Source organism: Magallana gigas, chromosome 1 (genome assembly GCF_963853765.1).
Source record: "Magallana gigas chromosome 1, xbMagGiga1.1, whole genome shotgun sequence".
NCBI lineage: Eukaryota > Metazoa > Mollusca > Bivalvia > Ostreida > Ostreidae > Magallana > Magallana gigas.
The window spans coordinates 36,925,959-36,979,213 of NC_088853.1; the positions used below are offsets into that span (position 1 = coordinate 36,925,959).

The 53,255-nt window shown below is 34.1% G+C and overlaps 1 protein-coding gene across 1 annotated transcript; it reads right to left on the minus strand.

The window, feature by feature from the left end:
• Positions 1–15,772: 15,772 nt before the first annotated feature.
• On the minus strand, positions 15,773–52,351 carry LOC136270110 (uncharacterized protein in xynA 3'region-like). Its single transcript, XM_066066624.1, has 10 exons — positions 52,262–52,351; positions 51,828–51,962; positions 31,949–32,063; positions 28,392–28,582; positions 27,157–27,431; positions 25,396–25,542; positions 24,141–24,347; positions 22,366–22,463; positions 20,880–21,021; positions 15,773–20,183 (listed from the first exon to the last, which is right to left on the minus strand). Exons 3-10 carry the CDS (start codon positions 32,038–32,040, stop codon positions 19,446–19,448), a joined length of 1,890 nt encoding a protein of 629 aa, XP_065922696.1. The 5' UTR covers positions 32,041–32,063; positions 51,828–51,962; positions 52,262–52,351; the 3' UTR covers positions 15,773–19,445.
• Positions 52,352–53,255: the final 904 nt, after the last annotated feature.

Sequence of the window (53,255 nt, forward strand, 5' to 3'; positions counted from 1 at the left end):
CATCGCTAATATTTTTACTTTCACCTAGAGCCAGGTGATAGTAACTGAAATCGTTTTATTAAATTGTCCCGCCATCGGCTTACATATACCAATTTGTAAAATCTTATAAGGTATATGTTTGACAAATACATGTACAAGTTCGGTTATTTTTTAAATGAATAACTGTATTATCAAATTCAGGGGAAATATCATCAGTTGAATCTGTAAATGAAGATTGTCTATTAGCACTATTTTTTTTTTATCATCCGTGTATTGATTTTCAACTTTTTACATTGACCTAAAGAATTTTATTCTTTGTTATTTGTAAGTGCTTAATAAATATATATTTGAGGCGTTCGCCCCTCTCCAACTCTTCCTAGGTGTGCAAATAAGGAAATTACTTTCAAGAAAAACATGGCGTACTTTAAGTGGATAACATTACCAAGATCTGATATTTTTCTTCTTTACTCTATTTATAGATATATAGGAATTCCACATAAATGAAGATATCTTAGTCAATTGCATAACAAAAATACAAGAGAAACAATACCCAGATCTTTTTAACTTGCTGTAACAAAATTTAAACGATTTAAATAACCTCACCTTAAATAAACTATGAGACATGTCTATCGACAACAATGGCAACGCCAAGAGAGACAGGGGCATATCCTTAAGTTTGACAGCTTTATCAAAGAAAAAGAGAAAGAATCAAGCTGACATGGATAGAAACAAAAGGAGGATTTCCATCGGAGACCATGTAGAAAGATGTATTAGGGCTAAAACTGAGCTGAACTTAAGTTTCCATAAAAAAATCGCGAGGTTGCAGGGATTTTGCTAAATATATTCATGGTCTATTTGTCCCATGTCTTTACTTTACAAGTTATAAACGCAGATGGAAATCAGATTTACAAGAACCTTTGTGAATAAGCCGAGGCATGTGCTCACAAGTGGCCACACCCATATTAGTAGTATGTTTCAAATGACAATCACACATTTGGTATAATATGTGTACTAACTTCAATCATTTTTATTTCTGTCCGTACATATCTCCAGAGAATTTATTATGTGTGTGTCAATAGAATTAAGAATTCCAATAGTTTGTCTTAAAGTCATTATTGTACCCCTCAACTAAGTAACATATCTAGTTAGAAAAACATAATACTTATTTAGCAGTTAACTAAAGAAAACTATAAAATCATTAGGTGCGTGTGTTCAATTCATAATAATGCAATTTTATATTTCGGATTTTGAAGATAGGGCGGAGTCAGAACAGTAATGTAGTGAATAGTGTACAGGTTCTTACTGCAGGGTGCGACCATAAAGATCATACAGCGTTTAAATGGTGTATAAAATGGTAAAAGAAATCTACTGACACAGTTGAGAAACTGACTGTATATTTAAGAAAAACATTCAACTTCATCTTTAATCATATAACATGTCACTTTCAGGTTAGGAAGAGTTCTTATGGCAGGGGGTATATACATGTATGTGTCTCTTTTTATTTTATTCTGCTCTGGAAATTTAATGACAAAATTGAGAAAATCCACATATTAAGAAAAGAGAAAGAATGAAAAGGTATATTTACGTTAAGAGATTGTTGTTGTCGTCGTTGTTGTTGTACATGTAACAGTCACTGCAATTACCCCCCCCCCACCCCCCTTGCCTGTTCATATTGGATCTATCTGTTCTTCTTTGTTAATATTTAGAAATTAAACATTAAAAATAATTTAATAAAACGATTATATGATTGAAAAGTTATCCATGTTTTATTGTTGAGAACAAAATAACTGAAACAAGTTTTTTTTAAAAAGCAGGAACGTGTGTTAGCTGGAACACGAGCAGTGAGTGAAATTGTTGTGTTTTTTTTTCTTCATTTTAATGCCCCAAATTGAAAGTGCCTGTAGACCATGGTAGATGCGAATTTTTTTTTCTATTTTATTTTAATTAAACATTTATAATAACCACCTTGTTTTAGTTTATCTATAAACACATATTTATTAACCTATCTTGCAATTGAACAAATATGGGACAGTTATTACGTATCATCGTTTTGCACCTTTTCAAGAACAGCCTTATACTCTATAATATGATTGTAATATTTTTCGCAAAAATTAAAGGTTGATAGATTTCGGGCAAACAGGTGAAAGAAGACTTAGAAGTCGGTATCGTTCATTATCTTTCCTTTTTAAGGTAATCTTAAAATTGTTCCTATCTCGAAACACTCGTATCACAGTTTTGTTTCACTCTATTTTTGAATACATTAAAAATAAAAGAAGACCCTATGTTTTAATTTATAATCAATTGTACCAACGAGACATTGAATGATTAGGACAAAACTTAGGACTTATGGTAACTTCCGGTTGGTCGTAGTTTTAAGGAAGAATAATGTATCTATTGTTAAGATTATCTAAGAATTTTTTTTATCACAAAAAACTCGTTTCGCTTTTTCTTTCTCTCTATCATTTAATACATTAAAAAGGCCCCATGTTAAATAATGTTCTAATCCAGAGTAACAACGATTTTTTGAATGATTAAAACAAAACATGGGGCTCATGGTAGCTGCTGTGTGGCTGTAGACTTACAACCGATTTTCGTCGTAATCTGCAAGTCTCAAATTTTTGTAAAACGCCCTTAACTGCAGGTTTGTCTTACGACCAAATCCGTAAATGAGTTACGACCTTTTGTAAAACGGGCCCCTAGCATCCAAGAAGAATTAGAAAAGAAAAAAATAGGATATTTAGCCTTTCTTACAGTAAGATATTTGTTCCATACGTAGACACGACGGGGTCATCCAGAATGAAAATATTGCATTTATTTCTAACATATTTGTTTATTGCATCTAGTACATTAGTATTTGGATTCATCTCAGGCAATAAGTGTTGTAAGACTTGAGATCCAATAATAAATCCAGATACGTTTTAAAATATGTATTAAATGAAAAGAATGATGAAAACACAGTATGACAAAGATGATATATCCGACAGACGGACACACTTGGCTCCAACGACTAACGTTTATCACACGCGGACTCACACGCGGCTTTCCTCAGCAGTTCCAAGAACCAGTCAAAAACTCACACGTGACCTCTGGTCACACTAAAAACCCGATAACACAAATACACACTTACACTTCCTCCCCCCTTAAGAAGCGTTTACAATAAATCAATTAAAAAGTTAATAAAATGCAAATTGTAAGTTAACAGTTAATTCAAACGGAATCATCAGGAACAATTAAGTCCTTGCTAACGATAATTGTCTGTCTATTGACACGGTCATTTGAATGGATGCGCAGGAAATCACCATACACTTTGGTCACGCGAAAACCAGTCTGGAAATGGGTTTTCCGGAATTTCGGGCCACTTAAAGTCTTGAGTGCTACTCGGTCACCAACACTAAACTCTCGAGAAGGTCGAGTCGCTGTATCTTGTTGACGCGATTCTTTTGCCTTCATATGGTTGTCATGACAAAAGTCCCATATTTCGCGCATACTTTCTTCCTCCTCACGCTGAATCACATTCTCCTCTGGATCCAGAAAAAGCTGTGACACAGAACTCTGACGACCATATAGTGCATAAAATGGTGGAATCCTTGTTGTTCTGTTTGGTACGGAATTATGAGCGAGAACAATTTCCGGAAGTACGGAATCCCAATCGTCTTCTGAGGTAGCTGCTTTCTGTAGCGAACTTTTCAGGGTTCTATGTGAGCGCTCCACAGGGTTAGCTTGTGGACGGACAATAGGTGTAAAACTTTGCTTCACACTCCATCGTTCACAAAACGATGCAAAGTCTTTTGCTGTAAAGACGGATCCGTTGTCTGAATGTAACACACGAGGTGGTCCTAGAATGGAGAACAATCTGTCTAAAATGGTGATAGTGGTATACACAGTCGCAGCACGCAACGGCCACGCAATAACGAAACGGGTAAGGTCATCCATCAATGTGAAAATGTATTCAAATGCAGACTTTGATCTAGGGAGCGGACCAACAAAATCACAATGAAGAATTTCCCATGGGGTGGATGCTGTGACAGTCACACCTAAGGGACTCTTTGGAACACAATGGGGTCCTTCTACACAGGTTTTGCACTGTGCAATGTAGTCTTGAACTTCTGATAGGGTAATCTTATCGTTGACGAGTTTGGTTAGTTCCCAAGTTCTCTGAGCACCAAAATGTCCTACGGAATGACATTTCTCGATAATGTCCACTTTAGCTCGCATCTGACGGGTCACTGCCATAACAGGTAACTCAATCTCATCGTCTTCTATAGGGGCACGACTTAACGCGTCACTAACCGCATTGTCACATCCTTTCACATGTTCTATATCAAACTGATATTCGCTCAATTCGAGTGCCCAACGCGAACATTTTGGTTTTGATGAAGTCATAATAAAAGTCAAAGGTTTGTGATCCGTTCTGAGAAGAAACTTCCGGCCATACACATAATCTCGAAACTTTCGAATTGCCCATATGATAGCTAAAGCTTCACGATGAATGGTAGAGTAGTTGCGTTCTGTCTTGGTAAGTTTTTTCGAGGCATATGTGATTGCATGTTCGAGTCCATGATCATCAGCTTGCAATAATACACCAGCCAGTCCAGTATCACTAGCATCAGTCTGCACAATGAGTATGTTAGCTGTGTCGCTAAAATCAGGGTGTTTCAGAACAGGTGATGACATCAAACACTGACGTAATACTTGAAAAGCAGATTCGGTAGACGAATTCCAAATGTATCGCTTCGATTCAACGAGTTTGCTCAATGGTAAGGCAATATCTGAGTAGTTTGGTATGAAACACATAAAATATGTACAAAGTCCTAGAAAGGATCGGACCTCTTCCCATGTCCTTGGTATGGGGTAATCTCTGATTGCTGTCAGGCCTTTATCTCCGGGCTGAATACCCTTTTCAGATAACTTGAATCCCAAATAATTGACACTTTCCATAAAGAAATGACACTTCTCCGTTCGTAGTGTAAGTCCTGCACTTTTGAAACAGTCAAACACCTTTTTCTAGGGTCTGTAAATGTTCCTCTAATGTGGAGGTGTGAATGAGACAATCATCAAGATAGATAAGTACATGCTCAAATCCTAAGCTGCCTATAACATGGTGCATTACTCTCTGAAATGCAAGCGGTGCAACTTTCAAACCAAAACACAGTCTCTGAAACTGATACACACCAGAAGATGTCTGAAATCCAGTAAGACGACGACTGTCCTCCGTCAAAGGAATCTGGTTGAAAGCGGAACACATGTCAATTACACTGAAGAACTTGGAGTTTTTCAGGTGCATCATAGCCTCCTGTGGGGTCATCAAAGGGAATGTTTCATCTTGAAGTTCAGTGTTAAGAGAACGAAAATCGAGGCAAAATCGTTGAGTTCCATCGCGTTTCCGTGCAAGAACAATAGGCGACAAAATGTCAGTTTTGCTGTGTTCAATCACTCCCGACTGTAACATTGACTGTACTTGACTTTCAATTTCAGCAGACATTTTAGGGTTGAACCTGTATCTACGAGATCTCACTTTAGACAGATCAGCATCTTTTTTCAGTTTCAGTTCATAGGGATATTGACGAGCACATCCTAGTCCAGTAAACACATCCTCTTTGTATCTTGACAACAAATTCAATAACTTGGACTTGGGCTCTTCATCTAACTGACCAATGTTCCATGAAGGTTTGACAGAATTTTCACACGACACATGATTAACATTTATACACTCTGTCTGATCAATGTTACTATCATCTAAGGTACTCATGTGATCTTTCACTTCTGTAGCCAATCCAACTGTCTGGGCTTTGTAAACAGACTTACTGTAGGTATCTGGGTTCATCACAATAATCCTTGGGTTTTCTGTGGACGACACTGTGCGACCAAGCAGTAATCCAGATTTCTCTTCAAACTCACTCAAACGTTCAATGAGGACAGACGAACTAGACGAACAATCGACTGCCACACGCAACACACGCTGTGATAATGGTGGAATGACTGAGTTTTCCATCAGACGGACATTCATAACTGACTCTGAGTTCTGTTCAATCACTGATCCGAACTCCACTGAATTCTCTTGAGGCTTAAGTGTGACTTGGTCAAAATTACACATAACGTCCCAACCGATAAGAAATGTATCATTGTCCACATCAAGCACATGTAAGGAACAAGGTACTACGTTGTCATCAAAACAAATGTAGGTTTTCACAACACCACTAGTCTTTAACGGTAATGATGACGGACCAGTTAAAACTGCAGTAGTATCGGTCAAGTCAAAGCCATGCGGAAATGCCTCACAAAGCATCGTGTATGAAATACACGAGACGGATGCTCCTGAATCAATGACTGCATTAGTGACGAGTTGTCCAATCTTCACGGACTTTGTCGGATACGCATCATTCGAAGACGAATCATGAACTTCATTGACTTTTCCATTTCTCTGTGGACCACGGTAATCTTTGTTTGGACAGTTCTTGGCCAAATGTCCTCGACGTGAACAAGAATAACACTTAGCACTTTTCACCCAGTCGTCTGGTTTTCTCTTGTCTTGCTTGTCCTGTTGATCCCTCTGTCGTTTGTGACACTTCTTAGCAAAATGTCCAACTCTGTGACAATAATTACATCTCAGATGAAACACATTCGAAGAGGGTTTAGAACTCTGAGTGTCCGTATCTGCTAGCCGTCTAGCTACATCAATCAGATTGTCAAACTTGGGCATCTTAGGCTCCTGACAAATCACAAGCTGTAGCTGGTCCTTCAGCTTTGGGTTGTAAATACCTTCAACAAATCGATGTGCACAAAGTTCGGACCGGTTTCCCTTAGCGAAATTCGGGTAGGCCTCTTCACATTTACGGTATATTCTATGTCCATAATCATCAATAGACTCACCGGGTTTCTGTGTAATCTTGTGGAAATCCGATGCAGCTGTCTGCCGTTTCTCGTCCGTGCGATCTATTTCCTTGATCAGCGCTGCCTTCAACAAGTCGTATGACTTCTTATTGTCATTATGAATATCACGGAATACTTTCGTGCACCATCCGGTTGGTAAAATAAGCGCCAACTGCTTCAGTTTCTTGTTAGCGTCCCAATCAAATCCCCAAGACTTGATTTCGAAAACATCGTCAATGTACTGGGCGAAAGTCATAGACTTCGGGTCGAACATCGGCATCTTCTGATCACTGGACGCCGCCATCGCTGTCGTACTCCAAACGTTTCACGCACGTAAGTTCCAAGCTCCACGCTGCCACCAAATGTAAGACTTGAGATCCAATAATAAATCCAGATACGTTTTAAAATATGTATTAAATGAAAAGAATGATGAAAACACAGTATGACAAAGATGATATATCCGACAGACGGACACACTTGGCTCCAACGACTAACGTTTATCACACGCGGACTCACACGCGGCTTTCCTCAGCAGTTCCAAGAACCAGTCAAAAACTCACACGTGACCTCTGGTCACACTAAAAACCCGATAACACAAATACACACTTACAGTGTTTTACAGAAGGGTCGCTGATCCAGGGATTAAAGAAAACATCAAAGGAGTCAAATTCAATAAAGCAGTGATTAAATTGAGATACACATTTTCTTGTGAATTCTTTCAATTAGAATGCTATGTTTGAGTTCGGCATTTAAAATCAGTCTCCTTTTTTATATATAAATAATTGTTGGATAAATAAGTTTGTTATTGATGAGGAATGCACTGTTTATTCTTTTACAAAGGTATGTTGACGCATTTCGCAGCAATTATGCAAATTGTAATGAAACATGCAAATTTTTTTCGTTTTTGCAATATTTTTTGCGGTACTTTACTGATTTTATATTTTTGTTCGCTATACTTTGATGTAAAACTTTGTTTATCTCGTTGATTAGGGATTAGCTGCAGGTCACAAGTACACATTGCTATTTTCTGTTAAATATCGAGTGACAGAAATATCTTTACATGTAACTGAATCAGCGAAAAAATTAACATGTCAAATTCGCAAGAAATTGACACTCAAGGCATAGGTAAGGAAATACATGATTGTTATTTGAATACTAAATTGTAATTTCTGAGCATCTAGTTATACGTTTATTAATAACAAATAATGTTTATCTCATGTCAAACAACTGTTTGTAGGAAACGCATAATGTTTTATTATAAGCAAAGAAACTCTTAATGAAAAATCTTATGGAAAATCTAAACAATCTGTAGCCCTTTTCACAAAAAAACTTACGATTAATTTTTATCGTAAATGAAAACTTAACTTTTTATTTATTTTCACAAAACATCTTATGAGATTCTTACGTGGAAAATTTATCGTAACTTTACGATAGCACATACCCTCTCGTAAGTATTTCAAAACTATAAATAATAATCGTATTATCTATGATATACAAGAAAAACAGCTAAATTTAATGTTTTAAGCCGCATTATACCATTATTTCGCATTATATACCAGTAATTGTTGAAAAAATACACAAATAAATTCTCCAAAAGTTTTTACGGCAATTTTTTCTCGTAAGATTTTCCTACGTCACGCTAAACACACATTGTGATTGTGACGTCATATTTTGATTTCTAATACACCACACTGATTTCTCTCGATGTAAGTGGTATATAACTTCAGTGTTGCATCTTTTTTATGAGAATGTTGGTTAATTTATATGTTTCTCCTGTTTTACAAGAATTATTAAGTGATTTCAAATCGTTGCTAGGGAAAGGATAACTCGTAAGTAAATTCTTAAGTGAAACCTGTTACGAATGCGTTCGTGAAAAGCACTTAATATTTCTCGTAAGATATTCTTAAGTTTAAATCTTACGCAAAACCTTAATATTTTTTGTGAAAAGGGCTACTGGTCTTTTTTTAATTTCTTTTAATCGAGTGTACCATTAAATTATAGCTCAACTTTATTCCACCATTTACAGTCCCTCAGGTGAAGTTGTAAAATATTAATTAACAGCTACAGTAAATTTAATTTAAGATTCGACACGGCTAATTAATTTCTTGGTCTTACCGATACCTTTCATTCGGTATACAGAAAAAAGGGCTGGCCCCTATAATTAGGGAGTAAGAGGCGTCAAAAGTTTGTTGTCAATAACTTGTAAAGGAATAAAAATGTCTAATGTATTGTTGAAGCAAAGTTGTAAAGAAATTAATTTTGAATCCGTCTGTAGTATTCAATTTAATCTTTTCGTAATTTATAGTCAGTATTTGCAGAAACAATTGCTGACAGTTCGGTCCATTTTTTGGGGGTGCGCACGTTTAAGAGGTTATAAAAAAGCTTCTTGTAATGCACTAACTGATACATGCAGCGCGCAAAGATAATTCCACATAAAATTCCCAAATGTTTTTATTTATACGTACGTTTTCATTTCATAAAGATGAACCTCTTTGACCTTATGTTTGTTGTTTGCTTCATAACTGTGCCCCTTTCTATACTTAGATGCATTACGAGATTCAGGTAACCGATCGATAGCAGAGTCGCTAGCTGTATTCAGGCCGTCGCCTAGACGACAGTGCACGGCTTGTAGAGCTGGACGTACACATGTTTAACGCCCCACTGTTTTACTGTAACGGAGACAAGTATTGGGAGATGTGTTAATAAAATGGTTCCAATGCATGGTAATTAAACTCAACTTTTCTACAATACGCATGTACACGGCCGTCATATAAAGTACAATGTGTATTACTGCCATGACAAATGTACGCTTGTAATTTAAACAAACATGGGATTGCTCCCGATTAAGCAAAACAAAATACTGATTTACGATGGAGATAATATTATCATCGTGAAGATGATTTTAGAAAGTGAACTTATTATTTGTATCCGATAATATTTGAATCCGAAGCCGCTAGTTTTAAGTTACGGTTATTAGGGATATTAATTATGACTTGCCCCGCGTTTGACGTTTTTTATTTGCAAAACATCTACAAACGAAAATCAGCAGCAATTTATAAATTATTTATTCTATACACAATTCTAAAGAGGTAATAAACTAAATTTTATAAATGCTTTATAATTGTACTCGCTATCTTGAGAAAGTGGCATGGAAAAAATGTTGTTCAATGTTCATCAGATACGCTGTAACCTTAGCAATCGGAAATAATTAACAAACTGTATATTGATAGATTGTCATATTAACAAACATTAAGACCCGCAATGTTTTTTGTTGGTTTTTTTTACAATTTCTTTAAAATGTAGACGAAATAACTGATTTCTTTACCGTTTTCTGTCTGGGTTATTTTGAATCACGTGTGTACGTTATGTGTACAAATAGATTAATAGCCATATAGATAAACACTTTAAGTGTTTAATTTTTAAAAGAAATTGTGTACATGCAAAACAATGCAATGCTAGGGCAATTAAATTTAAACAATGTATATGGTGAGGGTCAGACTGATACTGGTTCAATAGCGAATGTAAGAAGAACTATTGGGTGTTATTTTTTAAACAAAGATAAGTATTGCTTCCTTAAAAGCTTTCATTACTAAACAAAGTATTTCATTGGAAGCATTATTAGTTACCTTAGCTGCATTTATGTAGCTCTCGGTCTGGATCCCGGAAAAAATTGACTACCATCCGAAATTTTTCATACAAGGGCTACAGATTTACATTACCTTTAAAAATACATTTTAGAATTTGCCGCTGTTCATCAATTCATTAATATGTCGTTTTACATGGGAATTATGACTACTCTTTATATATGGTTTTAAATAAAATTATTTCATTATTTCAAGCTTGTGGGTGGAATGGAAACAGCTTCACATGTTATTTACATAAAGATTAACAATATTCAAGGTTTTATCTCATTTTCAAGCAATGATCCGAAGGACGCTCAAAAAAAGAAAATAGACGCAAAGTAAACTGCATCCACGGTTTATGCTCACATTGTATGATTTGTCTCAAAAGTTCCTTTTTTGGACTCGTCTACTATAACTGCGAAAAATTAATGAGACATTCTGGCGTGGAGACAGTATAAAAACCAATTTAATCGTTTAACGTTTTAAATTGTTAACAATGATATATCAGATTCAATCTTTTAAAACCATTTATAAATCCATAATACAGCCATTTGTAATCGGTTGACGTGTGGGCATGATTGTGTATTTAGTAGGCGGGCATTCTTACACCCTATCAATTTAAGACAAATGAAATCGTCCAGCAGATAGAGAAAACAAAACCCCCTGGCATTTTAGTTCTTCCAGTTAACTTTCCAGACTGCATGTTATAATGAATAAATGATTGCGATGACCCCCCCCCCCCCACCCACCCACCCCCACACACAACGGTCATGATACCTATTTCTAAATCAGGATTACACACGTGCTTGCATGTGGCAGAAGACAAGCTGGAACTTTTAAAACCGTTAAAGCTGCTTGGTCCGATTTTTTTGTAATTACATTATCAAATTTTTTTCCATACAAATCATTTATCTTAGAAAGTTATGGGCTTTCTCCTATTTACACCAGCAGAATCCGTCTCCTTTCAAAGTTAGAAATATTCAAAGTAAATAAAAATAATTTCTCTTTGGGCAAACGAAAAAACAAACCAAAATGCATCACGGGAATGTTTACAAAAGGAAACCGCTTGGTTTCGTCCCCCGAATGATTGGGGTTATTTAACCCGCATGCTATGCATCGATGGTAAAGATAGCAGACTTTCGAAATATTAACGAACAAAACGTACACATGTTTATTTGTAATTTGTCTGATCATTTCGACCTTTATTTAAAGCGATGTCAAAGTCGTAATACAACCATATCCGTCTCGTCGTCAGGGGTGAAATTTAACATGAGGCGAAATAACGCGGTACCTTTTAATGTCGTTTGTTTTGTTAGCAAATTTTGTACGTATTTTCACACTTTTATCCCATATGTATTGGACGGGTAAAACTACTGCAATGTCTAATATTATACATATACTAAGCATAGCCATCGTTTAAAAGCGTGCATAAAATTTTATATAAAATCGGACCAAGCAGCTTTAAATGAACTATAAGTTACCGATATCTATTTGGAAATGTATTTCTCCTTAGTAAGTACGTGTAGAAACTGATGCATGTAATTGTGAAAACCATAGAGGAATGCATGCATGATCTGCGCATAATAACTGCTTGATACAATATTTCTTTTTTCCAACATGCTTTAAGTCTATGATAATAAGAAAATATATGATTCAGGCACGTTGAATCGGGAGGAGGGGGAGCAGGGGGGCATGCAAAACTGATCGAGATTTAGTCTAAAAAAGAATCGGATGGACGACCTAGGACCCAGATCGTCTAACCGAATTTCTTGAATATTGCCATTTCTTTCGTACGCGGACGCAATATTCACCGAGACTAAACATTTCGTATCTTAAGTTTTAACTGCTTTGAAAGGTAATATTGGCATTCCGATAATTTTGAAAATGAATAATTAAATTAAAAAAGGTTTAAATTACAGTAAAACTACCGGCATCGGTCTTCTCCATGCGCAGATCTAGAAAGGAAGGGTTCCAGACACACCCCCCCCCCCCCCCACAGAATTTCTTTCAATTACGTGTACATTATAAACTTACCAAATATGCATCGGACATCCCTTGGCAAACTCAAATAACCGTCAAACCATCAACCCCCACCCCGGAAAAAAATTCTAATCCGCGCATGCTCCCCCTCCTCGAAAAAGAAAATTATTCTTCAACCCCCCCCCCTGTAAAATTTCCAGGATCTCCGCATATATACTAAAAGATTCATTGGCGCTTGCGTTCGATAAAAATGCGTGTAAAATGTTTGCTAATGTCTTTTTACCATACCAGGCATAACCACAGTCCCACTCTGTGAATAAAATGCGGCGAATCAAACTATAGACAACGTATTCTTTTAATCAGTTCTTATACAGTGTCTAATATTGTACCATGGTCAGCTATCAATTTTTTGTATTACGTCACAAGTATGAAGCAGCTATGACGGAAGACCTTATCGTTTGTTGCAACGAGCTCGTCTCTAGTTTTTAGTTCTATACTCCAAAAAAAAAAAAAAAGAAAAAAAAAACCACGAGGCCCAGGGGCCACATCGCTCACCTGAGCAACAATTGCCTTAATTCTGATCAAATTAGCATTACAGTATCAACATATCTTGACAACTTAGTACAGTAGATCTTGCTAAAAAAATGAAAATCTGCCAATTTTTATCCACCTCTTATTTTTTGGTAAATACCAAGCCCCTTTTGTTGTTGTACCTGTAAGAAGATTTTTCTCTATTCCTATACCCCCCCCCCCCCCCCCCCCTCATTTCATGGCCCCACTTTTCTCTAGGGAATCATGGTTTCATCAAACTTAAATCTGCATAACCTGTGCTTTCACACTAAGTACTGAGTTTTGAACCGAAAACTTTCCCAGAAAACTTTTAAAGTTGTTCTCTGTATATTCCTATGTAAAAATTTAAACCGCCATCACGGTCCCGCTCTACCACTAGGGACTGTGATTTTGCAAACTTGAATTAACACTACCGGATGATGCCTCTACACAAGTTTAAACCTTTTCTGGCCAAATAGTCTTTAAAAAGAAGATTATTAAAGATTTTCTCTATATATTCCTAAGTAAAAATTCACCCCCATTGTGGCCTTACCATACCACTGGACTATTTTTTAAACAAACTTGAATATATATGATCTGGGGATGCTTCCACTAAAATTGGGCTTTCCTAGCCTAATAGTTTTGATAAGAAGACTTTTAAAGATTTTCTCTATCTATAAAAATTCATCCCCCATTGTGACCCCGCCCTACCCCCAGGGACAATGATTTGAACAAACTTGAATCTACACTTCCTAAGGATGGTTACATGCCAATTTGAGCTTTCTTGGCCAAATAGATTTGAGAAGAAGATTTTTAAAAGATTTCCTCTATATATTCCTATTTGAAACTTGATCCCCAAAATTGTGGCCCCACCCTACCCCCGGGGACCATCAATTGAACAAACTTGAATCTACACTATCTGAGAATGCTTCCACTCAAATTTGAGCTTTCCTGGCCTAATAATTTTTGGGAAGAAGATTTTTAAAGATTTTCTCTAGATATTACTATTGAAACATGACCCCCCTATTGTGGCCCCACCCTACCCCCGGGGACCATGATTTGATCAAACTTGAATTTACACTACCTAATGATGCCTCCACATAAGTTTAAGCTTTTCAGGCCGAATAATTTTTGAGAAGAAGATTTTTAAAAAATACCAACAAATTTACAATTATTCTCAATTATCTTCCCTTTAAAGAAAGCGTGGCACTTCATTTGAACAAACTTGAATCCCCTTCACCTAGTGGTGTTTTGTGCCAAATTTGGTTGAAATCTGCTCAGTGGTTCTTGAGAAGAAGATGAAAATGTGAAAAGTTTACAACAACGACAACAACGACGACGACAGACAACGGACAAATTGTGATCAGAAAAGCTCACTTGAGCCTTTGGCTCAGGTGAGCTAAAAAAGGTTAAGTTTACAATACAATAAGTTGTTAAAGTTTGTTTCTGGAAGAACAGACTTTGAAAATTTTCCTAATAAATATTGACATTTTTTTTTACTTTTTTAATCTTTAGTTTTTAAGATCTGTGTACAAACATAGAATTGTGAGCAAATCTCTGTATCTTGCTTATAATTCGAAGCTTAACACTCAAATATGGTTAGTAAATAGAAATTGTAAACAATTAAAATCAAGAAACATGCACTATAACAAAAAAAGAACACAATTTATTTTTTCGAAATGAATCATATATGTACATGTACATGTACATATACCTACATATTTCCGACAGCGATATCAAACTCTATTTAAACTGAATAAACTCGACAAAATGCCGAGCATCTCAACAAAACCTATTGCATTAATCTACCATTACGCAAAAGATAATACCGAATTACCGATAGAATGAATTGTATTTCAGTACTTTTTTGAAACATCAGATTTTGCTTAATTTGCGCAGGTAAACAGTTAACTGTTTGATTTACCGAAGTCTCTGTTTGATTTGATACGTAAAAATCACGAAATACAGACGATAGTTCCCAGGTTACAAAACATAAATAATGAAAACGAAACGAAAATCAGAACAAGCTAACACCAACGTCATGTGTGAAAACTGTCAACGCATTGAAATATTTAACCTCAATTTACTTCACAAAATCGGCACCAATATAGTTTGCATGTTTCAAAAATTTCCCTTCATTCGCGAACTGTTGCACAGCAAGCAAATTCATCATAGTCAGATCGACCCTTTTTCGTATAATGTCATGGCTGCTTTAAACAAAGAACCTCGTTTTAGAAGTATGGAATACGAGTCTTGGTAAAATGGGTACGCAAACCCGGGCCGTGGCAAAATAAAAGCCGGGGCAGATCGGCAATCGTCAATCCAATACGCATTATTTTGCAGCAATATTTACAGCAGATACAAATATACTTGTCCATCAAATATCCTGAAATTTTAATGAGATTGGCAGATTAATAACTGCCAATCTTTTGTTTTCCCCAGGCCAAGTCTTGTCTACCCATTTTACCGGATGCCGAATCCAAAGCTATTAAACTGATTGAAACACGCCTTTCCTTTGTTATTATTTTCGTAATAACTCAGATTTGAAACAGAATTACTCCTTAATTTTTGCAATTTACATTTTCCTTCCCATAAGGATAATTTATGCTAAACTACGTTGAATTGGAATCAGTAGTTCTTGAGAAGAAGGTTTTTAAAAATGCATCCCCCCTTTTTCTACAGTTTCAATGTTTTTTCCGCTTTGAATACAGATCGGACTTTTATTTCTGCAATTTATATTCGCCCTCCAATAAGGATGCTTTATGCCAAATTTGGTTGAAATTGGATAAGCGGTTTTAGAGAAGAAGTTCAAATTGTAAAAAAGTTTACAGACGGACAGACAGACGGACGGACAGACGGACGACGGACAAAAAGTGATCAGAATAGCTCACTTGAGCTTTCAGCTCAGGTGAGCTAAAAAGAAAAGAAAATATGAGAAGATATTATTTATTGTAGTCGGTAAATATTATATTAACCACAATGTTCAACGCAATATAAATATATATAACTCAATATGTATTACAAAATTTAAAGTTAAATGTACACACATTATTGTCGACTCACATATGATTTGTTATCATATACCTATGCACATGTACCTGCTATGGAGACATTATCGAGTTGCTATTTGTCCCATGAAACAGTAACTATTTTACGAGGCGAAGACGAGGACAATTTAAAATAGTTGATGTCGAGGGGACAATAAACTTGTTATCATCCGAAAGTAAGTAAATAAGTATTTCATTATAGCTAAGACACCTGAGGTTTTCCAAGTTTAAGTACGAGTCATAAAAGTGGATCGCAAACGGGGTTTGTTTAACATATTTATATTCAAATAAATAAAATAAAATTGCTGAAAACTATATAAATATAAGTAATCATTCTTTGAATTTATGAGTTGATAATTTTGCTTTCATTTTAAGGGCGAGCCCCTTTTTCTTGACAGCAAATGAAAGAAATTGTCTGTAAACACATTTTTTTGTTCTACATGTCTTAAAAAAATAATTCAGAGTAAAAAGATAATGAAAAAAAACTACAACAAAATCACGTCGCACTTTACATCTCACTTTTTGATCACTGCCGAGCTTCGGCACTTCATGCCACATACAGAATCAGATGCGGAATGGCACATCTGCAACATTATGACAATCATCTCTGAAAATTTCAACTCAATACCTTCAATGGTTTAGGAGGAGATCCGTGGTCAAACCGACCCTCTAAAAATCGCTAAAACGTCAAAATCTCAAAACCAAGAGTGACGTCATCAATTAAAAAAAAACGGTTTAAGGTTTAAATGGGTAACTATTAGATCTGAATGTTTCATAAAAATCGGCAGAGCCGTTTTCGAAAAATCCTGTGCACAAAATTTGTGAGAAAAAAAATAATTGTGCGAAAATGCTCACGAAGAATGGAAAACGGACGACCCTAAAAAAGAAAAAGAAACCGTAGAATACCAAGATGGTCTTCCTTTAGAAACGGAATGCCTTAATAATAAGAAAAGTGAAATAGAAAGAATAAAATAACAGAAGGGTCTTCCGCTGAAGACGGAATACCCTAAACAATTGAAAAAGAAACAACAGAATAAGAAAAAGGGTCTTCCGCTTAAGACGTAATACCCTAAAAAGTGAAAAAGAAACAATAGCATAAGAGAAGGGTCTTCTGTTGAAGACGGAAGACCCTGATAATAATAAGAAAAGTTAAAAAGAAACAATAGAATAATAGAGGAGTCTTCTGCTGAAGACGGACGACCCCAGAAAACAACGTTCGATACAGCCACAGTTTGTTCCAATCTTCAATAGAAGACCACAAGATATATAGTTATCAAATAATATCAAATCGCCGTATACAAGATCGATCGCGCTAAGGATCTTACTATCGTCAGTCCGACGAGCTACTGAATATACTTTTACATTACATAGTGTATTCTTATGCATGTTAATGTTAGGATATAACCAACATATTGCTAAGATTCTTAGATATCCAGAAATATTTTGATTACCGGTACATAGTTTAATGAAATTAATTCTATCAATATAATATTTCAGAACATAATTCCAAAATTAAGTTAAAAAAAACGAAATATAATGCTTAAAATCAACTTCTTCAGCACCTCCGTACTTGTCTTTCTTGAACGATTTGAACGTGCATTCCTATGTGCAGACATTATGCAATATTTTCCCGCGTCGGACATGATACGATCTTTCCAAATTTATGACGGACATACGTTTCAACGTTTTGAGATAGTGTGTACATTTATGTATATTTTTTAAAACGATAAGTGTAAATTGCAAAAAAAAAGTGTATATATGCATATAATTCTCATTCTAAAAATAATTTCAGATCAATACATGCCAAACATAATATTAAACAATGGGATAGCAAATATGATATTTAGAAATAATAGAGAGAGTAGTGTGTTCAAAACTGGTGGCGGACATTAGACCATACATTTTCCAAAAAACAATGCTGACATTATTAGCGACGTGCATTCATTAAATACTATTTCTCCGAAATTTGAAGGCGGTGGACATTTAAGAAATGAACTCAATATCTACCCAAGTTATACTCGTATAACCTGGGTTGGAGCAATTTACCCTTTTTTATAATCCGCGAATGTCTACCCAAGTTATACTCGTATAACCTGGGTTGGAGCAATTTACGCTTTATAATCCGCGAAGCGGATTATAAAAAAAGCGTAAATTGCTCCAACCCAGGTTATACGAGTATAACTTGGGTAGATATTGAGTTCATTCCTTATAATTTAATTTTCTGGAATTTGCTGTACAAATTGAGTCCGTTTTACTTTTTAAAATGATATAAATCTGTTCAAAATTCAAACGTAACGTCAAGTGAACTAATACGTTGGTGCATTGTGACGTGTCTTGTGATGTGCAAGCCAGGTTATACAAATTTAACTAAATTTTTATATCCAATCCAATGCCGCGTTACAACCATAATTAAATTATATGGTAATGACTTTTGTAAAGGTGGACACAACGTGACGATTTTTTCGAAAAAGTGGCGGACATTTCGTGATGGCGGACATAACGTGACGATTTTTTCGAAAAAAGTGGCGGACATTTGGTGATGGCGGACATAACGTGACTCAACAACGTGTACATGTACTTGCACCAATACTCTTCCTTGTCTATATGACAACTTATCAATACATTATAACAATTACACGGTGAAATCCTTGTCATTCCACTGAACAGGTTAATAATTAAAACAGTAATTGAAAATTTATGCAATAAAATAAAATCGCCAGATTAATGGATGGTTATAGTTCATTTGTTTGGTTCGCCAATATAGTATTATTTAGCATAATATAACATCATGGACATGTTCTTACACATATAAAACAATCTTAATGCCACAAGACATGTCCGACTTTACGATAATTATATTTCCGTTGAAGTTATACTTAGATTCCTTTGTAATATGGCGATAAATCCCGCATCGTTTGTTCGTACACTTAGTAACTGGGCGTTAATTTTCAAAATAGGAAGTGCACAAAATTCTTTATAATTTTTTAGGATGAAGTCTGCTGTTAACAAAGTTCACATCTTTGTAGATCTCTTTAGTGAGTTGGTCGTTGACGAGAATGTTATTTATTTTGATGAATTTTTGGAGATATGATCTGATTTCGTTGATTATAGGTATGCACAAATGGAAAAATATCATTACTTTTTTTCTGATGTTTTCTGGCTAAAAATTCTGATCCATCACATTCCTGGGCTTGACAAATTCCTTCGTCTATGAAACCTTCGGGATAACATTGGTTAGTAAGATGCAAATTGTGAACATAAACTTTCATAAATCAAAGTGTTAAAAAAACATACATTTGCTTTAACAAATAATTCACTTACAATGTTTTTGTCCGTTATCATCGAAACGATACACAAATTAGTACGTCAAGAAGTCGAATCACTTAATTTCAATTCATCAATCGAGACGGTTGAGCATTTTCTGTTCGATATTATGTATATCTTTTTGGCATTCGAATAACTTATCATTTAATTCCATATAACTAAGCATATTAGAATAATCATTCAAAGCTTCTTTCCTGAGTTCATCTATTTCAGTTTTCATTTCTTCCAAGGCATTTTGTATGTTGCTTTTGATTGCTTTGGCATATCTTTCATTGAGTGATTTTTTTATTTTTGTTTTTGAAAGATTTTTTAGTCTCACATCAATCGCTTTTTTGCAAACAGTTTCAAAGTTATCGATGTACCCAAATGCTGCTAAACCAGACAAGACTGCCCCTGTAGTAGCAACACCCAAAGCCACATTAGGTTGAAGTAAGAATACCGTTATAACAACGCCACCAGCAATGGAAATTGCACTTGGAATAATAACTTTGATAATTTTGTTATCAATATAAAAAGGAACTTTAAATCCTTTTATTAAACTGTCTGCTAATGGCCCGCATATTCTTCTCAACTCCTTGTCAATGTTTTTAACAAAAGTTTCCTCATATATTTGATTGATGTGTGTATCCTCCCAAAGTTTGGTTTTTCTCTTAATTTGAGCATTTAAATCAGATCCCATTTTAAGTCTCCATGATGTTTTCAAATCCTTTAAAAGTAAGCTTTTGAAATGGGGATGATGAATGTATCCGTGGAATTGGTTTGTAACTTCATCAAGGAAACGGTTAACACTTGCATCAATATTAAGGCTTTCCTATTAAAAAAATAATGACAATTCTAACTAAATTTTGTGTTATGTTGTCTTGCATAGTTTTTGTTAAAAAAAACATTCCAATTTGACAACATGAGGACAATAATAACAAGAAATTTTAAATATATTTGGATTGTGATATATGTTCGCATTTCATGTCTTTAGCGATTTACACAATTTGCATAGTTTCATCCTGCAGTTCTTACATCTTAAACTATGCAGTTCTCTAATTTAATTATCAAGAACCCATGTCCAACTTTTTTGTGATGATGTGCGTATGCCAACACATTGAACACAACATGATCTTTAAACATACATGTAATTAGTTTGTGATCTTTAATATACTATTTAACGTAAATGTTCAGACAGTAAATACCACACATTCATGTTAATTTGTGTAAAAGGAAAAAGTTGCCAAAAAAGTAGTTATATAACTTTTTGGTTTTTTGAGTCGGTCACGTTTTGCTATGAAAAAGTGATGATGTCAAAATAAAAAGAAATAGATGAATCACGTTGATAACCTGACATATACTATTGTTTTAGTTATAATACCTGTAAAGAAGGGGTGTCGAGTAATAGAAATTAACCTTTTTGGTGTTTCGTTTTGAAAGTAGTATCATTGTATAGACCAGGTGAAATACATTAACTGTTTTTCACAATAATAAAACTACTTTCCAAGAGTATTTTATTTTTCTTTACCTTTTGCCATATTTTCTCGAGCTTGGAAATATTTGATTGTGCTTCTTTCAAGGCTGTTTCGCTCGTCCCTGCAGTTTTTTTCGCATACTCAAGTTTTGGCGAAACTATTTCTTCACACTCAGTAACAAAGCTTTTTATTAACCTGTCAAACACATGGTTGTTATAAATATTATTTTTTGATAGAAAAGAATATATATATATATATATATATATTTATATATATATATATATATATATATATATATATATATATATATATATATATCTTTCTCTCCTCTCTCTCTCTCTCTCTCTCTCTCTCTCTCTCTCTCTCTCTATATATATATATATATCTAATGTTTTATTTTTTCCCAATGAATAATACAAAAAAGTTTCAAAATATTTAACGAGTCTGGGTCTAGTTTGTTCTGCGCTAGATTTTTCAAAAACCATTTTTACATGAATTTCTACTTATATGATTATCATTTAAGATAAAACCAAAAAAAAAACAAACAGTTGGGATTTTGCTTGAAATGTATCAATTTTGCCCCTTTTTTTTTTTACATTTTTTTAAACTTGTCTTAGGGATTTCTTTGTCTCTTCTACATATTAAAGTTATTGCTAAAAGGCATCAAATGATCAACTAAAAAAAACTTTCACCTCATGGTTTGTTCCAGGGGTCTTATTAGAGTTGTTTTTTTAAGCCCAATTTTTCAGTTAGTCAGATAATGGCTATTTTTTATTTGACATTTGACGGAAATAGTGATCTTTATAGTATTATTAAAACATTCAGAAATATTTAAGTAATAAATTAATGTATAACATCACATATTACGGGACATTAATATAAAATTCATGGTTACTGTCTTGAAATATATGGATTAAACTATATTTAGGCGGGATAAGAAAACGTGACAGAGGGCTAGGCTTGCTGAACCCTCTTCACGTTTTCGACCCGAGCCCAAATATCGCTTTTACTTCGAGACAGTTATGTTTATTCCACAATAAAATATAAATTTTCCGCATCAAACGAGCTATTTTCAACAAATTTTGCTGTATATCTGCAAACAATTTTGACTTTTAAAATCATTAATAATATAATGTAAATATATGTACTGATTGAACTATTTTTGACTACGTCGTATCAATAACTTTCGTCAGACAGATTATCATAATGCGTTAACGCGCATGTTTTTTTAAATTGTTTGCTTACAGTGCGGTAGTTATTGACAGGACAACGTCAACTATAAACAGTCAATGCCATAGTTATTGTCATAATTGTAAACAAAATAGGCATCTGTAACACACACACACACACACACACACACACACACACACACACACACACACACACACACACACACAATTTTGAATTAATAAAACATTCCTAAACTAACCGATAAATGACAAATATAATTTGAAAAAAAAAATAAAAAAATAAAAAAAAATGTCTATTTGTAAATTTCAAATTAAGAAATGCCCACAAAAATTAGAGGATTAACTTTACCTTACATGTACTTTCAATCTTCTTTCCTTATTCTTTTCGAGTAGGACTATTAGTTCATTTTTAAAGCAGTTAAACATTTCATCATGTTCCTCAAAAGCCTAAATTTAAATGTAAATCATTTTAGACTATGTTTAATTTATATAAGTAGATACACTTTTCTTCAAAACATGACTTCAAATTGTATGCTGATAGACATGATGCTTTTATACTGCTTTGAATATTTTTCATTTAAAATTACAACGATTAAAATGCTGTTTCATCTAACCGTGAAATAGTATCTTCGATAGCTAAGGGTTTTCGGACAACTCTCCTCACCATTATCCCTTGACATATCTCATTAGGAAAACTCGCGATGGAGCCATCTGGCAAGCTACTTGAGTTGCGCTCCTTGTATATTTACAATGAAACAACGGGTTATATACACCCTACGCCATAAATTCAACTTAAAAACATGTGCGAAAATCAGAATATATATATATATATATATATATATATATATATATATATATATATATATATATATATATATATATATATATATATATATATATATATTTGTTTTCCCTTGGACTGAAATGTCACATTTTCATTGGTTTAAACATAGCACGTGATTGCCTCATATATCTCTATATAAGCCGAGCCGTCTATGAGATTGATCAACCCAATATATTTCCGTAGTGAGTCAGTAACTAACCTAATAAGTAATAATAATAATAATAATATATATATATATATATATATATATATATATATATATATATATATATATATATATATATATATATATATATATATATATATTCACATCGACTTCGAGTATGATTCCCTCTATTTCTTAAAGAATTTTAAAGTTAATTCGTAGCTCTGTAGAAACAACCAGACTGAAAGCTATACGCCCCGTTTATTGATTGTTCGAAACCTACAGCGGCCTAAGAAAAAATCATAGACTGCACCAAATAATTATGATGATGTCAGACTTTTATTCCCATAGGAAACAATTTGGCCGTTTCATTTAGCAAAAGTGCTGGTGTACATTAACCGTAATTTAGTGAAATTTACTTTTGCTTGACTACTTACTAATTTTCATTTTTTATCATTCAATTTAATATTCTGTGGAAAGAAATATGTAAATATAAACAATAAAAACTTTTTTTTATGATTAATGCAGGTAATGAAGGTAACAATCCTTGCAGAAAAAAATTACGTAATCCGCTTACTTATGCACTGAGTTTTTGCAGTGAGATCTGCCAATTGTTTTGTTTGGTAGCGAATGGACCGAAAACCCTTGGCTAGCAAATATGTGAAATGGTTTCTACATCATTTGCTAATGGTAAATAGTCTTTGAAACTATAGGCGTGCATTAAATTTTGCCCACTCTTAATTCGGAATATTTCCCGTGTTATCCGATTCCCTACGTTAAATGGAGAGTCCGATCACTCTTGTGTACAATAAAGGAAAGCTGCATGGCCGACAGATGCGTTTTTACTCAATATTATAGAATATTGCACACTTATTGTGACTTGCTATCATCCTCAAAGTCAGTGCATTGTAAATAGGTATATGGTAGTTAACGACGAATTCACAACATTAAACGCATTTGTTTTGCGCAACGAAATTTAACTGCTCATCAATAAAGCATAAAAAATGTCAAATAATCTGCAAGTTTGCATTGCACGAGTTTTTTTTAATAGTTTAAATGACAGTTATACACATGAGGCTGAAATTGATAACGATATATTTTTGGAGTTAAAAAGTACATGTATATGTACATATACCTTTTTCATAGAAAGCTTCAAAATGCGAGTAGGTTTTGTTTCCTTCCAAATACTTCTAATACGCTTTTTTGTGTCCTCAAAATATATCTTCTGTTCGTCGTCCTCTAACAGTGTGTCCCATTTATTTAGCAGGAAAATCACATCCTCGTGATCGAAGCTAACCATTTCATCCAGTGACTCTTTCACTTTTTCAAGAATAGGAATGAACTGAAATATATTTTTATTGTTAAGTCTAGGTGCTGCAAAAAATTATAAAACACGCTCAATTACTACGAACATACCATATTTGAAAATAAAAGTAAAGTAAATGTAAAGTACATTATTGAAGTAAACAAAGTGCTTGGACTACAATATGTTTAGACAAATATTCCATTTACCAACGATTACTGACGCATAAGGCATACGAGAAGTATTGTACGTGTATACACAGTGGTATTAATAAAGCATATTAAATATAATTGCATGTTATTCTTCGAAATAACACACCATAGTTATCAAGCGCATCTGTTAAACACTTTAAAATATATTTAAAAATGATTTTTTTTAAAGATAAACTAGGTTGTAATACGTGGCGTTATGCGTAGCTTCATACATTGACGATAAAGGAAATTTTAAAAATCTTATAAAATAAGCCAATAATTTAACAGAGAGAATTGCAACAGATATAACCATATTATATATTTACTAAACGGTATGCTTCATGTACAGTGTTTTTATTACAAGGTGAGACTTCCCTTCGTCGTTAACAATAAAAACTTAGACTAGGAGAATGCTATCCGCATATTCTGAATTCTATACTAAATACGTATCAATATTTGAACATTGCTTAAGTTGAAAAGGCTGCTAGAATCATATGTTTTGTATTCTGTTAAATATCATATCTTTTTTGTAAGATATGCAACAAAAAGGTTGAGACCTGGTTTTCTTAATAGTCGAATTACGGAATTCTATCGAGATCATAGCAGCAGTTTTAATGAATATCGGATTTTCTTTTTGATTGATATGTTTAATATTCCGTGAAAACCGTGTAAAAGTACTCTTTTTTTCTATATATTAAAGCATTGGTCGTTATCAAGTAAAAATTACACCAACGTGGATAGCCAATCTTTAAATCGATAAATCCGTAGGTTTCCAAAGCTTGATACACTTTGGTTCAACTTCAAAATACACACATTCATACTCATCTTAATAGACTGTTCATGTTTTTATAATAGTTCACGTTAATTACAGTAAAAAAAAATATAACACTGGATACCCTGTCTTTTTGAAATCCACCAGCTGAAGGAACATTTATCACAAAGACAAAAGCAAGAGCATTTGGGAGATAGTCCATCATCAGTTTCGCCATATTTGTCTGATCGATGTCGCCAACTCCTGGTGTATCCACTATTGTTAGGTTTCCCTAAAAATATAATGTAAAAATGAATGAACATCTTGGTTACTGAACAATGCCTGTACGCATTTAAGAGTATCGAAATAGACAAATCACATGGAAACTCAGGTATTTTTTTTTCATAGCGACTAAATTTCATGAATTGCGGTCGGCGTCTGTAAGAAGTGTCTGCAACGTGCAGCCAGTGGAAATGTTCTTGGCAATTGATTGATTACTTGTTTTGCAGAGTGGCTATGATGAGTCCAGCATATCTGTGCCGCAGTAACACCTGAAAGGTCTCAAAGCTGTGTCCGTGCAAGAGCATAAACATATTTTTGCGTCATGCTGTGCTTATTTATATTACTCTATCGCGCTTACTGATTTTATTGGAAGCCTTTACTTGCTGTCCCACTTAGTTTCCTTTGCCTGTCTACAAAACGCAAAACCATGACGTGTGCTTTTAAACAAAGTAAGTTCGATCCTGTCACGACAAATAAAGATTAACTGTGTTGTTCCTCCACTATAGGACACTCCTCTGCGTTCACTTCGGCGGATTGCATTTCAGAGACAACACAGTATTGTCGTTAGGATACCGCGCCGATGTGACATGGTTTTATAGTCTGTCCCAAGATATTTATGCAGCACATTTGGACAATTTTTAATAAAAATACAACTACCTGTGAAAGAAGTGCAATTGAAATAGTTGAAAGGGATATTTTCCAAGATAATTTCATTGACACATTACTATCTTTCACTCGGAAAAATTCACAGGATCGAAAACAGATTCCTTACGGAGATTTATAATGGGGAATGTTTACATCTTTTCTCCATTCGGAATACACTCGGAATACATCGCGTAATTTTTCAACGTTATCATCCGGGCCTGATGCAATACAAAATATCCGTAGACATAACATTTTTTAACATTTTATTGAAACCTGATAAGCTAACAGGGGCGTTTCGACTGAGAAATCTTGGAAATTTTTCATACTTTTCAATGAACATCGTTTGAACCCTGAGGTTTATATAAATATCAAGCAATTAAGCCAAATGTGAATCCAGGATATCTTGGGACAGAGTATAACAATCTCCCAATTTTATAAGTAAGACACTCATTTGTACAAAATCCGCAATGCTGTTTTTTTTACAAGATAAACGGTAGGAAAAAAGACTTACATACGGAAGAATATGATTAACGCAATAAAGGGGGATGCACAAACGATATGACAAAGTTGATACACGATTAACAAAAGATAAAAAATATGTAAGGCTTTTCAGAATAATTGTACATATATGTTTAGATTAAAAAAAATGACCATTGAACTGATAAAGCATAAACAAATTGTACGAAATAAAGCAAGCACATTTATAAATTTATAGCTATAAACAAATGTCGATGAGTCAAACTGAGCAACGGCAGTAGTAAATATGAAATAAATACATTTAATCAGTTCAAATTATTTCGCCTGAAATTTTAGTTTAAACAACAGGTATTATATATACTAGATTTTGTTAATTTACCAAAGAGCAGAGCCAATCACCGAAAAGCCCAGCCAAACATACAACCACACGTTTGGATTGTCAAAATAGCGTTGCCGGTAGATAATAAATGTGTGATAATTAATTTCTTTATTTTAATCGTACCTGTTGAAAGGGAACTTGCAGAGATATATCAACGTAATTTATTCTTGTGTCTAACGTTTTAGCGAGTGTTTTCAATTGTTCCGCCATGCTTTCAGTTGTGCTAACTGGTATGGGGTCTCTAACTTCCTCGTCATTTTTGTCTCGTACGGATATCATCAGCTTTTCAGAGTTTCTGATCCTGCACACTCTTGTTGTTGTTGGCAAGATACCAGTAGGTAGTATCTTTCTCCCAAGAATCGCATTGATAATGCTCGATTTTCCACTGCTCGTTTCTCCTATGTAAAAAAAACCATTTGCCATTTAAAAACTAATTTGTCATTTCATTTTTTTTTATGTTCTCTTTTTGATTTTTTAATGAAAAAGAAAATAACAACATTCAAACAACATTTTAAAATCAATATGTTAAATAAGCACTTAGCAGAACTACTTTTAAAATATATCTTGACAATCAAGAAAACGTTTTGTTAAAGTGTTGCAAAAGCAAATAACGTTTATTTGCGGTTAATTGAGTATATTGCATCGGTGGTCGACAAATAAATGATCAGAACTATCAAATATAAAAAAAAGTGAAAGATTACTTTTTTTGTTGCCTAAAGATTTTCATTAAAGCTGCATGGTCTATTTCTTGGCTATTGCAATATCAAATAAGTGTCCATGCAAACCGATTGTCTTAAAGACATTTATATGACTTATGAAATAAAAGTTGAAAAAAAAAATTACATGAGAATGCTGATAAAAGGGAAATGTTTTGTTTATTCAGTACCCATGTTATGCATCAATTGTAAACAAAATTGTCAAACTTCAGAAATATCTGTGAACAACATGTACAAAGGTTTATATTTGTTCTGCCTAAATATCATGACCTTTTTTAAACGATTTCAAAGTAGAAGTACAGTCCTCCCCGCCTAAGCGTCAGAGGTAAATTCTACTTTAAGGCAAATTAATGCAACATCCTTTGTCTGTCGTTTGTTTTGTGAACAAAGTTTGTACATTTTGTAATTGAAATGTAGCCTAATTAAACCAGAAAACAACTGCATTTCTACAATTATACATATACTTAACATAATCATCGTTTAAAAGCGTACACAAAATTTGACATCAAATCAGACCAAGCAGCTTTAACAGAAGAAAACAATACATAACTTTCACTTTTAGATTCAAGTTGTTTCCTTCATTTCTACATAATAAGATTAAAAACCATTTTTTATTATTTTTCCAAAAAGTAGCAACATTGCCTGCAAATACAATTGAACCATCTCTCCTCTTCAAATCACGTATATTCCGATCCAGCTCTTCCTGTATACGTTTCCTTTCTTTTTTACAGGGTTTGACATGCTTGATGAAATGTTTATCAGTGAGAAGTGTCTTTATGTTCTCGAAACAATCAATGGTTTCTTTTTGAAGAGAAATGTAACTGGAAACATCACTGTAAAAATGGAATAAAAATATAGTTATGTACCTTTCTTCCTCTGCAGTATTAAACTTATATTTGTATGCATCTTATGTCGTATAAAAAAGTGTTTTACATGTATCAAACACAAATAGTCGTTGACTGCAACGCAATGCGGCCACATTCTAAGTTTGAGATTATTTAATGGTAACGATTCAGATAGTGATCATGAAAACAAACGTTCCACTTATTAGTTTGTATACTTTTTTTAGAAAGGATTTAACTACAGTTGATATAACCAAGCTCTTCCCTTTCCCACTCCACCAGTAACCAATTTAAGACCCATTTCATGACCATACGGTTACTGGAAAAGTAGACGGAGCCTAATTAAAGCAGGTGTTATATACCTGGAGTGACCAGAGTCCGTCGAGATGCAACTTGCTATACACAATGCCATACACAGATCGAAAAAATAGTATATTTTATAGAAGATATATTAGTTGTGTATAAATCCATCGTTTAAAAAATCGATTACAAATACATTTTATCTGAATATTTTTCTTGATTTGACCTAAAATTAATTTAAGGAAAAAATACGATTACAATGGACTGTCATTACTATGTTTAACTCTTAAAAAATCATTTTTCTTATATTTATATTATGTCTGACGTTTTATAACTAGCTTATATCATATATAATTGATGTAATGATATTCTGTCGTTGTATGTACATGCACCTATCATCTTTCATTATCTTCGCGGACTTTAAACTGACTAGATTCCCTAACCTTTTTAAACTTTAACATTCTGAACAATTCGATATTTCTTACAGTGATTGCTAGTACGGTATATATAACATGGTATGATGATGTCAAGTGCTTGAACATTTTGTTAAGGTATGGTCTTCAAGGAAATTCTGGCCGTTTTTTTTTAAATAAAGAAAAGCGTGTATTGCTTTTACAGAAACGTTTCCTTTTTTTATTTATCCATTCTATCTCATCTTAAGCATTAAATTTACTATGAATGCTTTTCTGTATGTAACTTTGAACATATTTCTCTTCGACTTCGTGATGCAATTATGCAGAACAGTATTAAACAGTTAAAGAACCATTTTATTTCCAATGTTCATAAATTCAATTCAAGGAAATTAATAACAAGTTCAAAATATTTGCAGTAGAAAAAAAGGGGATAATGCTAATAAGTTAACTGAAATGGTCATTGCTACCAACATACCCGGTCTCAGTGTCCAGCCGACACGCTTAGCCAAACCTAATGATATTGTTTATGTTTGATTGACAAGAGGTATGTTATTGATCTCATTTTAGGTAAATTTATGGGGAAGTTGCTTAAATTAGGTCTTTAACCAATTCCTAAATAGCATTAATAGCATACTATCGAGAAGATATTTTTTTCATAATCATTATACCGATAAATGTCTATCACTTTTGTATTTCTTTTAGTCTTCATTATCTACTAACTACCGTTAATCTGGAAATTTTTACGTCGATTTATTTTGGCGAATTCGAGTGACTAAGCTATAGATAAATTTTTACGTTTTAAATTTTTGCAAATTGTCATCGGCGCTAAAAATAAAAAGCACTCAAATATTAAATGTCAACATACTGACATGTACAATGTTAGCTAACCTTCGGACATCGTATATTACCGCCACCTCTAATTTTCTCACGAATCGTATAGGTTTACCAACTTCATATAGTATCATGTGAGAGTTGATGTCTGCAATTTATATCTTGTTCAAATTACCGATATATATAATAACACAATAACAGCAGCATATGCAACAAAACTACCTAAAGGGGTATCTTATTACGGATTTATAGCGACATAATTATCCCAATTAGCAGTTCACACCTTCACATGCGACGGTTTGTGTACACCACACAAGTATCGGAGGGTCACGTGTCACACACAGGTGATGTTTTCCTGTGTCAAGCGAGCGGGAATGAGAAAAAATGGCAGCATTCAGCGAGAAATTCAAAATACTGTACAAATTTTCGTATTCCGTGAATTTTGGTGTCCCGCCGGTACACTGTGAATGGGGTAAAAAAATAACGCTACATTCTGCGTAACGCCGGTACATATCATATCTATGAATAAATCACGCATGCATGCAGTGTTATTAGTATACATGTACACTTAAGATAGACATGAGGCTACCAGTCAACCGAAGATACCGATTTTGAGTGAAGTCCTTCTCCACACGCTGGTTTTAGCTTGGGGTAATTACCTGGTTATATAAACAGGGTTTTTAAATGACCACCACTAACGGACACCTGTTCATATAGTAAGGAGAAGAGACCAGCCTTCGGCAAAAATTTTATTACTTTTTTTGTTGTTTATTAATTTTTAGGAAAACAATTTTTGCGAATGCAGAGCACGCGCAAATTAGCTAAATTTATCTACGGTAAAAATTTCCAGATTTACGGTATTCCTTTATGTTGACACTAAAATGAGGCTATTCTCGTAAATTTGCAAACAAATTGAAAGATTTATGTGTTTGCCTTTAACATTACAAAGTGAATGTCTGCTTAGATAACGATTTTACATGCATTTTTATTGATAAAATTATACACATAGATGGAATTTAAAAATAAAACATGACCTACATTGATTATGCGCTTGCATGTTTCTAGTCATAAAAAAACCTTTCTGAATACATATTTTTGCTACAAAACAACAATCTATAAAAATAAGACATTGCTCATGATATCATTCCTTTATTACAACACTACCGAGAAATTATCTTTTTGAAGTACTTATTTCCAATATGATTCCAGCTATCTTCAACGTTATTTTTCGAGCGTATCACTTTAACGGTCATGGTTACAGTTTTGGTCTAATCTAATTTTGTGTTTTTATTATTTTCAATGCTTTAAGGGTGCATCTTTAATGACCAAATGAAGTTTAAGAGTTACTCATAGATTTATAGGCAAGATGAAGGGCTCACAATTCTTCGTTATGTAAACAAGGCTCGTGTGTTGTTTTTGTTTACATAGGTTTAATATATTAGAAAAAAAAGTTTCAAGCTGGTTTGTCTACTTTCGTATTCATGTTGAGCTTAAATAAAAAAAGTTCCTAACGTTTAACACTTTTATTTAACTTTTATTTAACGTCTAAAACTGAAATTTTAAATTCCAAACTATGCAAGCGCAATTGAAGTTATACTGTTACTTAAATAGTCAGCCAGTGGACTATCTAATAACTCAACGAAAGTCACTCACATTTTGGTTGACTATCAAAAATGCCTTACTGAAGCATTGTAAACATTTAAATCGGAAAAATAATATTTGACCAAAGTTGTGACCATGCCCCATAAATGTTGGACCAAGATATGATTAACATCGCATAAAATCCTTAGTTTTGAATGAAATATATACTTACTGAGAAGTTCTACTGTAAAGCAATACATCACTAGATTTGTAAACATCGTCATCGTCATGAAAATACCTTGGACCTGCACTTCGAGGATCCATAATCGTGTATCCTTAAGTATATCCTTAATGACAAAAAAACATATGGTTTCTTAAAAACAAAATGTAAAATATATTCTTATATTAGGCATGTGAACTGACGAGTCAAATGATTCTGATCGCATGCTGTTTGTCATCTGTTCCTTCGTCCGTCTTTATGTCAGCTGTGAACAGTTATTTTTTTCTTCTTCTCAAGAGCCCCTTTGCAAGTTTTAACAATACTTGATGCAATTAATAAGTACATTTATAGGAAGGGAATTATATTTTAAAAGATAAAATGTTTTATCTTTCTTATAAGGAATATCAGTAACATAAATTCAAGAATCATCAAAACTAAAAAAAAAAAAAACTCGCTCTCAGAAGTTATTCGCCCTAGATAATATAAAAAATAACTATTTGGTCAGAATGTATCGTTTAGAAAACGGTTTATAACTGAAACGAATAGGTTTTATATTATGAATCATTGGTATTATTTATAATATAAAATTCCTACTAAACATGTTGATTTTGATTTAAGACTACATGTATTACTTTCACTGATTACTGCTGTCAAATTATAGTAATGATCGATATCATTAAAATGCATATACACATTGAAAAGCGTGTTACTATATTCAATCAAAGTACTGAAGTACTGATGGGAGTTGATTTTATCGATTAATATTTATTTTAATTAAAATCAACTTATCTTGCATGGCAGGTAGTTTCTAGTCTGTATTTGAATTACGCACTTTTTTATAATATGGATTTTTAGACTTTTCTGACAAGAATTTCGAGAAACTCCACATGAATCATGTTGTGTAATATTTGAAAATGGATTTTTAACTATGTATTAGTAATGGATACAATTCTAAAAAGTGTATGGATCCAAGCACTATTGATATCGAACTTTCGTCTCGTTCAACCAGACGTTCGGCTGTCTCCGTTAATCTCCGCTTGTCGGAGATCTACGGAGACAGCCAAGCGTTTGGTTGAACGAGACTATATTAAACTCTGGCGTTGGAATACATGAGAGCACAAAATATCTAACTTAGTTGAACGAGACAATATTAAACTCTGGCGTACGAATTCATGAGAGTACAAAAATATCTAACTTGTTCGTAATATATATATATATATATATATATATATATATATATATATATATATATATATATATATATATATATATATATATATATATATATATATAATCTGAATACTTTCAAAGTGTTAATAGATAAGTTTCCTTGAAAAACAACGATTCAGCATATATTACATCGAATTGTTCTATTATTTTCAAGAACTAAGTCTTGTCAGCGGTGGTGATTTGTGCATAGGTCCAAACACTGTTTCACTTTCGGTTTGCCAGAGTAACTGAATAGGAGAGTTGATTAAAATCAACTCCCCCCCCCCCCCCCCAAAAAAAAATGCAGCTTTTTGTTTCTCATTAAATTTTTGAAATGTTTTAATTAGCGTAAAAATCGTTAAAATTCTGGCAAAGATTGTTACACGTTTTGTGTAACACGTGTAAATTCCGTATAAAACGTTTTTAGACAGTATGAAACGTTTCGACAAATTTTAATTTTTTTTTCTTCAAAATCCATAAAATATATCAACGCCATAGGTTTTTTTTACACCCCTTTCAAAGAATGTAGGGAAATCCTATCAATTATTCAATCACTATTTCTTTAAAAAAAACCTTTAAATCATCTTCACTCCCGATAGTTTACTCCTTTGAATAAAATGAAGCACTTGGCACGCGATTGCTGAACTTTCTCGGGTAGGAAACTAAAAATGCGATTTTGAGGGAAAAAAACAGCAAACGTCTGATATCTAGAAATACAATATTAATGTATTCCTACCATTTGTGTATGTGGAGCTTACGTATCTTATAATGATTAGTTATGCCCACAGCTAGAACTTACATTGTGTATTGGAATCACCTTAATTTGAACAATGGCTACCAAAAAGTGCATTGATTGAAACCTTTTTTTATTTCACAACCTTTTTTTTTTTTTTACTGATAACCAAACCGTCATGATAAGGGTTATTTTATATTACGGCGATTTCACAAATGCGTTAGGTTTTGAACAATCGTATAATTTCAATTTTACAATGTTATTTTATAGAAATTTTCATTTAAATCAAAATGTGCAAATAACGATGCCTCATCTTGAATTATGCAGAACTCATAAAATCGCGATGCGTTATCTAACAATATTTAAGGATCACTATATGAGTTGATGATTTCGACAATCAGTATATAAACTACATTTTGTATATGCATAACATCTATATATTAGTACAATGATATCAAATTGTAGATTATTAAATATTATTACAAAGATTATTTTGGGAAGCCGATGCAAATATTTATATTTCATTATTGTGGAAATAAATGATAAAAGATGTTCATTAGTTTAACTATATTTTCTTTATTATATACAGATTAAGGAAATACAAAGTTATAAATATTAAACCAGCGACCGTATATTTTGTTTTTATCCATAGCCAATTAAAAAAAATAATACAATATTGAATTGATACTGATTGGATAAACACTTACTGTGTCCCATACCGTTAACAAAGTGCAAAAGTTTTGCAATTTAGCGCAACAGTTACGATTTAATTACGAACGTTAACATTTATTCACAAAAGATTAGCATTCCTAGGCAAAGGGTTCTCGTGTTTTCGCAAAAACAAAATCCATTTCCTTGTACCTACTCAAAAAAGCTCAACGGGCTTTCGTGCACATTGAAATCTAGATTTGCTAGTTTTTAAAAAAGAAGACATATAGATAAGATGTACATAGATTATAATTGATACAATGTTGCATGTTGCTGCGTCTTGAAGTAGTATAGGTACTGCGAACAAATGTTACTCTAGCCTAAATGCATGAAATATAGCAACAGAGAAAGACAAATATCATGTCTTGTGATATACGCAACGTAACATGTCTTGTTAGGTCTTTCCACCTTTCAGGTGAAAGACCTCTTGGTTTCTTTATGTTTTTAGGTCTTTCCACCTTTCAGGTGAAAGACCTTTTGTACTTCTTATGTTTTTAGGTCTTTCCACCTTTCAGGTGAAAGACCTATTGTATTTCTTATGTTTTTTATTATTAGGTCTTTCCACCTTTCAGGTGAAAGACCTTTTGTTTTTCTTCTGTTTTTTATTTTTTTTCTTCTCTTTTTTTCCAGGGACAGCTTTTTTATTTCTAGAGATATTGAAGCAATGTTTTCTTTATGTGATTGACCATTAAAAGTTATGGTACCAAATGACCCTTTGGTTGATCACTCCCAGAACTTACAAAGTGATTGCCCTTTGTGTACGAAGTGATTGTTATCGCTACTCCTCTGAAACCATAAGAGATAGAGACTTGAAACTTTTACTAACGTCTGTAGTACACTTAGACGCTCTTTCAATCTATTCATACCGAAAGGTTCCGAGACCCCCTTCTAGTAGTTATTGCCCCTGAAAGTATTTCAATTTCCATAAAATCACTTCCAACTTTTTTACTATTTGTCATAGAGACTTCGGACCACTTGGGATGGATGCGTCGTCCTTGGCCGATAAAAATGACGTAAAGGTCAAAGGTCAAGGTCATTTGAAAATCTGTGTATTCATGAGTTTTCGTATCTCTGTTGTTTAGGGTGATATAGAGAAATTGGATCAAGGATGTAGTAGGACGTCTTAAGACATTTCAAAATGTAGCCCTTCAGCTCCCATCTTGTAATAGTTAGTGAGTAATTGCCCCTTTTGTACGAAATGCTTGTTATCGCTACTCCTCTGAAACCAAAAGAGGTAGAGACTTGAAACGTTTACCAATGTCTTCATTACACTTAGAAGTTTCTTCAATCTATTGATCCCAAAAGGGTCCGACGTCCCTTTCTGGCAGTAATTCCCCTTTCAATTTCATTGATTTCACAAACACATACGAAATAAACACCACCCCCCCCCCCTTATTTTTAGGTTTGACCTTGACCTTGACCCTTGACCTTTGACCTTGACCTTTAAGGACCTGATGCGTTACAAGTTTATTTAACATATACATTTCAGATTCATTTATATGTGGAATTAGCTCTTTAAAACCACCCCCCCCCCTTATTTTTAGGTTTGACCTTGACCCTTGACCTTGACCTTTGACCTGACCTTGACCTTTGACCTCTTAGAACTAATGAGTAATAAGTGTATGCAACATATATATCAGGTTCAGTTATATGAACAATTTGCCCCCCCCCCCTCCCCTCCCCTTTCTTTTATACAAGGATTGATTTCTTATATGAACATGACCCTCGATATTTGAACTTGAAATTTGATATTCCTTTTTAAAATAAAACCTTAAAAAAGTGTTACAACTGTTTGTCAGAATTTTTTAAAAAGGTGAAACACTGCCTGCCATTTGACTCCAGACCGCGTTTTAGACTACGCCTCCAAATAAAAATTCCAGCTCCAGTAAAACTCTGTAGAACTTGGCGAAAATTCATGGGAATGTTCCTCACACCTGAATCTAATTGCCTGCCAAATTTCAAACGAAATGAACCCTATTGAAGAGAGTTATCCACCTCAGCGGCATCGAACCATCGTCCCGAGAAACGAAATTTCAACGCTTCGATATTTGTATCTAATAAATTCATGCTCAAATTTCACTGAAAATCTTTGTTTACATTTCTATCGGCAACCTGTGACGACTTGTGTTGAAGTGCAACGAAAGATAACTCTTCCTTCCCAGACCCCGATTTTAGATGAATTAAATTTACATTTTCTTTCAGTTTGCATTTTTGTTTATTTCCCGACTTGGCTGAAATACATGACTGGCCTTAATTCAGTTCCGATTTTCCGTACTTGTAATCCACGAATGCATGACAGTTAGTAGATTTATAAGCACGTGCATTTCAAATCACAGGGAGAATTCGCATCAGCTGAGCAAAAGTGACGTTCCCACACCTTCAAATACCCGCCGGCGACCAGAGTTTGACCTGGCCTGTTGATTTCTTAGTCAACGCTATCCGGCCACATTGTTTACAAGCAGCACTGATTTTTATGAATAAACTGGTGAACAAATACTGCCCTTCCAACCAATCGCTAAGCCCCTATCTATTCTAAAGGTTCCTCAGCGTTGGGTATCAATTTTAGATGGACAGAAGAACGCTTCGTCTCTTCTTTCTATCATCATCCAAATCCACTACACAACTCAACAAGTTTTACCTTCCATCAGATAACAAGCGAAATAGCGTAGTGGCAACACTCTCGCCTAGGAATCTAAGGGTTCTCGGATCGATACCACTGTGCGGAACCCATTTTTTTTTTTTACTTTTTTTTTCTTCGTAAATTGATTTTTCTCTAATTACTCAATAATTATCAACATTTTCGGGAATTTTTTTGAATCATTATGGAAGGTGGAAAGGCCTCTAATTGTTCCGTGAACAATTAGTGTACTAGTTCTTATTTTTTTTCTTCTCTTTTTTTCCAGGGACAGCTTTTTTATTTCAAGAGATATTGAAACAATTTTTCCTTTATGTTATTGGCCATTAAAAGTTATAGTACCAAATGACCCTTTGCTTGATAGCTCCCAGAACTTACAAAGTTATTGCCCTTGTGTACGAAAAGCTTGTTATCACTACTCCTCTGAAACCATAAGAGATAGAAACTTGGAACTTTTACCAATGTCTTTAGTACACTTAGAGGGTTCTTCAATCTACAAATACCGAAAGGATCCGAGACCACCTTCTATCAGTTATTGCCCCTGAAAGTATTTGAATTTCCACATAATCACTTCCAACTTTTTTATTATTTATCATAGAGACTTCGGACCATTTGGGATGGAAGCGTCTACCTTGGCCAAACAAAATGACATAAAGGTCAAAGGTCAAGGTCATCTCAAAATCTCTTAATTAATGAGTTTTTAGATCTCTTTTGTTTAGTGTAGTAAAGAAAAACTTTTTCAAAGATGTAGTAGGTCATCTTAAGACATTTTAAAATATATCCCCTTGGCTCCTTCTTTTAAATAGTTATAGAGTTATTGCCCCTTTTGTACGAAAAGCTTGTTATCGCTACTCCTCTGAAACCATAAGAGATAGAAACTTGGAACTTTTACCAATATCTTCAGTACACTTAGAGGGTTCTTCAATATATTCATACCGAAAGGATCTGAGCCCCCCTTCTAGTAGTTATTGCCCCTGAAAGTATTTACATTTCTAAAAAACCACTTCCAACTTTTTTATTACTTATCATAGAGACTTCGGACCACTTGGGATGGAAGCGTCTACCTTGGCCGAACAAAATGACATAAAGGTCAAAGGTCAAGGTCATCTGGAAATCTCTTAATTAATGGGTTTTTGTATCTCTTTTGTTTAGTATGGTAGAGAAAAACTATTTCATCATAGATACATCGAACCACTTTGTATTGAAGCGTCTACCTTGTCAGATGAAAATGACATAAAGGTCAAAGGTCAAGCAATAAAAAATTGCAAACTTAATCGTTTGACACTTTTTTATGAAGTAACGCAGAAAAAATATTTTATTCTATTGAAGAAATCTTATTTCAAACATAAAAAACAATGAGGTGGAAAGACCTCTAATTGTTCGAGAACAATTAGTCTACTAGTTAGGTCTTTCCACCTTTCAGGTGAAAGACCTTTTGTTTTTCTTATGTTTTTTATTATTATTTTTCTCCTCTATTTTCCACGGGAAAACTTTTTTATTTCAAGAGATATTGAAACAAATTTTTCTTTATGTGATTGAACATTAAAAGTTATGGTACCAAATGACCCTGTGTCTAATGACCCCAAGAACTTAAAAAGTTATTGCCCTTGTATACGAAAAGCTTGTTATCGCTACTCCTCTGAAACCATAAGAGATAGAGACTTGAAACTTTTACTAACGTCTGTAGTTCACTTAGACGCTCTTTCAATCTATTCATACCGAAAGGTTCCGAGACCCCCTTCTATCAGTTATTGCCCCTGAAAGTATTTCAATTTCCATAAAATCACTTCTAACTTTTTTACTATTTGTCATAGAGACTTTGGACCACTTGCGATGGAAGCGTCTTCCTTGGCCGATCAAAATGACGTAAAGGTCAAAGGTCAAGGTCATCTGTAAATCTGTGTATTCATGAGTTTTCGCATCTCTTTTGTTTAGGGTGATATAGAGAAATTTTATCAAGGATGTAGAAGGACGTCTTAAGACATTTCAAAATGTAGCCCTTCAGCTCCCACCTTGTAATAGTTAGCGAGTTATTGCCCCTTTTGTACGAAACGCTTGTTATCGCTACTCCTCTGAAACCATAACAGGTAGAGACTTGTAACTTTTACCAATGTCTTCAGCATACTTAGAAGTTTCTTCAATCTATTGATCCCAAAAGGGTCCAACGTGCCCTTCTGGCAGTAATTCCCCTTTGAATTTCTTTGATTTCACAAACACATTAGAAATAAACCACCCCCCCCTTTTTTTTTAATGTGTGACCTTGACCTTTAACCTTGACCTTTGACCTCTTAGGACTGGTGTGTAATAAGTATCTGCAACATCTATAATATCATATTCATTTATATGTACGAATAGCTCTTTCAAACACAAATTCACCCCCCCCCTTTTTATTTTTAGGTTTGACCTTCGACCTTGACCTTTGACCTGACCTTGACCTTTGACCTTGACCTTAAAGGACTGATGCGTTACAAGTATATTTAACATATACAATTCAGATCCATATCTATGAGCTCTTTAAAACAACCACCACCACCCCCCCCCCTTATTTTTAGGTTTGACCTTTGACCTTGACCTTTGACCAAACCTTGACCTTTGACCTCTTAGAACTAATGAGTAATAAGTGTATGCAACATATATATCAGATTCAGTTATATGAACAATTTGCCCCCCCCCCCCCTTTCTTTTATACAAGGATTGGTTTCTTATATGAACATGACCCTCGATACTTGAACTTGAAATTTGATATTCCTTTTTAAAATAAAACCTTAAAAATGTGTTACAACCGTTTGTCAGAATTTTTTAAAAAGGTGAAACACTGTCTGCCATTTGACCCCAGACCGCGTTTTAGACTACGCCTCCAAATAAAAATTCCAGCTCCAGTAAAACTCTGTAGAACTCGGCGAAAATTCATGGGACTGTTACTCACAACTGAATCTAATTGCCTGCCAAATTTCAAACGAAATGAACCCTATTTAAGAAAGTTATCCACCTCAGCGGCATCGAACCATCGTCCCGAGAAACGAAATTTCAACGCTTCGATATTTGTATCTAATATATTCATGCTCAAATTTCACTGAAAATCTTTGTTTACATTTCTTTCAGCAACCTGTGACGACTTGTGTTGAAGTGCAACGAAAGATAACTCTTCCTTCCCAGACCCCGATTTTAGATGAATTTATTTTACATTTTCTTTCAGTTTGTTTATATCCCGACTTGGCTGAAATACATGACTGGCCTTAATTCAGTTCCGATTTTCCGTACTTGTAATCCACGAATGCATGACAGTTAGTAGATTTATAAGCACGTGCATTTCAAATCACAGGGAGAATTCGCATCAGCTGAGCAAAAGTGACGTTCCCACACCTTCAAATACCCGCCGGCGACCAGAGTTTGACCTGGCCTGTTGATTTCTTAGTCAACGCTATCCGGCCACATTGTTTACAAGCAGCACTGATTTTTATGAATAAACTGGTGAACAAATACTGCCCTCCCAACCAATCGCTAAGCCCCTATCTATTCTAAAGGTTCCTCAGCGTTGGGTATCAATTTTAGATGGACAGAAGAACGCTTCGTCTCTTCTTTCTATCATCATCCAAATTCACTACACAACTCAACAAGTTTTACCTTCTATCAGATAACAAGCGAAATAGCGTAGTGGCAACACTCTCGCCTAGGAATCTATGGGTACTCGGATCGATACCACTGTGCGGAACCCATTTTTTTTTTTTTACTTTTTTTTTCTTCGTAAATTGATTTTTCTCTAATTACTCAATAATTATCAACATTTTCGGGAATTTTTTTGAATCATTATGGAAGGTGGAAAGGCCTCTAATTGTTCCGTGAACAATTAGTCTACTAGTTTATTATTATTTTTCTCCTCTATTTTCCACGGGAAAACTTTTTTATTTCTAGAGATATTGAAACAAATTTTTCTTTATGTGATTGAACATTAAATGTTATGATACCAAATGACCCTGTGCCTAATGACCCCAAGAACTTGAAAAGTTATTGCCCTTTTATACGAAAAGCTTGTTATCGCTACTCCTCTGAAACCAAAAGAGATAGAGATTTGGAACTTTTACCAATGCCTTCAGTACACTTCGAGGGTTCTTCAATCTACTAATACCGAAAGGATCTGAAACCCCCTTCTATCAGTTATTGCCCCTGAAAGTATTTAAATTTCAATAAAATCACTTCCAACTTTTTTATTATTTATCATAGAGACTTCGGACAACTTGGGATGGAAGCGTCTACCTTGGCCAAACAAAATGACATAAAGGTCAAAGGTCAATGTCATTTGGAAATCTGTTAATTAATGAGTTTTTACATCACTTTTGTTCAGGGTGGTAGAGAAAATCTTTTTCATGGATGTAGTAGGGCATCCTAAGACATTTTAAAATAAAGCCCCTTGGCGCATACCTTTGGATAATTACAGAGTAATTGCCCCTATTTACGAAATGCTTGTTATCGCTACTCCTCTGAAACCATAAGAGATAGAGATTTGGAACTTTTACCATTGTCTTCAGTACACTTAGAGGGTTCTTCAATCTACTATTACCGAAAGGATCCGAAACCCCCTTCTATCAGTTATTGCCCCTGAAAGTATTTAAATTTCCATAAAATCACTTCCAACTTTTTTATTATTTATCATAGAGACTTCGGACAACTTGGGATGGAAGCGTCTACCTTGGCCAAACAAAATGACATAAAGGTCAAAGGTCAATGTCATTTGGAAATCTGTTAATTAATGAGTTTTTACATCACTTTTGTTCAGGGTGGTAGAGAAAATCTTTTTCATGGATGTAGTAGGGCATCCTAAGACATTTTAAAATAAAGCCCCTTGGCGCATACCTTTGAATAATTACAGAGTAATTGCCCCTATTTACGAAATGCTTGTTATCGCTACTCCTCTGAAACCATAAGAGATAGAGATTTGGAACTTTTACCATTGTCTTCAGTACACTTAGAGGATTCTTCAATCTATTCATACCGAAAGGATCTGAGGCCCCCTTTTAGCAGGTATTGCCCTTGAAAGTATTAACATTTCCATAAAATTACTTCCAACTTTTTTATTACTTTTCATAGAGACTTTGGACCACTTAGGATGGAAGCGTCTTCCTTGGCCAAACAAAATGACATAAAGGTCAAAGCTCAAGGTCATTTGGAAATCTCTAAATAATGAGTTTTTAGATCTTTTTTGTTTAGGGTGGCAGAGAAAAACTTTTTCATGGATTTAAAAGGACATCATAAGACATTTCAAAACGTAACCCACTTACCCTTACCATATAACAATTATAGAGTTATTGCCCCTATTGTACAAAATGCTTGTTATCGCTACTCCTCATTTACCGTTAGAGATAGAGACTTGAAACGTTTACTAATGTTTTCAGTACACTTAGACACTCCTTCAATTTATTCATATTAAAAGGGTTTAAAGTCCCTTTCTAGCAGTTATTGCCTCTGACAGTTTCGAACGTTTAATAAAAACACAAATTATTTTTGAATCAATAATCATAGATACATCGGACCACATGGTATTGAAGCGTCTACCTTGTCAGATCAAAATGACATAAGGTCAAAGGTCAAGGTCAAGCAATAAAAAATTGCAAACTTAATCCTTTGACAATTTTTTATGAAGTAACGCAGAAAAAATAGTTTATTCTATTAAAGCAATCTTATTTCAAACATGAAAAACAATGAAGTGGAAAGACCTCTAATTGTTCGCGAACAATTAGTCCACTAGTTTATTAGGTCTTTCCACCTTTCAGGTGAAAGACCTTTTGTTTTTCTTATGTTTTTTATTATTATTATTATTCTTATTTTTTTTCTTCTCTTTTTTTCCAGGGACAGCTTTTTTGTTTCTAGAGATATTGAAACATTTTGTTCTTTATGTGATTGACCATTAAAAGTTATGATACCAAATGACCCTTTGGTTGATCACTCCCAGAACTTACAAAGTTTTTGCCCTTTGTGTACGAAGTGATTGTTATCGCTACTCCTCTGAAACCATAAGAGATAGAGACTTGAAACTTTTATTAACGTCTGTAAGTCACTTAGACGCTCTTTCAATCTATTCATACCGAAAGGTTCCGAGACCCCCTTCTATCAGTTATTGCCCCTGAAAGTATTTCAATTTCCATAAAATCACTTCCAATTTTTTTACTATTTGTCACAAAGACTTCGGACCACTTGGGATGTAAGCGTCTTCCATGGCCGATCAAAATGACGTAAAGGTCAAAGGTCAAGGTCATCTGAAAACCTGTGTATTCATGAGTTTTCGTATCTCTTTTGTTTAGGGTGATATAGAGAAATTTGATCAAGGATGTAGTAGGACGTCTTAAGACATTTCAAAATGTAGCCCTTCAGCTCCAGTCTTGTAATAGTTAGTGAGTTATTGCCCCTTTTGTTCGAAATGCTTGTTATCGCTACTCCTCTGAAACCAAAACAGGTAGAGACTTGAAACGTTTACCAATGTCTTCATTACACTTAGAAGTTTCTTCAATCTATTGATCCCAAAAGGGTCCAACGTCCCTTTCTGGCAGTAATTCCCCTTTCAATTTCATTGATCTCACAAACACATTAGAAATAAACACCCCCCCCCCTTTTATTTTTAGGTTTGACCTTGACCTTGACCTTTGACCTTTGACCTCTTAGGACTGGTGTGTTATAAGTATCTGCAACATCTATCATATCAGATTCATTTATATGTACGAATAGCTCTTTCAAACACAAATTCACCCCCCCCTTTTATTTTTAGGTTTGACCTTGACCTTTGACCTGACCTTGACCTTTGACCTTGACCTTAAAGGACTGATGCGTTACAAGTATATTTAACATATACATTTCAGATTCATTTATATGTGCAATAAGCTCTTTAAAACCCCCCCCCCTTGTTTTTAGGTTTGACCTTGACCTTTGACCTTGACCTTTGACCTCTTAGAACTTATGAGTAATAAGTGTATGCAACATATATATCGGATTCAGTTTTATGAACAATTTGTCCCCCCCCCCTCTTCTTTTATACAAGGATTTAATTCTTATATGAACATGACCCTCGATATTTGAACTTGAAATTTAATATTCCTTTTTAAAATAAAACCTAAAAAAGCGTTACAACCGTTTGTCAGAATTTTTTAAAAAGGTGAAAAACTGCCTGCCATTTGACTCCAGACCGCGTTTTAGACTACGCCTCCAAATAAAAATTCCAGCTCCAGTAAAACTCTGTAGAACTCGGCGAAAATCCATGGGACTGTTCCCCACACCTGAATCTAATTGCCTGCCAAATTTCAAACGAAATGAACCCTATTGAAGAAAGTTATCCACCTCAGCGGCATCGAACCATCGTCCCGAGAAACGAAATTTCAACGCTTGGATATTTGTATCTAATAAATTCACGCTCAAATTTCACTGAAAATCTTTGTTTACATTTCTATCGGCAACCTGTGACGACTTGTGTTGAAGTGCAACGAAAGATAACTCTTCCTTCCCAGACCCCGATTTTAGATGAATTTAATTTACATTTTCTTTCAGTTTGTTTATTTCCCGACTTGGCTGAAATACATGACTGGCCTTAATTCAGTTCCGATTTTCCGTACTTGTAATCCACGAATGCATGACAGTTTATAGATTTCTAAGCACGTGCATTTCAAATCACAAGGAGAATTCGCATCAGCTAAGTTCCAACAAATGTTCCCACACCTTCAAATACCCGCTGGCGACCAGAGTTTGACCTGGCCTGTTGATTTCTTAGTCAACGCTATCTGGCCACATTGTTTACAAGCAGCACTGATTTTTATGAATAAACTGGTGAACAAATACTGCCCTCCCAACCAATCGCTAAGCCCCTATCTATTCTAAAGGTTCCTCAGCGTTGGGTATCAATTTTAGATGGACAGAAGAACGCTTCGTCTCTTCTTTCTATCATCATCCAAATTCACTACACAACTCAACAAGTTTTACCTTCCATCAGATAACAAGCGAAATAGCGTAGTGGCAACACTCTCGCCTAGGAATCTAAGGGTACTCGGATCGATCCCACTGTGCGGAACCCATTTTTTTTTTTACTTTTTTTTTCTTCGTAAATTGATTTTTCTCTAATTACTCAATAATTATCAACATTTTCGGGAATTTTTTTGAATCATTATGGAAGGTGGAAAGGCCTCTAATTGTTCCGTGAACAATTAGTCTACTAGTTCTTCTTCTTTTTTTTCTATTTAGCTCGGGGTGACTTTTTTGTTATAAGAGTTATCCAAACAATTTAAACTTTATGTAATCGCTCATTAAAAGTTATGGTAGCAATTGACCCTGTGTCAAAGAACTCCCAGAACTTAAGAGTAATTGCCCTTTGAGAAGGAAATGCTTGTTATCGCTACCCCTCTGAAACCATAAGAGATAGATATTTGGAACTTTTACCAATGTCTTCATTACACTTAGAGGGCTCTTCAATCTATTCATACCAAAAGGATTTGAGGCTTCCTTGTAGTAGTTATTGCCCCTGAAAATTTTAGATTTCCATAAAATCACTTCCAACTTTTTTATTATTTATCATAGAGACTTCGGACAACTTGGGATGGAAGCGTCTACCTTGGCCGAACAAAATGACATAAAAGTCAAAGGTCAAAGTCATTTTAGAAGCTGTTAATTAATGAGTTTTTATATCTCTTTTGTTTAGGGTGGTAGAGAAAAACTTTTTATGGATGTAGTAGGACATCTTAAAACATTTTAAAATATCGCCCTTTGGCTCATATCTTTGAATAATTACAGAGTTATAGCCCCTATTGTACGAAATGCTTGTTATCGCTACTCCTCTGAAACCATAAGAGATAGAGACTTGGAACGTATACCAATGTATTCAGTACACTTGGAGGGTTCTTCAATCTATTCATACCGAAAGGATCTGAGGCCCTCTTCTAGTAGTTTTTCCTCCTGAAAGTTTTTAATTTTCTATAAAATCATTTCCAACTTTTTTATTATTTGTCGTACAGACTTCGGACCACTTGGAATAGACGCGTCTACCTTGGCCAACCAAAATGACATAAAGGTCAAAGGTCAACGTCATTTGGAAGTCGGTTAATTAATGCATTTTCATATCATTTGAAATACAGAGTTATAGTAAGGGTTTCATTAGCTTGCTGGATTGCGCAATAAGGTATTCAACTGGGTCAGCCAGGTATCACATCAAGTCCTGTGGTTACTCAAGTGGAACTTGTTTTTACAGTCAACCCATTCATTTTGTACAAAGACAGCTAGCGTGTAGAGCACTCTCTTCTATTGTTAGGTTTACAGTTTATATGATTGTGTAAAGAATATTCACTTGGCTCAGTTTTGTTCATAGTAAGTGGAAAAAAATTCAGAAAAGTAATTTAATAAATCTTTACGATATATACAACATGAAATTCTTAAAGAAATGGCTTGATAATAATAAAAAATCTCTTTAAAAACCATTTATCATTTAATGGCTTCGTGGTATTCCCATTTTATAGTACAACATGTATCATAGGTATAATAATTTTTTGTATACCTTATTGAGCAATCTAGCAATTCATTAAAAATTTTAGGTGGAAAGACTTCTAATTGTTCGAGAACAATTAGCCTACTAGTTTTGATAACATCCTTTAAATGAACAAGTTTTATAAATAACATATAATATGTACAAAGCTACAGGAAGACATGTAGTGCAGGAATTGTATAACACTAACTTTTTACGTGTTCCATTTTTATAAAACACTTCAAGAAGTTCTGCATAATTTAATCAACTTTCGATTTAAACAATCTAGGTTGCTTTGTTACAGTCAATGCAATTTATGGTAGACCACTTATGTCATCTTTTTTCTAACTAAAGGAAACAAGCATGCATGACTTTGCAGAAGCTAATACGTTATAACAACTAGTGAAATACAACCACTATTGAAAAAAAAATTCAATATCAATTGGAAATGTACATTATTATAAAATGCATCCACTTATGACTATTACAGTATCTATATCAAACCTTAAATACGTAGCTTCTATTTAATGTCACTTAAAGAGGAATTTTATAATAACAGTCGAACGTCCCGTCTTTCCCTTGATATGGAATAAATCAGAAAAAATAACGCGATAGCATTATCAATAGTATTAGAAATGGTGCATGGTATATGTATCATTGATGGAGAAAGTAAACCAAATGCTGTGAAAGCTGTGTGGTAACACAGACGTGTGAAATCAGAAAGAGTTCTGTATTATATACTAATTTATTATTTTTGTAATTAATTTAGTATAAATGTGATGGATGGTTAACAATTTTTAGCTCACCGAGACGAAGTCGGTGGACCTTATGCTATACTCTCGGTTTTGGCATCCAGACCTGGTTAAAGTTTGTTGCGTGTCCTGTATCTAAGTTCTTCACCAAACTTGCAAGGATGACGCATCTGGACCTATTTATGGACTTTGATGCTGAATCTGGGCCATGAATTCCAGATGCTGGAGGAGTTTAAGGTTTTAAGAGCTGATTAAAGTTTTAGGTGCAGGTTCAGTTTGATTGCAATTCCAAAGTAACTATTGGTTCTTACTTTAATAACCTTGCATGGATAGTGTGTCCTATAATACTGATGCACCTGACAGGCTAGAATGCTGAATTTAAGCCAAAGGTTTCGGATGCTGGAGGAGGTTAAGGTTTAAAGAGCTGGTTAAAGTTTTTGGAGCAGATGCCTTCTGATGATTATATCTTATTTTTGTCTGGTTCTGACTCACCAATCGTGCATGGATGATGCATAATATAATATTGATGCACCTAGAAGGATTGCATGCTGAATCTGAGCTGAGGCTTTCGGATGCTGGATGAGGTATGTTTTCTTTTATTTTTTATTTTTGTTTTGGGGAGGGGACAGGTCACATGTTAGATAGATAATTGTACTATTTGTTCAAATTTAACTATTATATAAAATAATCACAGAGGTAGCTTTAGATGCTGAGCCTAATTTCCATTATCAAGGATGCTAAAAATATATTTTAGTTATTACTAGTCCTAACTTCTCTAAACTTGCATGGATGATGCATGTTATGATATTGAGGCACCTGGCGGGCTTGAATGCTGAATCTTAGCCATAGGTTTTGAATGCAGGATGGGGTTTAGTTTTTTTGGAACAGGTCACATATTTTATAAATAATAGCTTGCATAGTTGATTTTACTACATATCCTGAAACGTACTACTACACCAAAAGAGCGTGCGACTTTCGTGCGAGAAACGTTTCGTGTAAACCGTTCAGCGTTTCGTGTAAACCGTTAAGGGTTTCGTGTGAATCGTGAAGTGTTTTGTGTAAGCTGTTTAGCGTTTCGCGCAAAGCGTTCAGCGTTTCGGGCAACGCGTGCGATAACCGTTTGAAACGTTAATTATATTTCATTTGGAACTCTCTGAGAATTTAATTGTTCCCTAATGGCGCCCGTGTTTTACATTAAATTAAACTGTTGGTGATTGGCAAAACTCTTTTGTAGGTATTCTCATGGGAAAAAAATCTAAATAAAAGAAATTATACACTTTATTTTTTTTTTACAAAATTGAAGTAATTGTTAACAAACCAAAAAAAAAAAGGTTCATTTATTAAAAGATGGCCTGTTACAGAGTACATATTTAACGTTTCTATACTATGTTTCAGTACTGGTACAATTTGCCATACATAAAAGAAATATTAAATACAGTTAGCAAAACATGACTACTATAGGATCAAACATAATTCAATGTTTACTTACATGATCATGTCTTGATAAGCATGTATTTTTTAGTTACATCGATAGCACATATGGAGACTATTTTGCTGTGTTCAACCAGCACACATAACCTCGGACATCGGGGAAGACCTACACATGAACCTGTCAATCAAACTCTGTGTATTTGTTTTCAATGGATTGTCACGCGTCTCCTTTTTTGTCATTAACCAATAGAAATTTAATGACTTTAAGGTAGTTAGAATCAGTATTTGATGAAGCACAAAATTTAAATGATAGAAAATGTAACAATTGTTTTATGAAAATTAATAGTTAACATAGAAAAAAATTACTTTTCATTTCTATGAAATGCGGGAAGTAAATTCTTTGGAAAAAATGGCATATCTGCAGCCCCTCTCATTTCATATAATACATTTAAAGAAAGTGAACTTGAAAATATTATCAAGGGCTCAAATGTATCTGTATGATGTGTATAATGATATCTGAAAACCGTTTAGACAGAGCTTTCCTCAGTAAAAAGATATATCACTTAGAATAACTAGTTCTTGCAATCCATGAGCGCTGCCATATTGTTAAAATCATTACCTCCCTGCTGGGTTATCTCTAAGCATCTAAGAGAGGGCAGCACTGATGCTGCCGTCAGTGAGACACATTGCATTTTTACACACGTTTAGTAACAGAGATAAAATGCCATCATCAAAATGTGAATAGAAACTTGAAAGGAATGTAAAGAGTTATCATTTTAAACAGTGTTTATGGAGGAAGATTTTGGATCTCAGAATAATGCATTCCCACCAGCAGTTAATGTGACATGTAACTAGAATAGAATGTCCGTGGATCAGTGTTATTGTGACCTATTTTTTCATGCGCTCGGGAATTTCTTGTTTATGAGTTTGAACATTATGTGTGCTACATAAATGAGCACACAATGTGCATTGCACAGCATCCTGACTTTTTAAAAGTGTCTTAGACCTGTTATTCTTCTGACAGCATTAACAGAACCGGCGTACATATCATCAAGATCTTATGTATTAAAAAAAAAAAAATCAGAAAAATTACCAGGGCATTTAAATAAAAAGGTACGATAAGAAACCCCACAAGGAAAATGAAATAACAATTTTGTATTAATTTAAATTGAAATATAAAAACAGCAGTTTATTTATGTAAACACTGACTGCCACATCTGGAATGTGATGGTCTTATATTTCACAAATTATAAAAAAAAAAATAAAAAAAAAAATTCACAAATTATAAGTTATCTATTCACTTTTTGTACAAATTATAAATAGTTATCTGAGGTTCATTTATAGAAATGTACTAAATCCTTGTCTTCTCATGACAGTACACAAAATTTTTGTTCACATCAAGCATATTTTTTCTTCGTAACTTTTATCAACTCTGTACATAAACACTGGCCTAGTTCCAACATTGACCCAGTCACCAGCAGCAATGTGGCTTATCTACGTCAGAGAACAGATGCATGCTGGGGAATAATGGATTACCTCCATAAACCTTTCACTGAGAGTGTTAAATTGATAAAATCTCTTGATAGAAATAAACAAAAACGTAACAGACCTCATTTTTAAGTTTCAAAAGGCTTTTAAATTTTTTTTAGCAACAATTATTTTTTTCACGTTCACTTCCTTTAAGCGTCATAATTTACACCATGACACCACATCGACATACAATCGCAGTAACCTATTGATTTTTATCGATGTTGGACTTATTTGATTACAAAATTGCATGCAAATGTAATTTTTAATTTAGTCTGAGATGTTGTTACATATAAAAATCGTAAATTTCTTTTTATTTATTTCCTTTTCATTTTTAATGACTTAATTGCTGGTTTGTGTCATATAAAAGTAAACATTTCCCGTACTTTCTAGTTGGTGCGACTTGGTGTTGACCTTTACAGTGCTGCGTATGTAATGATGTATTTTTGTTTTGCAATTATGTTATTCGTTAAATATGAACAGATACATGTGTATTCTGGTATTGGAACCTCACACATTGTAAATCGTTTGTAAACAGTCACTTGTAAGACTTATCGAGTTTTGGTAATTTTTTGATTCATAACACGATCAATTCAAGTTTGAATTTTGTATGTGAGTCATTTTTATTTGTTTGTCAAAATTCGTAAGGTTATGTATTTTTTTATTGACGACAGGAGCGCGAACGCTACGTCGAGTCTTATGGGAAACAGACTATATAAGTAAGGTCAAATATTAACATGAACTTACGATCGTTTATAACATATGTTGTTAATAACTCGATATTAACCTATGCTTTCATTAATAACAAAGACTTTAAATATATGTATGCTAATACCCAAGCTCATAGTTGCCAATTCCATTATTAAAGGAAATCATGTTGAAAGAATGTCAAGCGCAGATCATAATGTTGAGGGTGGGGAAAATGGTTTTTGCTAGCATGAAAAAAAAATTACCCACACAGTACAGTTACCGAAAATAGGCCATGAACTGTATAACTCAGAACCGCATTCCTTATGTGCACATTTTTAAATGCCCCGAAAGAGAGCATTCAAGGGGACAGCTTATGTCGGCCATTTGTAAAAAAGATAACTTTATGAAAAGAAAACCAGCTAACTATCTACAGGAAACCATAAAAGTACAGAAAATATATCCCATTGGCTGATAACAGAATTAACCTTTGGCGAAACACAATTAAATTAAAAAAAATATATCTAACAAGAAGCGTTTAGATAATTGTCGACTTGTTGTGGACAACAATCAGAAATAAGAATAAAAATAAACAAAATGGCTCCCGTGAATTTACGATTCAATGCTTAGTCATACAATCGATGTACATATCTAGTCAAAAGCATGAGGTACTCTTATGTAACACAATATAACGATTCAAAGATTTCATATATTTTACGTACCAGTACTGCTTTGGCTATTCTTTCTAGTTTCGCTTAATGACTTGACATTGTTTGAGCAGCGTAAAACCCAAGCGGGAAATCCAAAAATGTATGGAAAGCCAAAAGGTTCAATATTCTATCTTCTCAGCACTGTTACTGAATATTATGAAAAACAATTAAGGGATTTCAATATTTAAATTAATATAAGATTTGAACCTTACAAATACGATTGGCAAAACACAATTTAATTTTTAAAAAATAACAAGAAACGTTAAGATAATGTCGACTTGCTGTGGACATCAATCAGATATAAGGATACAAATAAACAAAATGGCTCCCGTGAATCTACGATTCCATGCTTAGTCATGCAATTGATGCACATATCTAGTCAATGGCACGAGGTACTGCTCAGTAACACAATATAACGATTGAAAGAGTTCGTTTATTTTACGTACCAGTACTGCTTTGGCTACTCTATCTAGTTTGGCTGGCTTAATGACTTGACATTCTTTGAGCAGCGTAAAACCAAAGCGGGAAATCCAATGATATATGGAAAGCCAAAGGCTTCAATATTCTATCTTCTCAACACTGTTACGGAAAATTATGACAAAAATGAAAGGATTTCAATGTTCATTAAAAGGTAAATCTTTTAAAACATTGTTATTGTAAAATCGTAATATTATGATAGAAACCTGATGTTAAATGAAAGAGCATTTTAAATGCCATTACAATTACACAAAGCACTAGCCCCTGATAAAAAGTCACGTGATAGGTGTTGATAATTCAACATCGCAAGGCAAGGGTGAACCCTTATTTGAATAAAAACTTTCAAATAATTCTGCATATTTGATTATAGTTGGTCTTCTATTACAACAAACATAACACTAGATGCTGTCATTAGACAGTAATACCCGCACCAAGTGGTTGCCCCTAAAAAACACTGTTTTGTACCAGTTTAATTAAAAATGAAGGCCACATGCAAGCTTCTGTAATACATTCAAAAATTATATTTTTCATAACTGAAGGATGAGATCCCTTCCCTTATGATAATACACATAAGCAGCACTTTATGTGCAATTTGGGGTTGAACTGTTTACAGTGAATTTTCAGTTAATCAATAATCGTAACATTTCATGTCATAGAAAGTTTAATGGTCTTTATGATTATTACAAACAAAATTAAAAATTAAATTATGCCCCCTCCCCATGGCGGTTACCGCTTTTAGATTTGCTTCTGTGTGCCCACATGTACATCATCGTGTGCACATATTTAGAGAAGGGGTTGGAGTGAGGGGTCGAGACCCCCCCCCCCCCCCCCAATGAAAATTCATTTATATCAATAGTAAAATTACCATTAAAAACACCTTGAACCCCAATGCTCTCACAAACATGTAAACACTCTAACCCATTGCGCTTCAATGTTAGGTAACATTATTTTGGGGTAAATATT

Coding starts and splice junctions, on each gene's coding strand:
- LOC136270110 (XM_066066624.1), bottom strand. CDS start 32,040: ATGGATCCTCGAAGTGCAGGTCCAAGGTATTTTCATGACGATGACGAT. Junction 28,583..31,948: donor CTTTACAGTAGAACTTCTCA/GTAAGTATATAT, acceptor CCATTTTTACAG/TGATGTTTCCAGTTACATTT. Junction 25,543..27,156: donor TGCAAGTTCCCTTTCAACAG/GTACGATTAAAA, acceptor TTATATTTTTAG/GGAAACCTAACAATAGTGGA.